The sequence below is a fragment of the Balaenoptera physalus genome (assembly GCF_965194825.1).
Source record: "Balaenoptera physalus genome assembly, chromosome: 21".
Classification (NCBI taxonomy): domain Eukaryota; kingdom Metazoa; phylum Chordata; class Mammalia; order Artiodactyla; family Balaenopteridae; genus Balaenoptera; species Balaenoptera physalus.
The window spans coordinates 22,310,632-22,382,720 of record NC_138902.1 but is presented as its reverse complement, the minus strand read 5'-3'; the positions used below and the strand labels follow the sequence as shown (position 1 = coordinate 22,382,720).

Below are 72,089 nucleotides of genomic sequence, written 5' to 3'. Positions count from 1 at the left end.
GAATGATAATTGCTCATTAGAACCCCATTTCATTATAATTGTACAATTCATTATGCTGAGCACTTCATTAGAAGTATTGTAAAACTCCTGACAACTTGAATATTGAAATGAATCTGATTTAGAGCTTTACTGTTTCTTGAGGGCATTTTCTAATTAATGCAAGTCTGAGAAACCAGAAAAAGTGAGAGTCGTCATATTTTCTTCTGGGGGTCATTACTGGAGATGTGTTTTTTAAAATATCATTTTGAATTAGGAAGCTTTCTTTAGCACAGAAAGAAAAAAATAGTCCATAAACCCAAAGTAGTCATAGTGAGGCCACATCTGTCTTTACAGATACAGATAGCTCAGAATGATCTGCAATTAATGCTAAACCAAATCTTTTTAGAGTGCTGTTAGGGACTTCAGGGTAAAGAGAGAGGATTGAACATTTTCGTTTATCACTCTTTCCTCTTGAAAGCCCACTGAAATGACAGCAACGGAAGTTTAAAAAGGTTTAAAAACCCACAAGGACAAAGAAAATGAAGGGGAAGAACAGAGCAACAAAGTCCTGGCAGCTGCAGGCAGAAGGACAAGGACTATTGACTTTTCAGACCCAAGAACCAGAATCCGAAGCCAACAGAGCAGGAGGTGAGATGCAAACTCATTGCACTCAGCACCCCTGGATATGCAGGAATTAGTGGTTCCAGAAAGTGGAGCTAAAGGTGGGGCTCTAGGAGGATCAGCTGAGAGTCTGCTTGGGAAGCATTTGGATCCCCGGCAGAGGGACGGTCACTCGTCTCCACTGGTACAAGTCAAGAGGTTTTTCCCTCTGGAGAGGGTGGAACAGAGGGTCTCTGGACTGGAAGATTCTAGAAATGGTTGATGGCAAGTCTACCATAACACAACAGGGGGATCAGATGAAAACTTACACATCTAATGATGAGACCTTCCCTCCAAGCCCTCTTAGGTTAGCAAAATGCCAGCAGCAGGGCCTAGACCCTGAGCATGAGATTGGAAGATGCTTCTTTGAGGAATCTGACCATCCCAAGGAGAAATAGCTAAAACTGGCTGTCTCAGGGAGTTCCCAAGAAAACAACGAGTCAGAGCGGTGGCTCCCGAAGTGTGGTCTCCAAACCTGCAGTATCGGCATCACCTGGGAACCCACTAAAGATGCAAATTCTCACGCCCTGCTCCAGACCTACAGAATAAGAACCACTGGGGTAGGACCCTGAGATCTACTTTAAGAAGTCCCCCACCTATTCACTAAAGTTGAGAATTACTGCTCTTCAGCAAAGCTCACCGTGGACACAAAATTTCCCTTCCTTATGAGCAGACAATCAAGGGTGAGCAGATATCTAAAGAAAGATGGAGAACAAAATAAATTGAAATAAATAACAATCTTGGAGGAAAAAGAGACTTTTCAGGAAAAATTAAACTTGGAAAACAGCTAACATTAATACCCTTGGAGGGGTAAGAAAAGATATTTCATCCATGAAAACAAGAAGAGGTGACTATTTTTTTTAAGAAGGGGTCCTTTGAAAAACAATGAAAATGGGCTTTTGAAAATTTTTAAATATGGTAGTAGAAATGAAGAATTCAACCAAACACTAAAAAGTGAAGCAAAAAGTCAGAAAAAAAAAATGGGGAGAAAAAGAGAAAAATCTGAAGATTAGTCTAAGAGAGTGATCCGGACAAAGGAAGCAGAGGGGATATATAATGAAAGAATTGAGAATTGTTTCCCAGCATTGAAGACCATACAGCCCTAGATGGGATCCACACCGTGTCCAGACATTGGATGAAAATTGATTTGTATCCAGACATGTCATTGTCAGATTTCAGAATGTGGGAATAAAGAGAAGATCCTGCAAGTTTCCAGAAAGAAAACCTAGGTGCATACTAAGGATTAAGAACCAGAATGGCTTCAAACATCTCTGGAGCAACATTGGATCCTGGAGGACGATGGAGCAAAGAAGAGAGAGCCTGAAGGAAGATGGTGTCCAAAGTTGAATTTTATACCCTGGTAGACGATTAATCCTATGAGGAGACAGAATAAGTATCATCCAATGTGAGGGTAGAATACAGACATTTAAAAACAGGCTCAGGGACTTCCCTGGTGGCGCAGTGGTTAAGAATCCGCCTGCCAGTGCAGGAGACACGGGATCGAGCCCTGGTCCAGGAAGATCCCACATGCCGCGGAGCAACTAAGCCTGTGCGCCACAGCTACTGAGCCTGTGCTCTGCAACAAGAGAAGCCACTGCAAGGAGAAGCCCGCACACCGCAACGAAGAGTAGCCTCTGCTCGCCACAACTAGAGAAAGCCCGCACGCAGCAATGAAGACCCAACACAACCAATAAATAAATAAATAAAATTTAAAAATAAAAACAGGCTCAGTTTTCTAAGTTCTCGGATCGAGAGGTTAAATTTTATAATAAGAACTGGATAGTGGTCACTGTCAAAGTATCAACTTCTGATTTGCAGAGACACCTATCAGAGAAGTACTTAAACCAAGGACTTTGTGACGACTGCTGTTTGTCCTCTGCATCTATTCTCATCCCTCTTCCATCCAGGCTCCACCTGTGACCAGAAAGTTCTCTCTCCTGAAGACTTGTCTCTCCAGCCTTCCCCTACATCCTTAGGATACTAAGCAAACCCTTTTGTTCTCAATGAGGCTTCATCTTGCCTCAGTTCTAGAATTTCTATCTAGAGGGGGTTGGGTAGAAATCTAGATGAGGGGGGGTAGGAGGCCAGCCCTGGGGTCTTGTCTGCAAGCTGCATTCTTAAAAACTTAGATTTCATAGCACTTTAAATAAAACTTTTCAATGAGATTTTACTTACTCTAAATATAAGGTTAAGAAAATATTGCTTGCCCCATCAAATGTTATTTTTAATTGGGGTGGATTGGAGGACTGATAGAGATTGGGGCTGTGAGCTCAAGGCCCCCGCTTCAGCCATCCTTGGCCCTTCATCCTGGGATGATGGCAGGAACAGAGTCGTTCCTCACAGTAGGTAACTTGGAGGCTGTTTGGATGCGCCTTCTTGTTCCTGGGAATGAATTACCTCAGGTCTGACCCACTCTTGCAGTGAACCTCCCTCTTAGAAGCTGGTCTCATAAACTGCCCAGCTGGGCTCCTCCGAGCTGCAACACCACTTTCTCAGACAACTACTCTTACAGAGATTTATTCAAAGATCCCTAGATTGGCCAGGGTAGGCATTCTGGGTAATAGCACAAGGACGCTCTCCTGCTTTCTCAGCTTCATTGGGCTGAGCCTTAAGGCAGGACCCAGATCCACCAGGTTTTGGGTGAACTTTTTGTTTAGCATGGTGGTTAAGAGCCTGTCTTGGAGTGAGACAAAAATGGGTTCAAGTCCTGGCTCTGCAAACTATCTGGAGAATGGGACAAATGAACCTGTCTCAACTAGTGGTGGTGGATTCAACGAGCTGACATTTGCAAGGATTAAGCACGTTAAATCCTCCATCAGTGACAGTTCAGTAACAAAATGAACCAGAACTCTCTAAGAGTTTCCTCTGAGGAAAAAGCGCTGCAGAAATAGTCCCTCTGGGCTAAGGTATCTAGGAAATGAGACAAAAATCTCTAGGTTCTTTTATTTATATTCTCCCCTTCCCTTTTCCTTCCCTCCCCCCATATTGGCCCGGGGACACAGCTACAAATTAAGTCCAATCTCAGCACTAGTTCTAAAAACCCTATAACCTGAAATATAGAAAAACAGACATATTAGATGTTTAAAGAAAATTTAAAAGACAAAATGAAACACAATGTAAAGCTTTTCCTCCCCCCTTTTTTTCTAAAAGTGTGTCCCTATTTGTCTCTAACTTTCACCAGTGGGTAGAGTGATAATAATGCTAATTGGCGTTATTAGTCAAGAGCTTTCTATGTGCCAGAGTCTTTTCCAAGCATTTTACTAAGATTATCTCCTTGAACCCTTATGGGACTCCTAGGAGGTAGGTACCTTTCTTATTCTTTTTCAGAGATAAGAAAACTGGGGCTTAGAGATGATAAGTAACTTACGGGGAGGCATAGAGCAGCTCACTGCGTGGAAGAACACCCCAACCGTTTGGGTTCCTGAAAGCATGGTGGTCAGCCTCGTACAGGAGGGACATCCATGGACTTCACCCTTCTTGTCCCTCATGGCTTCTAGGAAAAGTGTGGAAAAGGTCAGTTTTCTTCTTAGTCCCATGTAGCTAGCAGGGAACTTTCTGCATGTCCAGGGATATTTCTCTGTCCTCTGCCTCAACATACAGAGCTGTGCAGAAGGAGTTGGTCCATGAGAACTTAGAGGCAGAGACTGTCAGGGCTCAGTTGGACCCTCTGACTTGATTCCTATTCATCTCCCCACCCTCCAAACCCTTCAGAGGCCAGGACTGGGTCTCAGATACTCTCACCTTCCCCAAAGGGGTGCATAGCAGAAGCAACTATTCTAGCTTTGCTACCCACATTTATTTACTTTTTTTCATAACTCTTCAGTTCCCTCTTGGTAAGATTATTCCCAACAGGTATATCAGGAGGAAACCTTGACTAGATGATCTGCAAAGTTCCAACAACTCTGAAATTCTGTCATTCTGTTGTTATATAACTTAATGTTCTATAGAAGAGAAAGCTATGCATCACAGGTGTTAAGGGCATCCAGAAACGTCACTGGATATTAGTGCTTTCTGGGAATCTCTTTTAGGCATTGACAGTTGGGGTCACATTTCCACTAGGGTGAGGAGAAATCAGAAGGGAAATGACCTTGAGCTGGCCTTATGTGGGCCACTCTGTGGTCGGCTGAGAGCTCCTCTTTGACGGCTGCCATCCAGCCCAGCCCTGCAGGGTTCATGAAGAGTGGCTAAGGACCACCCTCAGAGGGTACATCGTGGGTAGAGCGTGAGCTTGGATATTAAACCCGCCAGGGTTCAACTCCCAGCTCTGCTACTGACTGGCAGTGTCACCCTAACCTCTCTGTTTTCTCATCTGAAAAATGCAGGTAATGCCACCCTCTTCACTGGCCTGTGGTAATGCCCATCTCATGGTAAGCAGTGCATCATCAGTAGCTGTTAATAATAACATCACTAACTAGTCTAATTGCCCTTCCTGTTTTAAAGGCTCACAGCCTGTAATGCTGGGCTGGGGACCACTCTCACCGACATTGGGACTTTGATTTTTGACTACCACTGATTTGCAAGAACTAAGCTAGGAGTAGTTACGGCTATCCCCACTATCATTTAAAAAAATCAGATTTAATTTTGTAAATTTGCATGTATTTTTAATTTGAGCTGCCTGTTATCATCAGTGACAAAGAATTTTCTGACAGGTAAAGTTAACCAAAGACGGACTGTTTGCTTCAGTGGTGGGAGGGCTCATCACCGTAGCAGGGGTGGCTGAAGGGTGGGGCAGAGGACCGCCTGGATGGAACGTATTAGAGGACATTGAAGGGCTGGTAATGGTTTTTGTTGATGACTTAAAGTTTTCTAAAATTCCACATGTGCCTCACAGCTCTCTGAACAGCCCTGGTAATCTGTCGTTTTTGCCTCAAGTTTCTTTGGTCTTCCAGACTACCCATCAAGTAATTGAGAAATTATAAATAAACGTTAGAAGCAAGCCCCTAATTGATCAACTTTCAGGTTTCCCTTGGTGAGTTTTCTTGAAACTTGGTTCCTGTGTATAATTTGATTCATGCATCTCTGGGGGAAAGACCTCTCCCCTGATCTTTGAGGAGGGTAGCAAATGGCTGCAAAGTCCAGGCAAGGAGGTGGTAGTGCTACATTTGCAGAGCTAACAGTCAAACCTACAAAACGAATACAGTTTCCATGCAAGGAGGAAGGAGGAAGACAAATGACTGCCAGACCTGTACATTTACCGAATCAACACCAGTCCCAGGCCACAGAGCCCCGTACTTAGATGCTTTGGCCAGATTGCTTGAGTACTGACATAGCCTTGTAAACTGAGACCCTTCAAAGGAGTGAAAAGAAAAAATAAGTTTAGAGGAACGTTTACATAGAGGTTTCACTTGGGTTCCAGCTGCCCAACTGAATTAGCATCAAACCGTTGCCCTGGAAAAGGGTCATGAGAAGTGGTTTTCCTGGCCTCACACAATGAGCACAGTCAGTATGGAAGCTGCCTGGCTTTCATCTGGAAGAAATTTACATCTGATCCCACCCTTACCCCCAGACTTCTGCCTTCCTATCTGCTTCGCCCTATCATTCTGAGGCCCATATATTTGCAAAAAGTGCCTCCACTGTCCTTTCTCCTGGTGACGTGGCTGTAAAATTCCTCTCCCTCAATCTTTCTTCCATCCCAAGCAAAACTCCCATTCTTGAGTTCAGACTAGTATCAATAAGGAGTTTGGAGTGAAAACGCTGAGTGAACTAATTCACACTAAAAAGCAAATAGCTGATAAATTCTTGGAGAGGTCCTAACACTTTTTATGAATTCAAGTATCTCAGTTATACAATTTCAGGGTTTAAAAGTTAACCTCTTGAATGGTGGCATCTCACTCACTAAGGTCAAGGGCAAAAAAAAGTTTTAACATCGTAAGAGTAACCTCCTTTCCTCCGTGTTGCTTAATCTGATACTAAGGAAATGTTGCATCTGGGAATAGCAGATGGTTAGCTCCCCAGTATTCAGAGATCCACCCTGAGAATAGATAAGAATCATGGAAGCCTCTTTGGACATACAAGAAAGGAAAAGCAAGCCCACACAGGGTCCTAGAATTACTGGTCCTTATCCTGGGTACCCCTGAGACAGGGATTCCCAGGGATGGGCCTCCCACCCCTATTATTTCTTTATTCTCCTTTCCTCCCTACTCGCAGCGCCAAATAAGGAGCGTCTTTGTCCTTTGGGAGTGCGGGCAGAAGGAGCACCCCTTGATGCTGGAGTTTTGACATTTAAATAATAAATGCTGAAACTTACCAAAGGGGCTTCCCTGGTGGCGCAGTGCTTAACAATCCGCCTGCCAATGCAGGGGACACGGGTTCGAGTCCTGGTCCAGGAAGATCCCGCATGCCGCGGAGCAACTAAGCCCGTGCGCCACAGCTACTGAGCCTGCGCTCTAGAGCCCGCGAGCCACAACTACTGAGCCTGCGCGCCTAGAGCCCATGCTCCACAGCAAGAGAAGCCACCGCAGTGAGAAGCCCGCTCACCGCAACGAAGAGTAGCTCCTGATTGCCGTGACTAGAGAAAGCCCGCGCGTAGCAACGAAGACGCAACGCAGCCAAAAATAAATAAATAAAATAAATTAAAAAGAAAGAAAAAAGAAAACTTACCAAAGGCTTACTACGTGTTGCTACTGCTCTAAATGCTTTAATTCATTCATTTATTCAACAAGTATTTACTGAGTGCATCCTATGTGCTAGTCACTTCTAAATGCTGTGTATTCATTTATTCATCCAGTGCTTGACCTCTTATGTGTCAAGTATTGTTATAAAGGCTTTTCATTCATTTATTCATTCATTCAACAAGTATTTACCAAGAGCCTCCTGTGTGTCAGGCACTGATCTAGGCTCTATAGTGGTGAGCCAAACAAAGCTTCTGCCTTTACAGAGATGATACTTTATTGAGGGTTGCCAGGCAATGCACAAATAAACAAGAAAACATACAGTGTATCAGGTGATTTGAAGTCCTACAGAGAAAAATCAGCTGAGGCAAACGGTCAGAGTGCCGGGTAGATGTTGCTATATTTAGGTCTCATTGATGAGGTGGCACTTGAGCAGAGAGCGAGCAAACATGACAAAATCAATCACAGGAAACACCAGTACATAGACCCTGAGGTGGGAGTGTGCTTGGCCTACCCGAGAAAAATCAAGGGAGAAAGGGGTGACGGGAGCAAGGGGGAGAGGGGTGAACAAGGTCAGACGGAGCTGGGAGGGAGACTGAGCAGGGCCTCACAGGTTCTGTTGGACGGGGAACACAGTAGAGTGCTTTGACCATGGGAATGACTTGTTTTAAAAGCATCCTCCAGCTGCTGTGCTGAAAATAGACTAGGACATCAGGGTGAAAATCAGGGGGCCAATTAAATGGCTAGTGCTGAATCCAGGCTGGAGGGGCTGGTGGCTTGGGCTGTGGCAGCTACACTGGAGGTGGTGAGAAGTGGTCAGTCGCCAGCTGTCTCTGAAGGTAGAGCCCACGGGATTCGCTGGTGGACTGGATGTGGTACGTGAGGGGAAGAGGGAAGTCAGAGATGATCCCAAGGATTTTGTCCTGAGCAACTTCAAGGGTAGAGTTGACATTTCCTGAGACAGTGAAACTGCCGGAGGAGTTGTCTAGAGGAAGAGCTGGAATGGGGAGTTCAGTTTGGGATATTAGTAAGTTTGAGATGCTCATGACGATCTCAGTAAAGAACTCGAGGTGGGCATTTCGGTGTTAGTCTGCCGTTCCAGGGAGGCGTCCAGACTAAGAATATAAAAGTGGGCAGAGATGGTGTTGAAAAATCACAGACCAGACACATGAACTGAGCGTGTATGAGGTTAGAAGAAAAGTCCCAGCACAGAGTTATAGGGCACGCCAAGGTCTAGAAAAGGAGGCAGGATCCAGGCGGGAGATGAAGATGTAACCAGTGAGATGGAAGGAAAACCAGAATCAATGGTTATTCTGGAAACCAAGCCAGGAGGCGCTCGAGAAAGAGGGAACCATCAACCACGTCAAGTGCTTTGGGTAAGTCAGACCAGATGAGGCGTGACCGGTGTCCACTGGGAAGGTGCCCGAGGCCCTAACTGGAGCTGTTCAGAGGAGTGATGAGGAGGGATGCCCCATCAGGGCATGTCAGGAACAACGGTGTTTGTATTTAATTCCATGAGGGATATTGTGTTATATTTCTGTTCTACAAATGAGAGAACTGAGGCGCAAGAGAGGGTTGAACACAGCTGGATTGGAAGTCAGACAGTCTACTAGCTCCAGAGGACATGCCCTTCAAAGCCTGGTGTGCTTGGAACTTGAAGGCTCTCAAATCACCAGGGGCAGTGGAGAGCCGGGAGAAGCCTGCTGGCATCTTAGGACAGCAATCACTAGGTAAAGGGGACAAGAGAAGAACAGAGAATGTGACCTCACACCCCACACCATCCGCCGCTGCCTCAAATTCATCTTAGCTTTTGGAGAGAAATGCTGGTTAAGATGGGCTGGGCAGGAAAGGTACCCTTTGCTTTTTTAATGGTATTCTATGTTTCTAGAAATTAATTCAGAATCCTTAGAGCACGCTAAATCTTCTAATAGTTAGAAGGTATGACATTAAATTGTCATTGGTAGTGAAGATGACAGTGGCTAAGGGTTGGTGCTGACATAGGGGTGTCTTGCTGTGAACTCCGTGCTCACCCAAATTTATCCACGAACTGATGGCAGTCTCTGTGTGATGAGCGGCAGCAAACTCGTGTTTTCGGTTTTGTCTTGTTTTTGCTGGATAAACGTTCTGGTTAGAGGCGTGTTTCCACGTCCGTGAACAGAATCCGGGGGCCTCTGAGCTAGAATGGGCTTGGAGGAGGGTGGAGGGCAGGTTACTGCACGGGAGCCAGGCTGGAAGGTCAGTGCTCCAGGGCGACCCTGTGGTCGTTCCTGGAGTGGGACCGAGGGAGGGGGCAGCTGGGAATATTCTTCTTCCTGTCGCTCCAGTGTCAGGGCTCCTTTCCTGCGGACCTGGCAGGCTGTCCTCCAGCAGTTACGCTGTAAACCCTGGTCAGCCAAGCCTCCGTTACGTTTTCTTGGGATTGGGGTGTGATTGGGGCGGTGATGGCAATCTGGATTCCTGTCTTTGACGTTAGGAAGGCGACCAGGTGGCTGATGGGGCCCCTGGAGGGGGCGCCGAGAGGGGGATGGGAGAGCCCCAAAGACCTGCGTCCCTGTTTCGCGTTTTGAGGCTGGTCTTTGCAGCCGGACGGATGGCAGGGATGGGCTCTAGCTGAAGTCTGCAATGACCTCAGTAAGGCTCTTGTTCTCCTGTTCCTTCCAGAGGATTCTCCATCTTGCTTCTTTGGAGCCAGGGGAAAGCAGGAGCAGCCAGCATGCAGGCGACCATTTACCCTTTCCAGGCCTGGGAGAGAGAAAAATCAGCTGACGCAAGGCCCTGGGCCCTCAGCTCTCATGAGCTGACATCCTAGAATCAGTGAGTTCTCCTTGGTGTTAAACCTTCAGCATTTTGAACAATTTCAACAGAATCTCCCAGTGGTTACATGGCTTTCTCTTTACAACTGTTTGTTCAACTGTACTTATTTTTCTCTATGTGTATCACACACACACACACACACACACACACACAAGTAAAGTATCTCTATTTCCCACTCATCTCATCTCCTTCAAGAGAAAACCTCTCTGAAAGGGGCCACAGTTTTGCAAATGAATTTTCAAAGCTGAGTACACAAAACCATCCTTGTGGTCAAGGTCCGTATAAACTTGGGAGCTTCATTTTAGTCAGTAGAGCACTTCTGGCTAAAGCCAAACTTTCTCTTTTGTCCTTATCTGCAAACTCAAAGTATTACCATTGTCCTGAGGAGACTCTCAAGCCCCCTTCCCAAGCATCCCAAACCAGAGCACTTTAACATCCCTAATGCACAAGAAAGAGCCACGGTTATGCTGCTAATCCTGTGGTCGTAACACTGAGCTGTAAGTCTAGCCCCTGCATTGGCAAAGAAAGAAGCCAAGGCTCAGAGAGGCAGTCAGATTTGCTCTCTATCACACAGCTACTTTGAGGGAAAACCATTTCTCCTCACTCAAAGAGATTTGCTCTTGCAATCATGCCCTCCAAGTAATGCCCGATGGTTCCCATGTATGAATTCAAGTCATGAATTAATGGGAGGGCCAGAAGTTCAAGCCACCAGCATCAAAGGGATGAGAGCTGACATGTACATCCAGGAAATTTGATATGATTGGAGCCATGTGTAGATCTACTTTCTGGGGATAGAGAGAACTGAAAAGCTTGTTTAAATTATTAAGAAAATATGAATCTAATCTTTATCTGCAGTAAGCAAGGTCGGGAGCTGGGGAATGGAGCACCAGGGGAAGCTAGGTGATCTGTTTCAAGACAATGTTCCCCTGACAAAATGATGCTTGGAGAGAAATCTCCTGGAAGTACGGAATGTCTTCCTGCTATCTAGAATTCCTTGATTATTTCTTCTAAAAGATATTGGTTCTATGGCAGGTCATACATATCTGGAACTCAGAACTTAAATATTTGTTGCTTATTCCATGCCCAGGGTCTCAGAGGCACTCGAGTTTTTGTTGAATGAATGCAAGATGATTTGTGCTAAATGAATACACTGATGATACATTTAAACGTTTGAAAACTGCTAACTGATGTATTATGCTGAAATTAATAAGCTAAAATATAACAGGAGCGAATGTACAGCCATGTATTCAGTCTCCAAAAAATCAACAGGGACAAGAGGGAGGATATTTGTTTCAACAGCAGTTCGAATGAAACAGACGTGAGAGCTTTAGTTTACAACTTCGTAAGAGCCAAAGGTACGAAGCACGTACTGAAGAGCTGACGTGGTATTAGACTGTTTCCATAAAAGAATGGTTTCTAGGTCAAGGCTGGACATCACTACACTGTGCTCTTAGGTGATTCAACCTTACCTGGAGTATTGGAGTTGATAATTAGTTGTCACATCTTAAGAGGGACATGGATAAACTTAGACCATGTTCAGAGGATAGAGGGCATGGGGGCTAAAAGTCTAAATGCCATGATTTATTATGCCCTGAAAGAACTCAGAAAGTTTGGCTAGAAGAAACAATCAAAAGTGACACCAAGATTGATTAGATGATACTCTAAAATTCATAAAAATTTTATGACTGTGAAGCAATATCCGTAATTTATCACCAAAAGACCTGGGGTAGCCAAAGGTGGCATCCCCAACACGGAAGTCTCTGCTCCCATCGCCTGAAAAGTATTTCAGGTGTAAATTCAAATGCTCTACGAGACATTGTTTTCCATAAACAAGGGGTTTAAATTATCCTGACCCACAAATAAAGATCATCCATATGTTATTTACCCAAATAACCATAGTCTTGTCCGAAATGTTAGATCATTCCACCAATAGATTTTTTTCTATTGCTCCAAATCATTAATAAGAATTTTGACGGCAGTAAAAGCAATAAAATAAATCAATCCTTAATAAATAATATATAAATGCTCCTCTTCTTTCAGCAATGATTTATTAATATCCACTCACAGAGCTGCTTATTCTCGATCGAGGTAGGTTTTTAATCACGTATGAATTTGCCAAACCATCTTTCATTCAATTACTGTACTTCTATCTGTTTTTAAGGAACTTTAACAAATGCTTTACTCTATCTATGATTCCCCTTACGTGCTAGGATGTGAACGCTGTGAAAAATAATGAGGTTAGTATTGCACGACTTCTTTTGTGAACGCTTAGCTCATTTTCTAAGAAGCTTCACTTCTTCCGCTTAATATTCAATTGTCAAATTGTGCCAAGAAATAACAAGCCTCCTGCTCCCATGTTCGAAATTCATCTTTTTGAAATTTGGAAGATCCTGTTCCCCAAAGAACGTCTCAAAGATTATGACCAGGGTTCTGGGATCTTTCCAGACTCTGTGAGACCTCGTCCGGACTAGGGAGGGGGAAACTGGCGTAGAAGAGGCAGCTTCACGGGGGCAGACAGGTTCACTTGGGGGTGATTGCCCGAGGGAGGCACCGTGCTGGCAGGATCCTTAAACCTTGTCCAGTCTCAGCAGGAAGTCATGCCATCACACCACGGCCATGTCTCTCACTGACCCCCATGAGAGGAGTGTTTGTGTGGGAACTTAGTATTTCCCATCTAGAGCTAGGTGTTTTCTTACTATTTCTTTACCATTCTAAGCTTTATTTTCCTTCAATGCATCTTTGTTTTACTTTTTTCATTTTGAAGACTTTTTGTTTTAAGGGATAAAATTGAAGAAAAATTGGAGGTAATTAGTTCTGTTGTTTATTAGTTGTTGTCACTTTGGACAAGTTGCTTAACCCTACTTTACAGTGTTCAGTTTCATTCTTCCTTAGGCTAATCTTATGTAGCAGTGACTATCTATATCATCTCTGTCTTCTTAAGTTCTCTTTCTGTCCATGGATTCAATCAAAGGCACTTATTACCCTTTTAAAAAATTTTATTGCCGCAGCTTATTTTTTCCCAGTTTTACTGAGATACAGTTGATATATAACATTGTGTTAGTCCAAAGTGTAAAATGTAATGACTTGATGTATGTATATATTGCAACATGACTACCACAGTACGTTTAGTTAACATCAGTCACCTCACACAGATAACAAGTGCTGGAGAGGGTGTGGATGAAAGGGAACCCTCCTGCACTGCTGGTGGGAATGTAAATTGATACAGCCACTATGGAGAACAGTATGGAGGTTCCTCAAAAAACTAAAAATAGAGCTACCATACGATCCAGCAATTTCACTCCTTGGTATTTATCCAAAGGAAACAAAATCACTACCCTGAAGAGATATCAGCACCCCCATGTTCATTGCAGCTCTATTTACAACAGCCAAGACATGGAAATAACCTAAGTGTCCATCAACAGATGAATAGATACCCATTTAACAAATTTTAAAGGTTCCTTTCTTTAAAAATTTCTCCAGACTCACTCACTCTCACAATCTCATGCAGCCAAATCTTTGCTTCAGATTTTGATGCCTACCTCACCCCTTGGACTGGAAACCTTGGGTTGTCCTGCAGTTCCCTGGACACCTTTTGCCAGGAACATAGCTGGGAGTTCCCTGTGCTTTCTGCCTGCACTCTCAGGCCACCCCTGTTCACTCCTGTCCTGTCCTTTTCCTGACACCCTCACCCAGGCTGGACAGCACAGCTGCCTAGGGCCAGGAGGTCAGAGAGTAGCATTGGACTTGAAAGCAATCACGCAAGTGAGAGCACTGAAAAACCCATAAAACCTCTAGACAGCTCTATCATTACAAAATGTTCTCAGTCCTAAAATGCGATATGTTTGAAGGCAGCATCAGTTCAAAAAGCTTTTTTAGGGAAAAAATAATAGATGTGCGCTGGGATTTACAAGGGATTGGATTTCAGAAGTATTTTAATGTTAAAAAGAAAAAGCGTGTCTTAGGACCGGGGAAACGCAGTGTTGTTCTTAGCGTTCGGCGCCTGCCCACACTTCCTAGTGTAACGGGTTATTGAACAGGCTGGAGTGAAATCAGGAAAGAGCTTTGGGTTTCCCCACCGCAGTCGCCCTCAAACCCATCCTGTCAGCTCCTCCCCCCGCCACCACCAGGCCTTAGTGTCGTCTTGGGCAGATTTTAGAATGCCCTGGTCCCCTTCAAGCCTCAGAAAATCCAGTATAATCCAAATCAATACTTCACTCCTCCTCCAACAGAAGCTTCTCCCTTCTCTCGCAGCCCCACCTCGGCTCGGGTCAGACCTGCCCTTCTTCCTGCCCCTCCCCTGCTCTATCTGCTGCTACCAGGGCCCCGAGGGTCAGAGCCGGGCAGGGAAAGGCCTCCGCACTGTGTAATGTTCCCTCTCACTGTGGATGCACATATGTTGGAGAATTGCTCTGGGCGCCTTCTGTGGGTTGGTTAGGCGAACCTTCCCGCCGCTCTCACCCCGCCATCACCGCCCACCCTCCCTCAGACGCACGTCAAGGCTGCACGAGGACCCCAGTCCCCATCGGGGAAGAGGCACTTGGAGATGCCCTCTTAGGAGGCCCCTTGGCTCTTCCTCTCTGCACTTTGCTACTGGGCTCCCTTCCCCCAAGCCGCCAGCCCTCTTGGCTCTGGTCCTTTCCAAACTGGGGCCTTGCAGGTATGTCTCCCTCTGGCCTCTCTCCTCTCCCAGTCCTCAGCGGGGGCTTCAGCCAGCACCCTCCTTCATGCTGCTTCGGCGGAGAGTCAGGCCCCAAGTCTCACGACCAGCAAACCCAAGGGCCGCATTTCAAGGCCCTCCCAGGAACCCTCCCGTGCCCCTCCAGCCACAGCAAGGGGAAGGCTGGAGAGTTTGAGGAGACCAGCCAGCACCTGGCCAGCGAGGGGGCTGTCCATCCCCCTGTCCTGAAAATCACTCGAATCTCCGCCAGTGGTTCTTTAAGGTCCCTCTTCATTTATCCTGGAGGCAGTGGGAGGTGGGGGAGGGTTGGGGGAACCACAAGGCTCTCCCTGGTCCTACCATCCTCTCCAAAGAATCCTTCTTCTCTCCTAAAAGCCGTGAGCCTCTTCAGATGCCTAGGAGGTTGCTGGGTCGCTTGGCCTCCTCTGTCTAACTTCAAAATGGACGTGGTCGGCCCCTCCCTTTAGAAGGTGGATGGTACTTATCCTTGTCTTTGGTTTGGAGGCTTTGGCAAAAATAGGACACAGGAGGTGTCTCGATCTACCTGTTACTCTTGTTCAACTCAGTTTAACAAACTTGGAGTGTACGTTGCTTGCCAGGCATTGATCTAAATGCTGGGATTACAAGGTGAGCAGAATGTAATCCACATCCTCAAAGGATCAGAGCAAAGCGGATGGACTCACAGAGGGGCAGATGGGGGGGTGCTTCAGGGCGCAGTCTCTGCAGCCTGGGTGCCTGAGTCTGAATTCTTACCAGCTGCCTGCCATTGGGCAAGTTGCTTTAACTCTCTGCACCTCCGTTTCCCCACTTGTAAAGTGGGATAATCATAGTATAGTTACTGTGATGATCAAACTAGTACAAATATAAGTACATAGAACAGAGCCTAGCACACAGTGCAGTTATTTGCGTTAAACACAAAACACTGTGCTGTCCTTACTGCTTCAGAAGCTTCGGCTCATCCTGGCGATTAGTTTTCCTTCTACTTGCCTTCCAGGTTCAGGCTCCTCCTTTGCATGAGACTCCGGACATTGTCTTCTCTTTCTAGCTTGCTGTCACGTCCTTGTAGCCCCCAACTTGACTGAATCCACACCCCAGTCGCGTTATAACTCTGTTTTTCAGAGCGCCTCCTAACCCGTCCCCCATTTTAGTTTCTCACCGTGGGTTCATTTGAAACGTAACTCGCCCCTTTGAAGTCTCCTTCCTAAAAACCTAAGGCACACATCTAATTATACCCAGTGTTCCCTTCAGAACACTCATACTGAGTTCAGAGCACTGGTCCTCATGTTGCTTCCTTGCTCTTCCGAGAAATAAATCCAGGAGTTAAAGCAAGTCAACGTTTAGCACAATTAGATTTCTTGAAGCTCTCCAACCAAAAATGACTTTTCAGTACCTTTATGACAGTTTCCTAAGTAGTTACTGTAATGGGATATTCACATGATACTCCTCCCGTATGGAAATTTGGGTGAGACCCCCAAGCTGAGAACTACCCTCAGAGGGTGTTAGATGGAGGGCTGGCACACGGGTGGTCCAAAACTTGTTCCGTCGCCCACCTCAAGAGCTTAAAAGAGGAGGCTAGGAATTTATTAGGAGTTTGAAGCAGCCAGTGGCAAGGATTAGTTTGAAGAGAGTTGGCAGGAGTTGCGCATTCCCACCACTCCATCCCCAGCCCATCCACCCCCTGCTTTGGAGGAAGGGGGTGGTATTTCCCCATCACCTTAAGCAAAGCGAGAGACATAAGAAACCGCTCAGAGAGCTTTATCTGTGAGGCTCAGAACTGGGTGGGTGCAGACTGGTAGCTGCCTACCATCTGCAAAGCCCAAAGAAAAGATGTGATTGCAACTGCTCCTGCCAGGGAGCAGAGTAAAGAGACAGGGCTTGGGAGGGCAGGCACCCTGACTTAGGGGTGCACTAGGGGCTGTGGGCTGAGGGGGGAGTGGCCAGCTGGATGCGACTCTGGCTTCATTAAAAGAACTGCAGGTTGGAGACTCCCATGACGTTGGGCGAGGTGCCCAGGGAAGACCCTCAAAGAACCCATGAAAGTGCTAAGTAGGAGAAGGAAGCATCCTGACACAAGACTGCAATGGTCTCAACCAGGTGAGCCCTTTCTCGCTCCCACCCTTTCCTTCACTCTTCTCCTGTTCTGGGGGAGCCTGAATCGAGAAGGAGTTTAAACAGTGATGGAGCCAACCAGCTCCTACACCACCGCCAGCTCCTAATCTTGTATCCGGGCCAAACTGACAGGAAGAGAGGAGTCTAAATTGTATGACAAACTTGAATTCTGGATTGAACTGGACATTTTTATTATCTGAAAAATGGGGCTATTTATTAATTCCATAGGACCTGCCTGAGATTTCCTCCAGGAGCAAAGAAGAAGCATTTGACTTAGCACAGAAAAAACAGCATAATTGCTTTCCGCTCGCACTCTTCCGAGTCCGGCTCGTTTAAGGAAACGGTGACTCAGTAACAAGAAAGCAGAAGCCATATCCTCTAGGGTCTAGATGGTCTGTGGACACAGAGGATGGTTTGGTTGGAGTCTTGGAAGCATGATCCTCACATTAAGAAGTTCTTGTGCATTAGGAACCCACGCCCTGAGTGATGGCCCTTTAATCCTTTCTCCTTTTAGTTTCATCCATATGCTTTGATCATCCTTCATCATGAATAAAAGATGCTGTAGGACCAGGGGGAATTCCTGTTGCCATCCTCAGGAAGGAGCTGAGCGCAAGGACACGACAGACATAGGAAACATTTGCCAAAAGACTGAACCCAAGGAGTGAGAGGGAAGCTTAGCCTCCAAGGTGGGACACAGGGTCTCTCTGGTGGGAGCACCTGTCCACAAGTTCAGCGCTTCCCGATGGCTGAGTGTGGGTGAGGGCTGTGGAAGCCAGCAGGTGAGTAAGAGCTCAGGGTGTGGGACCCCCAAAAGACAGGGGGAAGTTGAGGGTGAAGAGAGGGAAGGAGGAGTGGGTGGAAGAGGAGGTCTGAGGAAGTTAGAAGGGCTCTGGCAGCGGGTTGCCAGACTTAGCAAATAAAAATACGAGATGTCTAGTCCTTTGTTTTATCTGGTCATTCTACTCTACAGACTGTTGGACCAGGGGAGTGAGAATCGATATCTTTAGCAATTTGCTATTGCGGCCAATGGAGTCATCCAGAATTAAAGAGAGTGAAACAGTGTGGAAACAGAGTGTTCTCCATGTGAATCAGAGACAGGGCAAGCATTAGAAATACTAAGATGCATCAACTATCGTCACCAGGAAACAGAGTCATATGGAAGACACATTGCTTGCCTTGGTGATGTAAAAGACACTAGAGAGAGCAAATTTACATTACCTGCTTTAAAGAAATATGACTTAGATATAAATGACTCTAAGGGAAGTCACGTAACAATGTAAAACATATTAAAAAGTAAGTACCTTCAGCCTTTAATTTTGAGTCAAATAATTGGGTTAAATGTATTCTTTGTGCAACGCATAACTTCAATCTTTTATTTTGCATTTCTGACATTTCAAATTGTGAGAGTATGTTGGCACAATTAATTTTAATGATATTTACTGTCTGCTGGATATTCCTAAAAGGCAGAACATCTTGAAAAATGTGTTCAAGTTATTTCAAACCACTTTCAGATCCTTGTTAGCAAGCAAGAGCCGAGCTCCCATCAGCAGAGGCTTTTGAAAAACTGACAGACACAGGTCCTGATCTGCTAGCAGTATCAGAAACGTGATTTTCATATCAACAGATTCCTGTGCAAGAGGAGGTCATTGGTGCCACCTAAAGGGTCCCCATCACAGGACCTCCCAGCTTTAGTCATGTGATGACAGCCAGCATCAGACATGTTCTTAGAGCAAAATAAAGCTGCTCCCACCTCCCCAATATTTGAAAGTCTAAAGCTCTGGGAGACTGAGGAAAAAGCGCCTCACTTACTCATGCCCTCCCCACACCCGCCTCTCAGATGAGCCGCGAGCATCTTGAAAAGTGACGCTGAATGTACTTTAGGATAACAGGTAACAGGGCATCGATGAATAAATCAAGAAACCCTTCATGGTGCAAATAGATGCTCCTAGAATTAAGGGGAGAGCTGAAATGCATCTTGCAGATCTAAAGGGAAACTTGAAGCTCAGACAGCTGAAGTGATTCGCTCAAGATCAACGAGACAGGGCCAGAGAGGCATTCCTGAGACCTGGACTTTATTCAGTATACTCTTAAAAAATATTTTCTTAAATTTTTATACAATTTTTAAAGGTTACTTTCCATTTACAGTTATTACAAAATATTGGGGCTATATTTGCTGTGTTGTACAATACATATGCTAAGTGAAATACGTCAGACGGGGTAAGACGCATACTGTCTGATATCACTTATATGTGGAATCTAAAAAATACAACAAACTAAGTGAATATAACAAAAAAGAAGCAGACTCACAGATACAGAGAACAAACTAGTGGTTACCAGTGTGGGGTGGAGGGGCAATATAGGGATGATGGAATGGGAGGTACAAACTATTGGGTGTAAGATAGGCTCAAGGATGTATTGTACAACCCAGGGAATAGAGCCAACGTTCTGTAATCACTGTAAATGGAAAGTAACCTTTAAAAATTGTATTCAGTTTACTCTTAACATCCAGTTCCAAAGTCCAGATTTGTGTTTTTTTTTTAATTGGGTTTTCTTAAACTGAAGTGCACCTATATTCGTGCTGCCATCGGCACCTTAAATTACAAGTTCCTCTGTGAAGAACATTGTGATGTCTCTAGAAATTTCTCTCACTGAGAGTCCCAAACTGTCAGCTCCTCACAGCCCCAAAGCCGTCATTTTGGGAGCCAAGGTAGGTCTCCCCGATGATTTGCTATGCTCGAATTTGAACTTCGAACATGACCTGGCATTCTTTCCTTCTTTTCGGATTCCACGTGTCCTGAAAACAGAACAGCAGCTCTCGGGAGGTCTGGAGAGCAGCCCTCTCTCTCTCCAGTCACCCTCCCGAGGCAGGAAGAGCCCTTCTCCCCCCTCCTGCCTGCAACCCCTGGAGTTCCCACGAGGGGCTGGCCTCAGTGCAAAGCACCAACGAGCTGGTGAGCCAGAGCAGGGCCTCTGCTCAGAGAGGTCTGAGCACCAAGGAAGCTGATGGATGTGAGGCAGAGTGGATGGAGGTTCACGGAGGAGCAGGAAGCATCTCTCTGATTATAATCGGGGCTGCATTTGCCTTGTTGAACATTTGAGGCTGGGATCAGAGTATGAAATAAGAGGATTTACAACTGGGCGCTTGCATCTTCGAGGGGAAAGGAGTGTGCAAACTCGAGGCTGCACCGTGGCCTTGGTTTTCTGGGCAGGAGAGCCCCGGGTGGGTGATAATCACCGCTCTCCTGCCCATCCCCACGGTCTCCTGGGTGGTCTTCCCAGCCAGACTCTGGGGGGTAATTTGCTCTTTCACATTGTGGTGTGGGACTCCTTTCCTTCTGTCTTCCTTTCTTTTATTCCTCATTTTCACAGTTTTACTATCTATTTAAAACTTGTACTCTTTTAGAAAATATAATGCAAACGCCTGGAAAAATAGAACCAGTGCAAAAGGAATACAGCAAAACTTGTCTTCCTTCCACCCCTGTTCCTCCATGAAAGGGCCACCCTCTGGTACCAGTTTCTAGAGTTTATCTTTCCAGAGTTATTACATGCATTACCAGCAAAGTCTCTATCTATCCACGCGTGCGATGCACTTCCTGCCCCTTGCTGTTCCAGGCATACAGTTTCCAAAACACCATCCTGCTTAAAATACGTTAATAGACCTCAGTTCTCTGCAGGATAAAGCCCAGCCTCTTCCTGGTGCAGAACATCCTTCACATCCGTCTCCCCAGATGAGCATCGCCTTCCAGCCCGGTGCCCACCTCCCTCTAGCTCCCTCCTCCTCCTCCCGCCCCACTCCAGGTTTCAGCCTCAGCAGATCTCCAGTCCTGTGAGTCTCACTCCTGTTAGTTCCTTGGTCTGGAGACACTTGCCTCTTCCCTCGTCTGCTTGTCAAAAATCATTCTCGTCTTTAAAGACTCAGTTCCACGTGTCACTTCTGCTGTGAAGCCTTCTCCAAGTTTCCCGGTCAATTGGACTGTTTCACCTGTCTTAGGATGCTCCCTGGAAAGTTCTGTATCCCTCAGTGGGTGGTGCATTTATTTCCTGAACATCCTTGAAATGCCAAATGGGACCAGAGACACCGTAAGCCATAACGCAGTCTCCACCCTCAAGGAACTTAGGGTCTAGTGGGGAAAAGTAACACACTGCAACGGAAGTGTGTGATGAATACAAGGTGTGGGGCTACACCAGAAAGGAGCCCTTTCCGCAGACTGGGCCAGGACAGATGAGGAGGCAGAACCGAAGCCGATGCCTGAAGGTCTAGAAGGATGAGCCCTACGAGAAGTTATGGAGAATGAGGAAGAGTCGAAATATCCCCAGGAGCCGTGGCACACAGAGAAAGGCACGTGCAAACGTTGAGGAGCACCAGAACCCACGTGACGTCAAAGAGCTCAAACAATATGGCGGGAGGCGAGAGCTGTGAGGACAGAGTCAAGGGACTAACGGAAGACAAAGTCTTCTGTGAATTGTGAATTTGTCAGAAGACAAAGTCTTCTGCTCCTACACAAACAATTGGTGTAGGAGCAAGTGACTCAACAAGTCTGGCAACTGGAGAATCATAATCTTTGACTTCCAAGTTGCAGCAGCTTCTGAAAGTTTACAGAGGATTTGGGGAAGGCCAAGGGTTGCCACTTACATGATTGCCCTTGAGTACTCCAGCTGTGGGTGTTGACAAGGTGCTGCTAGGAAATTTTTGAAGGTTAGGATTTTGGTGAATTGCTCTGTAAATCCAGGTACATAGTAATAATGCTAAGAGCTGTCGGGATTAGCTTATATTAGGGCCTTACTCTGCTTCCAAAGCTATTTTAAGTAATTTACATGTTAGAGGATATTTAATCTTAACTACTTAAGGGGTGGGTATACCATTACTATCCCCATTTTATACATGAGGAAACTGAGGTCCTGAAATGAGGTACTGAGGTTCAGAGGCTTTCCCAGTGGTGCAGAACTTGTCCATGGTGGAGCCAGGATTGAAACCCCAGCAGTCTTGTTGGAGCCCATATTCCTAACCACTAGGCATCACTGCCTCTCCCCAGCTGCAGTGGGCGGGTGTTTGGGTGAGCACACTGCCAGGCCTAGGAACCCAAGGCTCACTGTTCCAGAGACAGAGTCCGGGAAATCAGGGACAGATGGGCGTTAGGCAGGGTGTGCATGGTTTGCCCTTGGCACCTGTAAATAACAACTTGGGGAGTTTAATTAACAGCCCGCTTGCAGGAACGCCAAGAACGACAGGAAGTCCACGGGTGAATGACTTGGGGGTGAAAATCAGAATTGAGGGGCCGTCTTTGCCATCTTTCAAGCTGCTATGGATAGCAACAGGCAGACTGAACTGGCCAGGTCTTGGCAGGAGAGTGGGCTCCGTTAATTACACAGATGGATCATTTTGCTCAGAAAAAGCCAGTGGATGGTTTGATGGAGTAACTTCTGCAACCATAAAATCAGGAGAAATGTATGGCTATCTCTGTGCTAAATGGGGCCCTGAAGAGATTAACCTCACAAACAAAGTGCAAATGATATGCATGAATTGCACCAGATGGGGGAAACTCCTCGTGATACTTGATTTCATGCCAGGGATGCTGGATTCAAATATCAAACGATAGAAAAGATTTCTTGAAAGTTGGCGTAGGGGGCTGTAAGGAGAAGTGCTGGATTCTGATACGCAGAAGATTGGAATTTGATGTCAATGCCTTGAAGAGATCCCTGAATACATAAGCTTTAAGGAGGGGATGGAGTTGGGGGTTATAGGTATTTTATAGTCACTGTATATATTCAAAGCAAATGCATTTCAATGCCATCAACCCAGCTGTAAGCTTTGTGACCTTCTTCCTCTCTCAGGGAAGGGTGAGAGTGAGGCCAGTTGGAGATGGCAGGCCAGGCCATTGGCCTCTGGGTCAGCACCCCTTACCACCTCGTTGGCCTTACTCGCTGGTCCCGCCTGTGGGCTGCGTTTCTGCAAGCTGCGCGGTCAACGCTTTGACAGGCCGCTGCGGGGAAGCAGGATGAGCACAGCATCTCGGGTGTGAAGACAGGTGTTCAAATCACAACTCTGCTACTGGCTAATGATATGCTGTTGGGTGAGTCAACTGAGCCTCAGTTTATTCGTCTGTGAGATGGGATAATAATCCCCCCACAGAGACGTTGCAAGGATTGAGATAGTGACATATGAGAGCACCTGTAAGCTGCAAGCACCATGAAACGCTAGCTTCTGCAGTTAGCAGGATTTTGAGGCATAATTTACCTGATAGCCTTCTTTTACCTCTGGTCTTTCACATTCCCCTTTTGTTTTGTTTTTGCTATTTTTTGTTGCACTAAAATATACACACATAAAATTTACCATTGTAACTATCTTTAACTGTACAATTCAGGGGTATTAAATACATTCACAATGTTGTACAACCACCACTATCCATTTGCAGAACTATTTCATCATCCCCCACTGAGACCCTGTACCCATTAAATAATAACTCCCCATTCTCCCCTCTCCTCAGCCCCTTGTAACCTCTATTCCACTTTCTGTCTCTGTGAACTTGCCTATAATACATATTTCATATAAATGGAATCATACAATACTTATCCTTCTATGTCTGGCTTATTTCACTTAGCATAATGTCCCCAAGGTTTATCCATGTTGTAGCACACGTCAGAATTTCCTTCCTTTTCCAGGCTAAATAATATTCCATTGTATGGCTAGACCACAGTTTGTTTATGTATTCATCTGTCAGTTGTTTCCACCTTTCGACAATTGTGAATAATGTTGCTTTGAACATTCAAGTACAAGTATCTGTTTGAAGTCCTGCTCTCAGTTCTTTTGGGTATATATCTAGGAGTGGAATTGCTGGATCATACGGTAATTCTACGTTTAACTTTTTGAGGAACTGCCAAACTGTTTTCCACAGCAGCTACACCAGTTTACATTCCCACCAGCCACGTATGAGGGTTCCAATTTCTCCACATCCTCACCAACACTAGTTATTTTCCTTTTTAAAAAAATAATAGCCACCTAATGGGTGGACGTGGTAACCCCATTTGCTTCGAAGAGTATCAGTTATATCTCCATGTGGTGAGAAACTCCAGAGTAGGTAAAGTTGCCTGTCTACCCCTGGAACTCTGGCATATCAGGGAGTATATCTGGCACCAGGATTTCTTTTTGCAAAAGTTTTTATCCAAAGCAAAATGGTTTTCCAGGGAGGAACTGGGAGAAGGGCTTGGAACCATGGCCACTTGACAGTTCTGTCCATCTGTTTATTTATTCATCCATTCATTTTTTCCCTCATTCATTTATTCCACAAATATTTATTGAATGCCTGTTTTGTAGGGAGCAAGGAAAAATTGTGTCGAATTCTGTGGCAACTGGATTTTAGAAACTACAACACCAAAAATTGGAAGGGACCTTAAGAATCCTCTTGTCCAAACACCCACCCCACTCAGCAATGTTTCCTAAAACTAGAGAGATAGGAACAGAGCTCAGGTTTCCAACTCAGTGATCAGCCAGGAATGATGTAGCCCAAGCCAGGGAGCAAAACTCAAACTTGTAGGAGAGTGGGTTTAAAACAAGGGCAAGCATTTGTAGGGAAGCTCTCTTTTCTTACCTCTCAGTAGAAAGTCCAGTCACTCGATAAGCCAGTGGGATTTGAACACAATAAAACAAGTGTGAAGAAAACCTGATTAGATAAGCCTTGAGTACTCACATAGTCCTTATATTGTGATAACCTCCCTCCCAAATGTCACCTACAGGCTGCGTGCAGTGGGGAACACCGCTGACTTGGAATCTGAAAGCCAGGCAGGAGTGTGAGTATTTGATTTCAATCCGGGAAAATTCCAGAGGACTAAATTCAGAGGATTTATGAACACCATCATATCCAAACAACTGGATTTCATTGACAAACACAGACTTAGTTTCTAGCTCAAACTGGGACATTTCAACTATATTAAAAGGCAGAGATAAAGAGATGGAAACAGTGGGTAGAATGCAACTCACAGAGTTTCCACATATATGTTTATTTTACTCTGGTTAATGTTTAAGCCTCAGGAGTCCAAAAATAAATTAGAATCATAGACAGCATCATTTCCTAAAGCCGTGTTCTCTTCCTATACACCCTCCAAAGCCACACAAAAGTACAAGATGGACCTCATCTACTCGTAACAGGGAGAGAGCAGCATTTTCTCAGATCCAGGTGGAGCTTTGCAGAAAGAGCTTCCCAATCTTCATGACCATAACCATGGTGTCCAAGATGATAGCTGGAAAATAAGGTTAAATACCATTATACGAAACTTTCCATAACTTGGATGCCAGCAGCCCTAGTTTCCATTCCATCTGTAATCTGGTTTCTCTACCTGATTTAATATTTTACTACCATTTTTATGTACATGGACGTACTTCACAGAAGTAATTAATGTCTTCAATATATATAAGGCCTTTCCACGTTGGACTATTAGGTTCCGCATTATTCTGCTGGGTGCTGCAAGGCCCTTTGCTGTGTCCAGGTTTCTGTGCTTATACAGCAGGATGCCGATATCTTAAAAGGAAGCAGAAGGCTGAAGGCTAAAGGTCACCCTGCCACCCGGTAAGTGACAAGGATTCAGCGGGTGCTTGAGTCATCTTTGATCCCTAACCTCCCTGACTGCCTTCTCCTCCGCTCTTCTCGTCCATGGCTTAGCGCCTTGAGCTGCTGCTACACGTTCTTGATCTGCTTTCTGCTGCAACCCCACCACCATCTAAAGAGTCACCCCCTCCCATCAGCCTAGTCCTGTCTCAGATTAATCCCACTGCAGTGGCTCTGCAAGAAAAGCCTAAACTCCTTCAATGTGTTTTAGAAAGATTTATGTTATCACAAGCATTTCAAAAGAAGGAGCAAGGCATTGGTTAAATTTACCATGAAATTAACCATAATCCTGCCACAAAGTATTCAACTAATTGAGATTACAGTCCAAAAACTAACACAGGATTCAGTGCAGTTACTAAAGGAGGTTATGCAAAATAGATGCTATGCAAACACCTATCTAAAAGGGGTGGATGAGGAAATTTTTAAAAGTTTTTCTTCCCAGTTTTACTGAGATATAACTGATGTATAACACTGTATTAATTTTAGGCGTACAACATACTGATTTGATATATGTATATATTAAAAATCATGACAGCAATATGTCTAGTTAACATCGGTCACCTCACATACTTACAATTTTTTCTTGTGATGAGAACTTTTAAGGTCTACTCTCTCAGCAACTGTCAAATATACAGTACAGTGTCGTTAAGTAGTCACTATGCTGTACTTTATTATTATTATTTTTTATAAATTTAGTTATTTATTTTTGGCTGCGTTGGGTCTTCATTGCTGTGCGCGGGCTTTCTCTAGTTGCGGCGAGCAGGGGCTACTCTTCGTTGCGGTGCGCGGGCTTCTCACGGCGGTGGCTTCTCTTGTTGTGGAGCACGGGCTCTAGGCGCGCGGGCTTCAGTAGTTGTGGCTGGCGGGCTCAGTCGTTCAGGCTCATGGGCTCTAGAGCGCAGGCTCAGTAGCTGTGGCGCATGGGATTAGTCGCTCCGCGGCATGTGGGATCTTCCCGGACCAGGGCTCGAACCTGTGTCCCCTGCATTGGCAGGCGGATTCTTAACCACTGCACCACCAGGGAAGCCCCCCAGGGAAGCCCCCCAGGGAAGCCCCCCAGGGAAGCCCCGCATGCTGTACTTTACATACTCAGGACTTATTTACCTTTTAAGTAGAAGTTTGTACCTTTTAGTCCCTTCCCCCATTTCATCCCCGCCCTACCCGCACTTCTTTAAGGAAGTTTTTCAGGGGGCTAGGAGATTGGACAAGGTGACCTTCCAACTGTGGGATTTGATGATTGTAATAGTCTCCAAGATCAGGACTGGTAAGAGCAATCCTAGTTAATATCTAGATCTGCCAGTTTTCTGTCCCATGGGGCGGATGGGGACCAAATCACCAAACCTTCAGTGAGTGCAAAGCGCAGAGAAAGTCAATTCTGGGAGGGACTGAGCATGCGCCTTGCGCTCCCGGAGCGGATGTTTCTGCTGGAGGAGAGGAACACTTCGGTACCGCGAGAAGTACCACGAGAGTTCCGGGGTGTTCTTTTTATCTGCGTAGACGCTTTTCGTCTTTTTCTGATCCCATTACTCACGCTGCACTATCACAACGTACTGGCCTCTCTGGGCCTGGAAAACCGAGCCTGCTGACCGCCGAAGCACCAAGGCACGTCATGGAAATCCACGGGACGCTCAGAGAGATGCCTATTTCCTGTCAGGTAAGGGAAACCTTACAATGCAGTGATTCTAGATTCTAGCTGTTGCTTCATGTTTGCGGAGAACTTGCTAAGGGGTGGGGACTTCTTCTGCTGGGTTTGTGCTTCCGTGAAGAGGACTTCTTTTAAGGTACCCCCGAGCCTCCATCCACCCATTCCGTCTGGAAAGGAAGCCAATCGTCTGGTCGGGGTATTGGGAGGAGAATCTGAGCCTGCGTGGTTCAGCTCTTCCTGGTTCCTCCTCGTTCATACCTGCCTGCGGGCAGCTCCCGTCCCTTCTGTGCTCCCTGCAGGCACAGGGGCCCAACCCCGTGGGAAGACCTGCTGAGCTCTGGTCCCTGCGGGTATTTCAGAGGCCAAGTGTTAGCACAACCCGCAGCCTTGTGCTATGCAGATCTACAACCACACTCGCTAGCCGGCTTATTTGTAATAACGCTGACATGTGGCTCCCCAGCTGTTGACTGCCTGTATCTTTCTCTCTATGGATTTTGAATTCAGGTGGAGAAGATGGGTATTATGTGTGAGCCCCTAATTCCCAAACAGCTTCAGTGTTCAGAGCTTTACTTGCTTTATTCTAATTGTACCCCAGTCCAACACATGCGCGTGCCACACAAGTGTGCACGCCTGTACATTTCCCCCTCCTGTTTCAGAGTCCCCAACCCCTGCTCTCTTCCTCTCGAGGTCCCAGGGCATCTAACACATCAGGCTGGGTGATCTGGCCTGAAAGGGCTCCCAGCTTCCTTCCACTGAGGGGGACGTATCACTGATGAGGTGCCACGGGTCACACCCTGGTTCCAACAGTGTGCGTGTGCCTCTTCCACTGGGTGGACAGATGGACATCACTGAGCCCGTTTTCCGTGGAGGACCCCTGGGGGCTCTGGACCACCTCCTCTTTGTCAGGCCTGACCCCCTTTCCCTTCAAGATTTCTGGGGCCGTTTCCCTTAACCTTGACGCCAGGAGCCCTGCTCTGCCCAGCAGGTTTGGCGAGTCAATTATAAAACACAAGCATTTTCTGGCAGGAAACTAACCACCAAGGAAACAAGACTGTCTCCAAAATCAGGTCAGCGTCAGGTCAAATAAGCACAGCCTGGAATTTTTAAGTATCTGCAGGAGCTGATCCCACAATCTTGTCTCTCTCGTGTGCGAGGGAGGGACACTGGTGTTTTTCTGACAGTTGCCAGAACACGGGGCTCTGTTAGAGATAGGACGTGAATGCCGAGCACTTCCCTCCAACGATGGTGGTGAAGGAGAATTCACTCCCATTAATATGTGATTCCTGACGCCACTCACTCAGCTGCCAGAGCCCAAGGGGGCCCAGGAAGGGGCTCCAACTAAGGCCTCCTAGCTCTCCAGCTCTGAGAATTGCTGGGGACCTTCCGGATATATTTATTAAAGTTTAAATGGGGTCATGCGGGGTGGCCAGGGGTGTGGGTGATGACACCTCTGGAGTCGTTCATTGCCCAACCAGAGAGACGTGCAACAGCCCTGGGGTCCTGCAGAGACAAGCAGGTCCCCACCGAATGGCCTTATGGGACAATTTTGCCACAGTTTGGGCTGGATTATCAGTTTCAGAGATTTGGCCACTTATCAGGGGGACAGAGGCGTCTCTTAGGGAAGGAAGCACCTTAGCCATGCTCACGGAGCCTGCTGTGATTAAAACTAGGAAACACACATAACACAGTGAATATAGCCAATATTTTATAATAACTCTAAATGGAGTATAACCTTTAAAAATTGTGAATCACTATATTGTATAGCTGTAACATATATAATATTGTACAGCAACTGTACTTCAAGTAAAAAAAGAGGGAGAAATACAACAGCCACTCAGAGTGGACCACCTGGGTTGGGACAGGTTCTCTGTGATGGGCAGAGTGGACACTCACCCATGATGTTCTCGGCTCTGTGATCGACTGTCCCTTTTTCTGATGGCCGCAGTCTCTTTAGAGGTGGAGAAATGTCCCTGAGTCCCCATTGTTACTGAGTCCTGCCAGGCTGGAGGCAGTCTCTATTAGATGACTTTGTTCTCTTGCTTTGATCCGCTGTGTACAAGTTTAGTAGTTTAACTCATAACATAACAACCTCAATTCCAAATTATCTGGGTTGCTTTGAGACACCCGGTTTATCCCAGCCCCCGGATACGGAGGTGCTCCTGAGGCCGGCCAGCAACCCTAAATGCTTCGCTGCACACCAGCCCATGAACACACCATGTTCTTTCCCCGTGCCGTGCACTTACTGATGTGATACCCCCCGTCCGACCTCTGCTTCCTCCAAGGCGCAGCTCAAGACCCACCTCCTGCAGGAAGCCTTTCTTAACCTTTCCGCCCTTGCTCATCTCTCATCCTTCGAAGCTCTGTAGTACTTGGAGATAATGGAACATAATTTAGCCCTTAAATGGATACTGGCTAGTATCAATCACTGTCATTTCCTCTGTGCTCTCTTGCACCAACCAGACTCCAAGCCATTTAAGACTACAAAATGTATTCCATATTTCTTCAGCCTCCCCATCATTTCTTGCCCTTCCTGACCACCCATTATTGTCTGAGCCGTGCATTTTGTCACTCAGTTCCGTTCCATCTGAACGCATACTCTAGTTTAAGGTATAAGAGTTCTGTCTGCACAACTGTAGCCAGGGTGGAGTGATATTAGCTCCCGGCTGAGGTGGCACCAGGCAAGGCCCTGTGTCAGGGTCTGATCTTCACGGGTCTTAGCCAGTGTTTGTGGTTGTCCTGAAGGTGGCCCCCACCAGCCTCGAGGGGCAGGCTTTCGCATCAGGTCGATCTGCGCGTGAGTCCTGGAGCCGTCACTTACCAGGCGTCCGTCCAGGCAGGACCTCACCTAAGCTTTCTAGATCTCCATTTACTCATCTATAGGAGAGGGTATAATACCATCCACCACACAGATGTATTTTGAGTCTTAAGTGCCATCATCCCCTGAAAACATGAGGCATGGAGAATAGGAGTTAAGAGCAGGGTCCTTTGGGATCCAATCACATGACCTTGATTGACCAAGAGACTTCATTCCCTAAACACCTGTAGGATAGAGATTATCTTCATTCCCTAAACACCTGTAGGATAGAGATTATCATGTGAACCTCATGGGCTTCTTGGGGATCATGCCAGGCGATATTAGGTACTTGTGTGTTACTACTATTATTGGTAGTAGTCATCGTAAAAAACTGTTAACACAGTAACTGGCACATGAAAAGTGCTCAAAAATTGTATCTCCACCATGCTTGTTTCTGTTTCTCTCTGAGGTATCAGGCAAGGTCCGCGGGTCCCTTTTTCCACATCTGCCATCCACACAGCTCAAAGCAGGGCTTGCAGCCTCGTCAAATCTTTACACCACGGCACTCCTAGGAAAGCAGAGGCTCAGCGTCTATTGCTACACAGCATGCTCTCAGCTCCACCACCCACGTTATCCTGCACCTCTAACTCCTCCATCCTACAGAAGACTTGCCATAAATTCTTACTGGAGCGTGGCAGGTAACAATTTGTAGCGAAATAAAATCTGCAAGATTCTTCCTGTAGCAGAAAGTTTGACAACAGCTCTTTTCCCAAAGGACAGCACAGAGGATGCCTGCTCTAAGGGCAAATGAGCTCTCCGGGACGGGGTGGGGGAGAAAAGCCCCTCTCCGCCTTGCACTGCAGGGGACCATCGGCATTTTCAGGAGCTTGGCGTAGCATGTCGATTCCTGTGGCTGCAGACCGTTTGATGTGCAGGCTGTCAGCCCACCTCGCTTGCGCGGGATGACCCAGGTAATTCCAAAGAGGACAGCAGCCTTCCACCCTTTCGTCCTGGACTGATGCTGGAAGCCTCTCTGACCTCTCCGTCCTTTACCGTGTACAGTCCAATCTCGGAATCTACAATTGAAGGCTCAGAGCCCTGGCCAAGTTGAGACCGTTAAGACAGATAACTTCTGAAATTCTTCCTTCAAGTTTCTGTCGCTTATGGTCTATTACTTAATTTTTATCTGTACCTTTTAGGTAGTGATTTTAATGCAGCTAAACAGGTGCCATAATTTACTCCTCCAAGGGCCCTGCTTTTCTGTAATGATGAAGAGATCCACTGTATTCCTGCTTAATCATATTAGCTTAAATTTGTGGGCTGCCTCCAGGAAAAGGAGAAAGATGTAAAGATGCAGCGTGTCTGTTCTTCATTTTTACTGTAGCTCATTCTTGCCCATTTAATTATTGGATTTCAGGAAATCAGGACCATTTAATTGTGTCAAGGGCACAGCAGGAAAACTGCAAAGAGGCTGTAATGACTCAGGGGGAAGAAGCAAGTCCAGATGTAACAAAGGATGATTCTAGAAGCTTCACCATAGCCAAGCATAATGTGCTACAAACCCAGACGGAAGGGCTGATGAAAAAAAAACAACACAGGCATACTTAAAGCCACGATTAACTGATAGAGGAAGGGAGAGGTGAAAAGAATATTAAAAGCACTGATAAGTCTAAAATGCATTTACATTTGCCTGTGAAGTACAGTCATGCCCAGAAACACATGCCTAGGTCCACAGAGTCACAGAATAACATCTGTGCCTCCAAGAGGCTTCCTGCCATCCAATAATACATCACTGACCCAGAATCAGTCTTGGTAGAGGTGTGGAGGGGACTGATTCAAGAGGTCTGGCATGGGGACCCCGTTTAACAGACACCCCAGCACGTTCTGATGCAGCTGGTTAATAGACCACACTTTGAGAAACTCTGGAGGAGATGACTCCAGGATTTTTCAGCTGTATGTAATATACACAGAATCTCTAAACATTCGATGCTTTGTATATCTTACACATTCATAGCCTCTGTGTACATATGCAGGGAGAGACTATACACCATCTGTCTCTACTGTGTATATGGATTCCACATGTGCCTCATTTATAATAGAACAACTGAACTTTATAAGTTTTTGGTAAAATCAAATAAATACGGTGTGTGGATTTGAGTATTTTCTTTCCTTACTTGGCCCAGGAGGAGAATTTAATTTATAAAGGATGACCAGAATCACAAACAAAGCTCCACATCTCTGAGAAGTAAATACAGAAGTGTCTGTGTGCCTGACTTCAGGGGCCCTTCCAAACAAACTTGGGCGTCTCGTCTCTGCTGTTCTGATGGCTTCTCTTTCCTTTCAGCCTCAAACCTGACGTTTGACCTCCGGAGTCGGATGGCTTATGGAGGCTCCAGCGCTGGGAAGTTACTAGTGCTGTGCTCTGCCCTGTCCTGCCCAAGTGGAAATGAGTTTGTTTCTCCTTTGTTGATCAGTCACCTTCAGGGATGGCAAATAGGCTTCAACTCATGGGCTGATTATGACCATTTTGTAAAGGCGGAGCAAAGGAGTGAGTAGAGAAGGGTGCTGGGGCTCTATATGGGCTCCAAATGAATGTGTGTGACATGCGCCCCTACTGGGTAGGATGGGGTCACTTTTGTATCACCTGTGTGCCAGTCCAGCCCTGGGTTTTATCTTTCAGAGACCTGCTCTTTGCATAGATAATTTTAGAACCGTAAGAGAACTTAGAGATTTGATAGCTAAGGGGTAGATCTTCCATCTCCTGACTCCACATTTCATGTTCTTCCCAATAACCCAGTTCACAAACATTATCCACACTAGTGGGCGTGGGGCTGTGGGAGGCTGCAAAATGTCATCGCCCTCCCATTCTTCCAGGCCGCCTGTTCCTATTTGTAGCAGAGGCCTCTTCTGTGTAATCCAGACAAGCTTTGCTAACAGTAGTGATTCGGGGTTGAAGATGAGACAATAGTAATCCCAAACCAGGTTGCTGGGGGTTCTTGGGGAGGTCTTCACTACGCCAATGTCCTTATTTCCAAGTGGCATTTTCAAGCCTTCCATAGCTTATCAGTGATGCCCTGCACTTGTTGAGTTCCCCCACTTCCTTTTATTTTTTCCCCCAGCTTTATTGAAATATATTTGACATATAGAATTGCATATATTTGAACTATACAATGTGATGTGATATATTTATACATTGTGGAATATCGTCACAGTCGTTACCATATCCATCACTTCATAGTTACCTTTCTTGTATGTGGTAAGATCACTTAAGTCTTACTCTTTTAGCAAATTTCAAGTATACTATACAGTATTATTAACTGTAATCACTATGCTGGACATTAGATCTTCAGGAGCTGTTCATCTTACACCTGGAAGTTTGTACCTTTGACTAACGTCTTCCCATTTCCCACACCCCTCAGCCCCCCTGGTAACCACCACTCTACTCTTTGGTTCTATGCATTGACCTTTTCTCTCTCTCTCTTTTTTTTTTTTTTTTTTGAATTCCACATACAAGTGATACCATACAGTATTTGTCTTTCTCTGTTTTGCTTATTTCACCTACCGTACTACCTTCTAGCTTCATTCATGTGTCACAAACGGCAGGATTTCCTTCTTTTTAAGGCTGAATAATATTCTGTTGTGTATATTTCACACCACATTTTCTATATCCATTCATCCAGAGATACATACTTAAGTTGTTTTTATACCTTGACCATTGTAAGTAAGGCTGCAGTGAACATGAGAGTGCAGATATCTCACGATAGTGATTTTGTTTTCTTTGGATATATACCCAGCAGTGGGGTTGCTGAATCATACGACAGTTTTATTTTTAATTTTTTGAGGAACCTCCAAGCTGTATTCAATAATGGCTGTACCAATTTATGTTCCCACCAGCTGTGTACTAGGGTTCCCTTTTCTCTACATCCTCACCACAGGTTCATTATCTCTTGTCTTTTTGATAATAGCCATACAGACAGGTGTGAGGTGATATCTCATTGTGGTTTTGATTTGCATTTCCCTGATGATTAGTGTGGTTGAGCACCTTTTCACGTGCCTGTTGGCCATTTGTATATCTTCTTTGGAAAAATGTCTACTCAGGACCTTTGCCCATTTTAAAATCAGATTATTTATTTATTTATTTTGCTATTGAGTTGTATGTGTTCCCTATATATTTTAGATACTGACCACTTATCAGATATATGGCTTGCAGATATTTCCTTTGGTAGCCTTTTCATTTTACTGATTGTTTTCTTAGCTGTGCAGAAGCTTTTTAGTTTGATGTAGTCCCATTTGTTTATTTTTTGCTTTGTTGCCTATACTTTTGGTATCATATTCAAAAAATCATTGCCAAGACCACTGTCAGGGAGCTCTTTCCTTATGTTTTCCTCTAGGCATTTTATAAGGTCTTTTTTTCAGATCTTATATTTAAGTCTTGAGTGCACCTCAAGTTCATCTTTGTGAATAATGTAAATGACATTCTCAAGCCTTTGGTAGCTAATCAGAGATTCCTGCTCTAGTTGGAGTCTTCCATGTCCTAACGCAATATATAGACTTGTCAAGTTTGCTGCTTCTAAAGCTCTATATGTTCATGAACTCACACAGGACAGTTTTTACCCCCTGTGCAGTGTATGACTCTTCCTCCAATTGGCAAGCATTCCAATGGACACGGTTTTCTCTAGAGATCTTGCTGTACCCTCTTATAATTCATTGGCTTTATTTATTATTATTTTTTGACAGGGGGTGGGGGAGGAGTGGAAAGAGAGATTGAATTAACTGGGAGTAAATATTATGCCTACCCAGCATGTAACTTCTTTGATTTCAGACAGGATGATTTAAGGACCAGAATCTAGGTGATAGGAGAGGAGGATAGCACCAAAGACAGAAAGGGAGGGAAGCTAGTTATAAGTGGATGAAGCTGAAAGAGGAAGTGAGTTACTGAGTTATACTGTTCTCATAGCATTTCTGTTGTATTGTTTTATTGTAAAGAAGAATCAATAAAAAGATGATGCTCAAAGCTTTTAATTCAGTAAAACTCATCTAGGACCAAATACAGCTGACAGTAGCCTGACTTTTTAAAATGCAAACACTGAGCTCGGATTTATTAATTTTTATGTTATGAATATTTAAATCAGCCTATCCCAATGGAATCATTTTACACAGAGCTAATGCACTTACATTTTTAATGAAATGAGTAGTCAACCATTAAAAATAAAATATTGATATGAATTATTAGACTAGTTGATTGGGGAAGAAAGTTATTGTGCAAGCAATCAGAGATTTAAGAAAAACGAATAGAAATCAAACAACCCAATTATTGTGGCCCTTGGCCTTAAGGAAGACTCTGTCCAATATATCTCTTTTGTTTATGAACAATCACTTTTCAAAATGTCTAAAGAAAATTATCACTGCAAATCCAGCCTCAGGTAGGAAATCTGAGTCAAAAAGTAGTATGATCTTCAATAGCAGGACAGTACTTAACTGCTTAGTTCCTGCTACAAAATATGGGGGTAGTAATTTTCTTTGTATTTCAGGCCCCAAACTTGCTTTTTCCTGGATTCTACATAAAATACAACAACTGAAACTGAAGGTGTCTCCCCTGAATTTCGAGACACCTGTGCTCTTATCAAAGTGTGAACAAATGTAATTTTTAAAGTCACTCAATTAAAGACCTTTTGAAGTCTTTTATTTTAAGTGGAATAATCATGGTTTAAAGCAAACCCTGGCATTCCTTCTTCTAAGTATGGTTTTCTGTGTTTGATCACCTTTAAGTGAGGCATACCTTTCTTTGAGTTGAACGTTTAGGCTTAACTAATGAAGACTGCTTATTTCTCAAATTCCTTTTAGCAGCTGAGCCTATAAATGGACGAGCACAGATTTCCCTGCCATCTCACATTTTTTGTGGGCCAATGAATTCTCAATTTCTGTTCGGTTAGGAGTAAGTTGATAAACAGAAACAGCAAAAAGACCTATAACCCATTCAAGAGAAGATTGGGCTCAGATTTCTTGCTGAATCCCTTTCACTTGGCTGTTTGGTGAGCAAGATGTGTATTGAATCAACAAAACAGGAGACGGTAGTATGGTAGGTGCCGGGTGATCAAAGAGCAAGAATGGAACGGAGGAGGTGAATGGTTGGCGTTTTGTGGATGGGAAAGAGAAACTTGAGGAGTGCGTGAATTGTGGATATTGGAAAGCAAACGATTCAAGTGATGCACTGGGGAGGGAAGGGGAGGGGCTCAGGACGCTGTGGGGAAGAGGCAGGTATGGGGGAAGCAGAAACAGTGGCCCAAGTGAGGAAGGCAAGCTCAAGAACTTGGCACTTAGTATCATTTAGTTCAGTGCTTCTCACACATACAGATCCCCTGGGCACCTTCTTAAAATGCAGATTCTGAGTCAGTCGGTCTGGGGCAGGCCTGCAATTCTGCATTTCTACCAAGTTCCCAGAAGATGCCGAGGCTGCTGGTCCAGACCGAGCTTTGAGTACCAAGATTAGAGGACCCCAGTTCACCTCTTGGAACGTGAAGAATGTCTGTACCAATGAACGAATTATTTATTAAGTGCCTGTTATGTACCTAGCAATATGCTCAGTGCTCTGAAGAGTCGAAAAGAAGATAAGAACCCCCTTGGGCAGGAGTTTAGAGTCTTAAAGAGGAGATAAGGGATGCAAACACAAAACCACAGGAGTGAAACAGAGGAGGCCGTGTATTAGAGAGCCGGCTGGACTGGGCCGGAAGTCTTCAGGAAGAGAGGGGTCTGTCTAAGCACGGTGGGGCTGAGACCGGCAGAGGAGGGGGAGTGACCTGAAACTGAAATGAACACAGAGGGGAGAGTGTGGAAGGCAGGTGCAAAGAACTGCAGAGATCTCTGCGCCGCGGGGCCTTAGTACTCACTCCACTGCAGCCATGGCGACCATCTCCAGGCTTGAAAAGGCTAAACGTTGGGGGATGGATCTGAGTTCAGCTGAAAAGGCAGGTGTGCCTCCCGAGCCCCCGGCACATTACTGGACACAGTAATGGTCATTCAGTGACTGACGTGTGGTCAGAGCCCTCAGCAGACCACAGAGCACCTACCCTGCGTGTACTAATATGCCCTGCCATAGGCATTGGGATCCAAAGATGGGGAAAAAATGGATTCCCACTGTAATAGTGGGAGAAAAACATAAATAATGATGGTGGCATGGCAGTCTGTTGAAGATACTCAGTTCTTTTTTCTTTTTTTTAACATTTATTTATTTATTTTTATTTTTTTAGATTAGGAAAGTGTGTGGTTTTTAAAAAATTTTTCTTGGAGTAGAGTTGATTTACAGTGTTGTGTTAGTTTCAGGTGTCCAGCTGAAGATAGTCAGTTCTTACTTGCTTTTGCTGCTGATGGGACTCCAATATTAGATTACGTTTTCCTTGTCACTATCTTCTTAGAAGAACAGCCACGAGTTTGTATTAGGTTTCAGACGCTCTGAGTTTCGAAGTCTTGCAGAAGCAGACGTCAGCTGACTTTGGGAGGATCTGACCCTGTCTAGGTTAGGCTGGAGTTGACCAAGGAGGAAGACTTCCCGTGCCCACAAGTCACGTGGGTCACATATTGTAATGCGATGACAAACATAGGCATCTCGATAACTCAGCCAGGGCCAGGAGCGATGAATGTGCCTGGGAAAGAGGGAAGGCTTCACCCAGGAAGGATGTTTGGCCTCGGAGGATGAGGGGGAAGCTGCCAGCAGCTCCAGCAGGGCCGTGGTGAAATCCCTACGTTAAGAGAATGATGTGCCGTGGATTTTAGTTGACACCGGAGCCCATGGGGGGCTGTGACAGGAGGTGAGCACGGGAAGGCAGGCTGAGGGTCAGCTGAGAGAGATCTTCAACCCCAGGCAGGAGAGTGTAGATCTTATCCTTGTTGGATAGCGGTGTTAGCCATGACTTTTCCATCTTGCTTGGATAAGATGTGATTGTATACACATAATACTGCAACTGGTTTTGGACCATGGTCAAGAAAACAATGATATATTTGCCTAAACTACCATTAGAATTATTTATTTTCACTCAACTATTTCCTGAATTATGTGGAGATCAAAGCGTAAACTGGGACACGTGAACCACAGGTCACTTGCTGTGCAATTTTTGTCAAGGAGCAACGTCCCTGAGCCTCAGTTTTCCCGGCTGCACTAGGAGGAATGCTCGTTTTGGGACAAGAACCTTAGCAGTTCTCCAGGTGATAGTACCTGAGTGCTTCCTGTGTGCCAGTCGCGTGCTTTATCCACCTAATCCCCAACCGCCCCACAAGATGGGCTCTGTTCTCAGTGCTTGATAAAGAAACTAAGATAAAGAAACTAAGGCCCAAAGCATTTAAGTAATTGACCTAAGGACACAGGTGCCTGGGGTCAGACAGGTATTCTCGAAGCTAATTGACAGTTCCTGACAAAGATCTGGATTCTGATGTTTCCTGGGAGGAGGTTTGGGTTGGTAGGTGTTGCTTCAGGAAAGTTTGAAAAACTTCAAGTTTTCTCATGATTAAAATGAATAGGGGGCTTCCCTGGTGGCGCAGTGGTTGGGACGCTGCCTGCCAATGCAGGGGACACAGGTTCGATCTCTGGTCTGGGAAGATCCCACATGCCACGGAACAACTAGGCCCGTGAGCCACAATTACTGAGCCTGCGCATCTGGAGCCTGTGCTCCGCAACAAGAGAGGCGGCGATAGTGAGAGGCCCGCGCACCGCGATGAAGAGTGGCCCCCGCTTGCCGCAACTGGAGAAAGCCCTCGCGCAGAAACGAAGACCCAACACAGCAAAAAAAAAATAAATACATACATAAATAAATTTAAAATGAATAGGATATTCTTTAAGAGAAAAAAATGGTGATGTTGTCATAAAATGTGCTTGAAAAATTAAGACCAAAACAGTATCAGGAGTCTTAAAACGATTCATACTCTTCAATTTAGTTAACTTATTTCTAGGAATGCATTTTAAAGAAATAATCTGAAATTCACAGAGATAAGTGACATAATGTTCATCTCAGTATTACTAATAAAAAAAATTTTTTCAAGAATGTAACTAGAGGGCTTCCCAGGTGGCGCAGTGGTTGAGAATCTGCCTGCCAATGCAGGGGACACGGGTTTGAGCCCTGGTCTGGGAAGATCCCACATGCCGCGGAGCAACTAGGCCCGTGAGCCACAACTACTGAGCCTGCGCGTCTGGAGCCTGTGCTCCGCAACAAGAGAGGCCACGATAATGAGACGCCCGCGCACCGCGATGAAGAGTGACCCCCACTTGCCGCAACTAGAGAAAGCCCTCGCACAGAAACGAAGACCCAACACAGCCATAAATAAAATAAATTAATTAAAAAAAAAAAAAAAAAAAAAAGAATGTAACTAGAAACAACCTAACTGGTCAACCTCAGGGCAATGCCCACAACATAGAATATTATGAAATCATTAAAATATTATTTATAAAGGACTTCAATAACATGAGGAAATGTTTATTATACATTCGTTAAGTGGAAAAAAGGATGAAATAGCATGATCTCAACAACGGAGAATACAGCAAAATGCTACCAATTTCTCTATGGGAGGGGTAGGATTATAGGATGAAGAATAATTTTACCAGCTTCCCTGGTGGCGCAGTGGTTAAGAATCCGCCTGCCAATGCAGGGGACACAGGTTCGAGCCCTGGTCCGGGAAGATCCCACATGCTGCAGAGCAACTAAGCCCGTGTGCCATAACTACTGAGCCTCTGTGCCACAACTACTGAAGCCTGCGCACCTAGATCCTGTGCTCCATAACAAGAGAAGCCACCACAATGAGAAGCCCTCGCACCGCAACAGAGTAGCCCCTGCTCGCCGCAACTAGAGAAAGCCTGTGTGCAGCAACGAAGACCCAACGCAGCCAAAAATAAAATAAATAAATAAATTTTTTAAAAAAGAAAAAGCTTTTTTTAAAGAATAATTTTACCTTTTCTCTAAACTCATCATAGTTTTCCAAATTTTATGCAAGAAAATGAGTTCCTTGTATAATTAAGAAAATTAAAAAAAGAAGCATAGAAAATCTTGTATAAATAGCAAAGATGATCTCTAATAATATACCTGTTTTATTTCCCACTTGGAGCTGTCATCCCACCTTGACATAAAGTTGTATGTTATGACTCAGAATGGACAAGATAGCTTCAGTAACATTGAACTGGCTGTGAAGGTCCTTTCCAGAGTTGTGGCTAAGAAAAGGAACCCACTCAGTCTTCTCAGGTGAAAGATTTGGGGTCTGGGTTCATGAGACAGCGGAAGTAGCTTTACAATGCCGATGGATGGGATGGGAGAGAGGGCCAGGCAACAGACTTGCCTTTAGAATGAAGTGATTCTCGCTGGAGAAATAAAAGACCTCAAAGAACCACAGCGTTTGATCTGAGAGGAACCTCAGAGATGAACTAATCAACCCCTCATTTTTTCCCAGCTTTATTGAAATGTAATTGACATATAACATTATGTAAGTGTAAGGTGTACAAAGTGTGGATTTGGTACATTTGTATATTGCAAAATGATTAACAGCATAGCGTTAGCTAACACCTTGTGATATTGTGATTTATAAGAGAAATATTTCATATATTTGGTCATTCACATTCTCATATGTATTTGGTCTTCATCCACAGTTCCTGGCTCACAGCTCCCAAAACCCTTGGAATTTTCTGCCATGACAATTGGGCTTATGTTAATGAAGGTGACTTTTGGATCCCACCCCAGAGCGGAGGCTGCCTGCCAGGAGAACCAGCTCCGTGATTAGAGGGTTGGAGCTTACAGTTGCACCCCCTAATTTCTGGGGCTGGAGGTTGAAGGTTGAACCGGTTGTCATTGGCCAATGCTTTAGTCAATTATGACTATGCAAGGAAGCCTCTGTAAAAACCCCAAAGGACAGCTTTCTGGCTCTTTTTCCCAGAGCTTCCACGTTGGGGAATCAGATGCGTGCCTCTCTGCTGGGCCCCATGCTTCGTGAGAACAGAAGGGCCTTGACCTATGTATCTCTTCATCTGACTGTTGATTCGTACCCCTTGGTATCCTTTTTAAATAAATCAGTAATATAGTGAGCTCAAGGGTTTTCCTGAGTCCTGTGAGCCGTTCTAGAAAATTAATGGAACACAAGGAGCGGGTTGTGAGAACCTCCAGCTTATATCCAGTGGATGAGAAAGAAGCACAGGTTAAAACCTGGGTGTTGCACTAGCATCTGAGGTGGAGGACGGTGTTGCGGGGCTGAGCCTCTTACCTGTGGAATCTGATTCTGTCTCTCGGCAGATAATGTCAGAATTGGGTTGCATTCTCAGACACCCTGCTGGCATCTTAGAATTGCTTGTTGGTGTGGGGAAGCCTCCACACAAGTTGAAATTGGGTCTGGGACCCCTTTTTCATCTCCATTCCATCAATCCTCTCACTTTATAGAGGAGGCAACTGAGTCCAAGAAGACTGGGTGACTCTGTTAAGAACACAGAGTGAGTGACCCAGACTCCCAGCCCTTAGTCCATTTCGTTTCTGTCGTCCAGGGCTGCCTCCCAAGCTTTGAAATAAATGTCTGAATGCTTTAAATAGGCATCTGCAATTTATTATTATAGTGGAAACTCTTGAGTCTCCACTGTCCCTCTACGTGATCCTAGCAACAAGCCCAGTGCCAGATGAAATCACACTCCTGACTCTTGGCCAGTGTAGCTCTGAACTGGTTAGATCCCGGATGTCCCCGACCAGAATGGCAACAACTCCAGAAGCTGGACTCCTGGCAGAGAGTCTGTCCAGGATCTGGGGTGGGAATCTGCATTTCTGGAATTCACGAAGGTGAAAGGGAGAAGAGTGTCCAACACGTGTGCCATTTTCAAACCGGATACAGCGCCCTGGTATAGTGGGAATATTCTTAGCCCACTTTGTGGAAATTGCTCACCTCTTTCTTGGCCTTGGACATCAACCCGAGGAGATGGCTGCCCTTAGAAGTAGAGCAGTGAGGAGAGGTTGGGGTCCATGATGGTAGCAAGGGGCCCCAATAAGCAGAACAAACCTCTAGACACAATGCAGAAAATCCTATTAGGATGGAGATGTTGGATGTGGCAGTCATGGAGGAAATGTGCTGGGGTGGAATATAGCTGGGGGCAAAGGGAAACCCCCCTCTGACTGGGAGAAATGGGGGCCACTCCTTACTCCTTTCAGGGAAGTGAAGGTACCCTAAGCTTTCTAAGCTGGGGACGTACCTGGGACTGGTGGTCTCAACGTCAGACTCTTGCACTTCCTGCACTGAACCTTGCCCAGCCCTGTCTGGTTCCCGGATGTGTCCACTTCATTCTAGTTCTCTTGGTACCTGGGATCCCAAAGCACCAGTAGCAATGCCTGGGAGCAATGTCACCTTGGTGGAGATAGCAACACAGGTGTGTCAATGACAAGCAAAAGGATAAATTATCAGGGAGTGGGGAGGAGCCTCTTCCAGGGTTTGAGGTACAGAGTGACCTACTGGTGACAATAGAGGTCATCAATGTTTGCAGTGACCACAAGGAAAATTTGCCAGTTTCCCTACATTCTGTCTGAGGAAGGGAAAGGAGCAGAGCCACTCAGCATTGCCATAGCTTTACTAGAAAATACTTCCAATATCACCTAACAGGGATCTGTAAGACTTCGTTAAAGTAAAAAAAATTAATTCAGTATGTATTACATGGCACACATTATAAGGGCTACATGCTGGAGGATTCAGGTATAAGAAAAGAACGTTTCTGCCCTTGTGGGGCTTTCAATCCAAGGAGAGACAAAGAGTGAACCATTATTTGTAAGTGCAGTGGGTAGCACAATGGGGAAGCACAATGTACTCCATATACCGTATGTGGACTTAGGGCAGGATCCAGATTAAATGTTATGTTACGCATCAAGTTCTTAGCATGGTCTCTAGCACATAGTAAGTGCTCAGTAAATTGTAGCTGTTATTTTTGTTGTTACTGATGGCCTGAAAAACATGCTTCAAGGGGGCAGCACCCTTTTTTGGATTTGTGACTTGGGAAGGAAAGTCTGTGATCCATTCATTCATTCATTTGTTCATTTTATATACTTTTTTTTTTGCTTATATGTTTAAGGGGCTGTACTCAGTGATAGAGATACAACACAAAGAGTCCCTACCCTGAAAGGGCTCCAATTCTAATTCGTTTAATTATAAACAGATAATTTCAAAATGATGCAGTAAGAAACATATTATTTAACACAAAGACCAGTGATTTCAACTCTGCCTCTCAGGGTCCAAAAAGTCTTCACTGAATAAAGGATGGGAGTTTAGTGTAGAAGATTGTTCTCCAGGGTTGCTTGTTTTATTACCAGTTCTTTCCTGGGTGTGGGGAGGTAGGTAAAGTGATTTTTATTTTTGTGTTCTTCTTTCCGTATTTGATCTCTCAGTTCAATCACTTGATGAATTGCCAAAAAAAAAAAAAAAAATGTTGGCAAGGGTTCATTGTCAGGCTACCTAATTTAGAAAAAATTCTGAATAGGCATGTTTCTTATACAGGAATTCACTTCCAAAATAACCATAAAATGGTCCATCTCCACAAGGACTAGGGCTCAAAACAAATTGTGATTTGATTAAAGTCTCAAAGAATACTATCTGTGTGTCAAAGAAGGTGAGCCATTTCTGCCTCTGGATCCCTATGACAGTCATCAAATGTTTGCAAGAAAACAAAGCCTGGCCTCACAGAGGCCATTTCCCAAGCTGTCACCCTCAGGCAGCGTCCTGCCCTCTGCATCTCACTGCCCGGGCACCTCAGCATCCTGGCGGCAGAGATTGTCTAAAATGTCTCACAAAGGGGTGAAGGAAAAAAGAATGAACACTTAAAGCAGATTCCAAAGTCCTCCTCAGACAAGGAATGTGATGGTTTTTTTGTCCCTTTAAGCCTGTGTGTGGCTGAGAGGTGAAGACCCGTCCCACTCTGCAGCCTCTTCTCTGCCAGGACTTGGGGCCAAGTCAAGAGTAAAGGCCAGACTCAGCATGTTGACCGATGATGGCCCAGAGAAGCACGGGGCCATCTGATGCTTCCTGCGGGCGCCTGCGTGGACCCCTCAGGAGAGCAACGGCGGAGCTGAGTCTGCCAGGCCCACGCCCTTGGAGAGCTCTCTCGTCTCTGACCCTGGGGGCCACCCCACACAGCAAAAGGCAAAGTTAGTTCCTGCTAACTCTGACTGGTGCAGCAATCCACTGGAGAAGAGCCCAGCTTGCCTCTTTCTGATTTCTGTTCAGCACGAGCAAGCAAGCTAACACAGCTCTGGCAAAATAGGAAAAGGGGAAGAAAGAAAGATGCGGAGGATCGCTATTCCCAAGCCCTCTCCCTTCCACCCCAGGACCTGTACCTTCAGAGAGGAGGCCTGTTCTAGCAAGAGGAGATGAGATGGGCAATGGTTTTTTGTTTTTTTTGTCGTTGTTGTTTGTTTCAGATCACAAGAAAACTCAGGACGGCTGATCCAACTGTGAAATGTGAATTTCATAAACCAATAAATCTGATTTTTCATATGCCCACACTCCAAGCCAGAGAAAGAAGAATCCAGAAGAATCTGCTCTAGAAAGCCTGTCTCTGCAAAGAAATGCAAAGAATGCTTAAAGAATGCAAGGTTTCCACCATAAGATGCTCTGAAAGAAGCAGAAAAAGTAGAGAAAGAGGAAACAACCCTTGGTAAAAATTTGCCTACCCGGACTGCTTCCTTTTTCAGTAAAGCCCTGGATTGTGGTTGCAACCTGAAAAGTAGTGAGCATTCCCCTCTATTTGTTCCTACCTTTGGCTTAACCGGTGCCGGAGGGGTAAAGGCTCAGAGATAAAAGTACAGGCGAATTCCCTCTGGAAATTCCACACAGAGCAGGAAAAGCTGGTAGATTCCGGAAGGATTTTCATCAAGATGTTAACTGGGGTTACTTCCAAGTTGTAGGATTTTATGGAGTTTTCCTTTGCTTTTTATATATATTTTTTCTGGATTGTTGGAAATTTTTCTTTATAATAAAGCTGAGCTATGTTATAATCAAGAGTGAAATAAAATATACATATGACTGTGGTTTTCTCCTCTTTCCAGAGACCTCAGTAAAATAAAAACATGGGAATAAAACTCAAGATAATTGAAGGAGACAGTGGAGAAGAGACCCCAACACATTTTCAGAAGAAGTAAAGAGAATAAAAGCCCGCTGATGGATAATCAGATCCCGGAAGCCATTTTCCAGAATGGTGGTGGGGATAGAGGGGTGAGGATACAGAGGAGATAATTCCAGTTGTCTGCAGATGCACTGGCCGTCGGTGGCACCCCACGCTCTCCTCACCCACCCCTGAGTTTGGAGCCTTTGCAGCCAAATTCCAGGCAAATATCAGAGCTCCCTTTTCTACAGTTGCTGACATCTTCCTGAGAATTAGGGCTTCCAGACCCCTGTGTAACCAGCCCCCAGCTTTTGACACTTGAGAGCCTCCCAGCCCGACTCCTCTTTCTGCTCAACCAAAGTGAAGCCTGCCTGTCAGTAAGCCCCATAAAACGGTGGCATGGTGGACATTACCACGGAAGGGTAATGAATGGAATCCATTTAACCTGAGGGCACAGCACATGCTTCCTGACATTGGGCCCATAGTATAATCCTAGCTCAGCGCCTGCCTCAGTGTTTATGGAAAGAACTGATTTGATGTATTAACGATTTCAGGTTATATTAAAATAAAGTTTATTGGTTTCCCACCTTGACAATCAGACTAATAGAACACAGAAGACTTAAATATGGTTATAGGAAAAAAATGTCATATGATCAACCTTGACAGTGTAAAAACAAATTCCAGCTGTCAGAAAACGAGAAGGGTATGAGAAGAAGGGTGGAGCGCTCATATCTTAATCTAATTTAGTTGGGAATCAAGAGGTACTTTCTATGTAAACCAGTGCAGCCATTATGGAAAATAGTATGGCGCTTCCTCAAAAAATTAAAAATTGAACTACCATACGATCCAGCAATCCCACTTCTGGGTATATATCCAAAGAAAATGTAAACAGGATCTCAGAGAGATACCTGCTCTCCCATGTTCCATGTTCATTGCAGCATTATTTACAATAGACAAGATAAGGAAACAAGCTAAGTATCCATCAGTGGATGAATGGATAAAGAAGATTTGGTGTATATATACCAGAAACAGAATTCTTGCGAGTGACAAGAACATTTCAGTACAGTATTTTCAGGTGGTTGGGTAGTTTGATGTGCTATGATTTCCAGTTTTCACCGCTGAACTTTCAAATCTCATTAAAACAGCTCTTTGTTGCTATTTGCTGAGTTAAATCAGCAGTGATTCAGCAAATAAGCAGACATAACAGGTTTCCTCTTGGCAGGTAGACTCAGGGACCTCCAAAATGCAAGACTGAGAAAGTGATTTTGGAGCTAAAGCATTGCGGGCGCCTTTATAAGGATTGTCTTCTGTCAATCGTAACTGATCTTTACAAGTGAATGACTTTGAAAGAAAAAGAAGGCTCGCTCTTCTCCCCCATGGCTGCAGTGTTTACGCTGGCAGGAGTCTGGGACGGGTGGATTGCTCAGGAGTTTGGAAATGTCTGTTAGTGTTTGATGCAACCTAGTGTCCTGAAGAACATTAATTTAAAAAAAAAAAAAAGTTCTGAACTAGAACGTATCTCTTGTAGATTTAGAGCGACCTTCAATCCCCTAGCTGGCCCTTACCTAAGGCTTTAAAAGTTTTTCTTAGCATCTGGCCGGAAGAATCATGAGGAAATTCTGCAGTGGCTCCACATTTATTGCATGTCTCCTAGGGGCAAGGGACCGTTGGTGCTGCTGAGTCAGACAGAGTCCCTCCCTCAAGTGGCTCTCAGTCTAACGACAGAAGTAGGAGGGCTCTGAAAACTATAATTCAAGGTCCAAAGAAAGAAGGGCCGTGAGAAATACAAGGCAGGGACAAGTCCTGCAAAAAGAGCTAAAGATCAACGTGCTCTTTCTGATGAGACGTGCAGATTTGCAACGAGGAGGTGTCCGAGGACCTCTGTGACAGTGATGGAGGGAGGGCGGGCAGCGCTGGGGTGAGCTGGGAAGACGGTGACTTGTATGAGGGCGCAGGGGGAGACTTACCGTAGGTTTGAGTCACTGTGAAAACAGGAACTGGGACAAAGGACAAATCAGAGGCAGATGTAAGGAGAGCCAGACCTTCCCCCTGCCGGCCCCTCAGTGCTGTGGCCCCCCTCCCTGACCTTGACCCCCTGCCTTTAGGCTTCGTGTGCATCCCGAGGGTTCTCAGGCTCTACTTTGTCAGCGGGGTCCCACTCCTGCTGGTCTTCATCCTTGTCCCCTCTCTGTCCCCCCTCCCGAGAAGCCAGGTCTCCGCCTAGTAAGGACTCAATTACTAAATGACCCAAATGACTGAGTTGGTAATGACCGCACAGACTTGCCTCTTAGCAGCCTGTCTCTAAGAGTGCGCCCTGTCACTCCACGGCAGGCCGGCAGAAAGGGCAGAAGAGCCCTGCAAAGTCACCCGGTCCAGCCTCCGACCACCTGTGTCCTAACTTCCGAGATCGCCCCCGGCAGACAGGCAGCCCCCAGCCCCTCCTGCCTGTGGGTGACTCAGAGACCCAGCCCATGTGTGTCTTTATTTCGGGTCTCTACCTTGGTAGCGTTCAAGGGGATTAAGGTCTGAGTTAAGGGCACAAAGCCCCTCTTCAGCCCCGGGGCAGCAGAGCAGGGGAGGGAGGGGAGGAGGGTCCCAGCGTCGGGGAGATCTGGCCCAGGAACAGCAAAGAGAACAAGCCACTACTCAGGCGGGCCGGCTGTTTACACCGGGGACGCGGGCCTCACAGCAGCTGCACGGGGCTGTGGCCGTTGACAGGCTGGGGGGACAATGTGGGCATTCATCCCTCCAGCTGCTCCGCTCAGCGTGCGCTCGGGACGCAGAGGGGAGCGAGTGAACGAGAGGGGAAAGCAGAAGGGGAAGGCAGGCGTCCGACTGCAGGACCTCTGTCAGCTCTGAGCTGAGCCATCGGCTGCAGGGGACGGTGCGCTTCTGCTGCCTGACCTGCCAAAATCTATAACGAGGCTAGTTAAACATTCCTAGCATTTCCAAAGAGTCTTCATGATATTTTCCCCCAATGAGCTGCCTGCTAAGAAAGGGTGGACAGAGCCGGTACTCTCAAACCGATTTGGATGCAATTCAACCCTTCCCCACACCCCCTACCGTGAAGATGAGCTAGGTCAGTGATTCTCTCTGTGATCTCCTGATAAGAGTCCTGGATGGAAAATGAGGAGAACTGGCCTCACCACCGTGACCGTGACCTTGGAGTAGTTATGTAACTGTTCCAGGCTTCTGTTCCAGGCTGCCAGTAAAATGGACATGATAACAGCTGCCCTACCTACTTCACAGGGTCGCCGTAAGGATGAAATGAAAGAACAGCCATAAATCATGTTATGCATGACAGACCAATAAGGCCTCGAGACCAGGGGTGGGCAAGCTTTTCTGCAAAGGACCAGGTAGTAAATTATTTCTGGCTTTGTGTATCACATAAGGTTGCATATTCTTCTTTGTGTGTGTGTGTGTGTGTGTTTTTAACAACCTTTAAAAATGTAAAAATTATTCTCAGCTCCTGGCCTGCACAAAAAAGCCCTAGTTTGCCAACCTCTGCTCGAGAAAAACCGCAGGAGAGGGCTGGAAGTAGGGTCAGCCCTCCAGTGGTTGTGATAAATCTAAATATAAATAAGTGTTAATAAATAAATAGTATATGGATAGTCTGTGAATATAAATAAATATACATACCCATGGTATTTTCTAACTTGGGTCCCTATTAGTGAAACAGCTTGAACCCCAGCCCATGGGCCATCTCGTTCAGGAGTTCCTAGACTGTCTTGCCATTTACTGAGCTTACTGTCTAGACTACAGCATCCATGCTGACTTCTTTTCTTTTCTTTTCTTTTTTTTTTAAGATTTATTTATTGATTGATTGATTGATTGCTATGTTGGGTCTTCGTTTCTGTGCTAGGGCTTTCTCTAGTTGCGGCAAGCAGGGGCCACTCTTCATCACGGTGCACGGGCCTCTCACTGTCGTGGGCTCTCTTTTTGCGGAGCACAGGCTCCAGACGCGCAGGCTCAGTAGTTGTGGCTCACGGGCCTAGTTGTTCCGTGGCATGTGGGATCTTCCCAGGCCAGGGCTCAAACCCGTGTCCCCTGCATTAGCAGGCAGATTCTCAACCACTGCGCCACCAGGGAAGCCCCTCTTTTCTTTTTTAAATTTATTTATTTTATTTATTTATTTTTGGCTGTGTTGGGTCTTTGTTGCTGCGTGCAGGCTTTCTCTAGTTGCGGCGAGAGGGGGCTATTCTTCGTTGTGGTGCGTGGGCTTCTCATTGTGGTGGCTTCTCTTGTTGCAGAGCACGGGCTCTAGGTACACGGGCTTCAGTAGTTGTGGCACGTGGGCTCAGTAGTTGTGGCTCACGGCTCTAGAGCGCAGGCTCAGTAGCTGTGGTGCACGGGCTTAGTTGCTCTGCAGCATGTGGGATCTTCCCGGACCACGGCTCGAACCTGCGTCCCCTGCATTGGCAGGCGGATTCTTAACCACTGCGCCACCAGGGAAGCCCCACGCTGACTTTCTTAGTCATCTTAAATCGGAGGCCAGCCTTCAGCCTCAACTTGGCTTCAGAGCTTCACTGGGTCCCCATATTGATGAGACCTGGGGCAGACCACCCTGCCTTCTTAGCCAGTGCTGCCCGGGCATAGCTCCTGTAGGAAGAGTGGGTTAAGACCTTTATTTGGGGACCACTACTGCCCACGTAAGAAGCAACTCATGTTACCTGTGACAGTTAGCACACAAACAGTACTTTGTTGCAGTGCTTTTTTAAGTTGTGTCATTATTTCTCCCATAATGCCCTAATGCGGTAAGCTGGCTTTGTCACTATCACTACGAAGAGGGGAATATTGAAACGCAGTACTCAAGACACTAGCGTCAACCTTCATGATTGTGTGGGGCAGTGGTTTCTGGTTCTTTCTGTCTCTGATGAAGAGTCATGTCCCTGCTTCCCCTGGTATGTCCCTTTTTTCTTTCCTTGTCCTCACTCGTTGTTTGAAGATATTAGAAGAGCCTCAGAATGCAGCCCGGATGAAAATAGCAGAGAGCAAAGGGTGTTTGTTTCATTCTCTTCCCTTCCAAAGGATTTCCCAAGAGAAGTGGCAGATCAGTGCCATGATCTAGACTAGAATAATGAAAGCAGCCAGATTCAGATATAAGCATGCAGGAGGCAGTGCTGACCTAATAAATCTTGCTTTTGTTGGTACTGTGTGGAAATACGATGAAATAAACACAACACTTTAGGACCAGGTTCTTAGATAGCAACCGCCTCGTACCTTCTTTTGACAGGACTGTGTCAGCCAGAAAGGGTGGGAGCTTTCCAGGAAGATGGCCGGTGTTCAGAGCTGAGACCAGCACAGTAGTCTCTTGACTCTGGGCCAGCCCATTGTCTGCTACATCCTGCTGTTTCCCAGGGTGTCAGCTGCCCCAATGGCCACATCCCTGCAGGGCTACGCTTCATGTTTGTCATTGCATTGTTGTGATCTTGAGAAGTCTTTTCGCAGTTTAGATAAAGAGCTCTATCATTTCTAATTGGATGCAATGTTTTCCCTCTGAATGATTATTTCATTCTGTTAGTGCATAGGGCTAAAACTCAACACTACTGTTCCAGCACTGCATAGAGTAAAGCTGTATTCTGCAGAGGAAAGTTCTAGTCTTTGAACCCAGACCACCTCAAACATGGACCAAGGATCTTAACGTATATATCAATGGCCTGGCCCCGGTCACAGGAGGGAAATTGTGGATGGCTCAGGGTAAGTCTAACATCCTCCTGGGAAAAACAACCCAAAGGACCCATTGTAGAGAAGGTGGCCATCTGTGTCATTTTCACAAATGAAGGAAAATACTTCAGACATAAAAACCTAGCCAAGGACAGTGCCTGGCAACCATTCGGCCCGCAATGCAGGTTGACTAAGTGAATGAAAACTCTTCTAAGGAGATTTTTATGGTAAAGCTTCTTAGGAGAGGAATTGGACGTACTAATGACCCTAACAGAGGAAAGGCTTATCTGGGAACACTGTATAAACATCAGTTTCTTAGTAAGAGTGTAATAAAGAGAGAAGGTAGATGGTAGTGTCTGCCACCCAGAAAACTGGGGAGACAGAGAAATAAAAAATTCTTACTCTCCAGTTTCAGTTTCATTTACGCTACATGCATCTGTCATTGTGTTACATTCCAAGACTTTGGTTTTTACTAAAGTTTGGGTTGATCAACTCCTGAGAGTGTACGAGAGACATGTCCGAATCTCATCACGAAGCCTTCCCACTAACCATTAATCCTGGACGAGGAGTGTGAGTCCTCGTTAGCGTCCATCCTAACACTGGACATTCTTGAACTTGCCTTTAGACTTTGGGGAGGGGCGCATCCTGCTGTCTGGCGGCTGTGGCCCTTGCTGTAGGACCTCCCAAGTTGCCCAGGCCACCAGCTTCATAGACACCCTGAGAAGGGACAGACATCTATGGTGGCACATTCAGGGGAGGGAAGGTGTGCCAGAGCTGCCCTGAGGAACTGCTGATTTTATTCTTTCTGCTTCGTATTTGCCATATTCTGCCATTCCTCTGGGGAAGACAGGTAAAAACACATTTAGAGGAGAATGTAGCTTGTCAAAACATCCCATGACTCCCACTAACTTCAGGATAAAATCCAAACTTATTGGTATGGCAGACAAGGTCCTCCATGATTTGACCTCAGCCTTCCTTTCTAATCCGCATCCTCTGTCACTCCCCACGTACTCCACCGGCCTCTGTGAACTACTTGTCCCTTCTCAAATGTACCATATTCTTTTATTACCTTTGTGTCTTTTGCCTATGCTATGCTCTGTGCCTAGAAGGCCCTTTTTCTTTTTTGTGATTTGGTGAACTCCTACTCATCCTTCAAGACCCAGCTCACATAGTCCTCGCGAAGCCTTTCCTGACTCTCGCAGGCAAAGTTATTTCTTTTCTCTATTCTCCCTTAAGGTTTTGTGCAAACATCTCTGACGATACATAAGTCTCTCTAAGAGTTATTTATTTATGGGTTTATCTCCTCCACTCACCTGTAAGCTCCTGATCTATTGGGGCTGTAACTACTTATTATCCCCTGAGCCTAGCCCCATGCCTGGCCATATTAGTCACTAAGAAATGTTGAGTGAATGAATGAATGACCTGGAACTAGGTCTTAGAAGGCTTTGATGACCCAACATAATGATTCAATCTCAGCCATTGTCAGTGGTGTCCAAAATGATCCATTGGAGTACAGGGAGAAAATATTAGAGCTGCTATTTATACTTATGTTTGTCAAAGATTAACAATGAAAGTAAGCTTTCCTAATATTTTATATGAATCCATAGTAGCACATTGATATATACGTTAAGAATAAGGGTATGCATTTAAAACACTGTAGGCCACTGTTACATATAATGGGAAGAGTCTGAAAAATTCTGAACAGGGAAAAACCATGAAAAAAGTGAGTGTGTAGGAGAATTGATCTTGTAGACTGGAGCGAGGGAGGACATGAATCGGTATGGGAAACACGACAATGGTCCACGCACAAGAGATCAGAGACAAGACAAGTATAGGGGCCATAGGAATGGAGCGGGGGGAGGAAGATCTACTAAAAAATTCTTTCGTTATCATTATCTTCATTATTATCAGCAGGACAAAGTTTCATATTGGTCAACGATAAGCAGAATGTGTCAGAGACCCTAAAATGCAGTCAGAACCTGGGGGAGCAGACAGAACTCCAAGGTGAAGGTAGAATACTTTGCCCAGGCTTGGGTTCTTCTAAGTGACACTTTAAAATTTTTTTCTCCACTTGTTGGACGGGGCGGCAAATAGGGGTCACCCACCCGGCCTGCTCAGTCCCCAACGTGGCTTCTTAATAAAGCCTATTTACAGCCCCAGGTTTCAGCAACGTTGTGAAATTGCTGTGTGGGAGGGGAGGATGGCAGGTCTGGGCCCTGGCTGGGTGAGTGACCGTCTCCTGGCTGCTTCCTGTTGGCTTAGGAAAGAACGGAGGAAGGTGGATTTGTTTGTCAGTTGAGCAAGCAGCCGTTGCCTGGCCTATGCCTGACTCTGTCCCTTTAAATATTAACCATCTCTTAAAACATTTGCGTTTTGTGCCCAAGGCCAGGGGGGCCCCCAAGAGAAAGGAGAGGAGGAAAGGATAAGAGAAAAGAGAGGAGGGTTTGCTACATCAACAATTTATTCATTCCACAAACAGTAGTGGAGCGTCCACGGTGACCCGTGCACCACCCAGGGTTGGAGAGCTGAGTAGAACCTGGTGTCCCTCCTAGAGACTCACAGTCTAGCAGAGGAGGCAGACGAGTTAACACAAGACAACGGGGAAAGGCTAAGCCCTGGACTGCTCTGTACCTTCTCAGCATCTCCATTTACCAAAGAAGGTTCCATGGGAGAGATGGAGGAAAAGATCGGAGATCTGAAGGTTTCCAGGGTCTGGGTCCCCAGGGCAGTGATTTTCAAACTTAGCAAGCAAAAAGTGAGCTGGAAGCGCTGTGGAAAATGCAGCTTCCAGCTCAGCAGGACTGTGTCAGTGGGTCTGGAGCGGGGCCCAGGGCTCTGCATTGGTCCAGCTCTCCAAGCGAATTCAGATTGAGGTGGCCCGTGACCACAGCGGCGTGCTGCCCTTCCAAGCAAAAGTCTGGGCCTGGAGCTGCGGGCCTTGGGGCGAGTCCACCAGAGGCTGATGGAAGAAACTGAGAGAAAGGAAAGGGAGCATTAGAGACAGTTAAGGGCAGAAAATGGAAAATGAAAAAATCTAGTTTTCAAGAGAGAAAAGGAATGTCTCTCTAAGGAGAAGTGAGCGAATATTACCAGGGGCCCTGGGACTGCTCAGTTGACTAGTGTCCATGTGTTAGCCATGATTTTAAGAAAGCACAAAGCAATGCCTTGGGCATCAATAGCACCTGTGGGACCCTGCTTTTCCTTTGTCACATCTCTCGTCTTTCTTCCAGATCTGTCCACGGCCACGCTTTGCTCATCTGCAGGCACTGAGGCTGAATAAAGCCGTGGGCTATGGGAAGGGTGACCATCCTGGAGGAGGTGCACTGACTTGACGCTGTGTTCAGTGACTTGCCCGGTTCTTGGCAGCTCTGTGTCGCTGCGCCCTCACCCTCCACAGCCCCCAGGCTAGTCTACCCCAGAGCGATGTACGGCTCGCTGCCTGAGGAGGCCACAGCGGACCAAGCTGCAAGGAGGCTGAGCGCTGATGGCCACGAGCAGTTTCCACCAGTGGGCTGCAGGTCTTACTCCTCGTGCTGATTGCAACAAGAGTGTTTTCTTTCTGAATCTAGTTTTAGGCCCAAAGCGGAGCCCCTGGGGTGTGGTCGGTGTGACCCTAGCACCATTTGGTTCTTCCTTGGCTCCAGGTGTGGTGCTTCTGTTTATCGTGGCACAGTCCCTGAAGCAAACTTTCCCCACTTCTCTCCAAATGGACGTCTCTTCCTTCATTCTTTAAGCTCCTGCTCTAGTATTACCTTCCTTGTGACTCTTCCTTAACTATCCCCTTTCCCAGTGGGAAGCCCTATCATTATGGACTCTTTGTTCCCGAGTCGCCCCACTCGTCCGACTACAAGCTCCGGGGATCTTTCTCCTGGGAGTCACTAGAGCGTAATGGTTAGGAGCTCTGGCTGACCTGAGTCAGAAACTCAGCGCCGCCACCTGCCAGCTCTGGGACCTCAGGCAAGTTATTTCCCTGTCCTAAGTTTCAGTTTCCTTACCTGTAAAATGGGCAAACAATCATACTTAGGATTAAGGTTAAATGAGCTAGTTCTTAGCCCGGCGCCTGCAACATGGTAGCCCTCCATAAATGTTTGCTCTTCTCGTTATTCATAATGTACATCCTTACTTTTACCCTAATCCCCATGCACTTAGTACAGAGAAGATGCTCAGTGATGTTTATTGAATTCACAGTTAAGACATGTAAACTTCTCACTGGATTGGTTCATTAATACATTTTAAGAAGGAGTGGGTAACTCAGTATTTTCCTTTATTTCATCAGTATCTTATGGTGTTTCCTCTGTTCGAGGATTTCTTTAGAGTGGAATTAATCCGAATAAGTTCAGGCAGCCTCTTCTTAATCACTCTTCTTTTCGTGTCCATTGATTCAGCGTGTTTTTCTCACTTCAGTCCCCACCCTCATATTTGCTGTCCTGCTTCTGGAGGAATAAATCAGGACATGGTGGTCATTTAAAAGCACTTTAAACTGCATCTAAGTTCTCTAGAGGAAAAGAGCTATAGAATTCTACTAAGTCTGTTAGAAAGTTTGAATTCCGCTTCTCCCACTGTCCCTTTCCATCTTGTGAAATGAAATGGGAAGAACTAAGTAAACTCCAAAGTCCCTTTTAGTTGCAATAGTCTGTGACTTTTAGGCTCAGAAAGGTAAAGTGATTTCTATAAACAAACATAATTTAACGACTAGTTCTGACTCCCTCATATGGATAATATCAGAAAGAAAATAGGTGCAACCTGTACTACTTTCCCTGTTTGCTGGGCATCTTTCCTACTTGCCTGGAGTCACTAGAGGCTGTTGGCACTGCTGAGCTAAATGTCCGGATATTTGGTTTAAGTCCCTTTGAGTTCAGGGATTCTGAGGAAAGATAACAAGGGTGGACTGAGCTTAGAATGAACTAAGCTCTCCTTAGTGATATTAATCAAATAATCGAAGGTTAACTATGAAGAGGAAACATCATAAAAGTAAGGGAAAAACTGGTAACAAATAATTTGTGAGTTTTCCTTCCCCTCCAGGAGAAGCTGAGCACAAGCCTTATCTATGCCAGGGAGGCCAAAGATGGGGAGTTTGCCCAGCCTGACCCGCAGCCGGGAGGTCTCGGAGTCAAGGTGCCCCTCGCGGTGCAGGAGGATCTCCCTTTACCCTCGCAGGGGGCCAGCGGACAGTCCTTTGCCCTGTCTCTTCCTCCCTTTCTTATCCAACGTGGCTCACTTTGAATGCAGTCCTGGGCCACTGTTTCTCATCCTCGTTTAATCCATTCTCTTTTTGAAAAGCATCTTTTAAAAATCTCGTATATGCCTCTTTCCCCAGAGATGGTGATTAAGCACCCACTGGGCCCAGGCCTGTCCCTTCCCTCACTTAGTGAGGCCAGTGCCAGCTCTGGCGCCTCCCTCTTGCCACTCTCCATTAACTGCTGGTGATTGGTAATGGGTACGCTTTTTAAAAATTTTTTTTAATTTTTGGCTGTGTTGGGTCTTCGTTTCTGTGCGAGGGCTTTCTCTAGTTGCGGCGAGCGGGGCCCACTCTTCATCGCGGTGCACGGGCCTCTATCGCGGCCTCTCTTGTTGTGGAGCACAGGCTCCAGATGCGCAGGCTCAGTAGTTGTGGCTCATGGGCCCAGTTGCTCCACGACATGTGGGATCTTCCCAGAACAGGGCTCGAACCCGTGTCCCCCGCATTAGCAGGCAGATTCTCAACCACTGTGCCACCAGGGAAGCCCCGGTACTCTTTTTTGTCTCAACACAAACCCAGAGATTCTTCTGTCAAAGACAGTGCCTAACTGAGTCATCCATTCAGTGAAAGTCTCTTAAGCATCGTCTAGGTGCCATTAGGCACTGCACGAGGCCCAGGGCGTGCCATGATGGATGAAACATAGGCCCTGCTTTCCAGAAGCTCCGGAAGACGCACAAACAATTCCAAAAGGATCGGTGCTATCTAGAACTAAGTGCAGACGACTGGGGGACCCAGAGGAAGGAGTGACTAGCTCTGCCTCGGGGCTGGCAAGGTGTTGCGGGCGGAGAAAGGAAAGGACAGCCAGGAACAGAACACAGAGTGAGTGTGTTGAGATGCAGGGTCTGGAGGAAGCAAGGCCTATTCAGGAAGTGGCTGGTGGTTGGGGGGAGCGGGAACGCAGTGTGTGGGGTGGGAGAGTGATTGGAGATGAAGTTGGAAAGCCGGGTCGCTGTCAAATGTGAGGAGAAGCTAAGGTACTTGGACTTGATCCTGTTGGCAACAGTGTCATTATCAGATAACTCAGCAAGGAACTGAAAAATAATATGAGTCTTAGGTTTTCCAATATAAAGTTACCTGTTCAGCCAGCATCCTTGTCAAGTAATTAGAGGTTAAACTTGACAAGGGATCAGTGGGGGAGGAGCCTCTGAGGCAGCCGAGAGTGTAGTCTTGACCGGTGGAAGCTGCGGTAGAAAGTGGGGCTATAGTTACCCTAAATCTTCAGCTTTCTGATTTAACTCCTCCGCAAACCAGACTTGTTTTGCTGCACTCCTAGAAGGGAATCAGCTCAGCTTCCCACATGTCGTCACTGTATTACAGTGAGAGATGATAAGTAATCAGATTTCTGCCGAAGTGCTTTGTAACACACGATGTTCTACAAACACATTGGTAATTACTACCTCGGTTTCCCGGGGGGATGCTCAGAATTTCCAGCCGGGATACATCCCTACTCAGATAAGCTCCTTGGAGACAGTTGTGCCCTTCAAATTTAACAGGCAGCTTTAAAGCGGAAACACATGACAGTGAGAGGGGACGGACACAGCCAATCAGATGGGCCAAATCAAATTTGGAGGCCATGAATATTATTGTTCTTGTTATTCAGAATAATAAGCATAAGGCAGCGAAGATAAAGCATGTTTTGTAGATCTCTAGCTTTTCGGCATGTTTTGGGGGTTAATTAAACTGGGTTTTTTAATAGCAGAACTTCTCAGAGCCTTGAATATGCTCATGAGCATGTGAATGCAAAGGAGGTTTTAGACACAGGGTGTCTCAGGTTCATTTGACCACCAAACCCCCTCCTATTTCCTGGTCCACACTGACTGGAGGCCCTCCAAGACCCTCAAGAAATATTAGAGTCCACTCTCTGGCCACACTATATTTTAAGAGGAAGATGCCCATTTCCAGGGGAAGCTGGAGGTGACCTGTGGGGCGGGATTCGTGGCAGAAGCCGCGGCAGAGGCCCAGCCACCTAAGGCCGTGAGTGCTGCTCTCTGCTGTAGCCTTGGGGGCTGACCTGAGAGGCTTCCCCTCCTGTTCTTGGCCAAGAACTGCCCTGCTCTCCATCGGCCTCGCCCCACGTGACCTTCTCCTTGTTACCAGCGCTGGCTGGTAGCCTCATCCCTAACTCCTGACTATTCCTGTTCCTTGCTATTTTTAGCCCTGGCCCAGAGCTTGTTACAAGAACTCAGCAAGCAGGGCCCAAGGCTACATCATGAATATTCTCTCATTGCTGTAACATTGGCTTATGAAATGTGACTATCTTTCCTCACAATTTTAAGTTACTATTTGGTTCTTTTTTGGGGGAGCAGGGGGGTCTTTTAGGACTCCTTTTTTTCTATATTCTACCTCGCATAGTTAGTAATTAATTTTTTTGGTTTTGCATGTGTTCTCTAGGGTTTGATCTGTTTTCTGATCTTTGTGTATTGTCTTGTTTTCATCTCTGACGCTTTGGTTTTCTTTACTTGGGGGCAAGAAGAGAACACAATTAGGTTTTGCTTTCATGTTTAGTGTTAATAACGTGATTTTTTTGAGCATGATGTTGTCAGAATTGCGTGTGCAAAGTGACCTTCTCCGGGGGTCATGGTGGGGACAGCTGCATTGAGCAGGACCCGTCGTCCCCTTTTTATTAGGAGGAACTTTTTATTAGGAGGAACTGTACTCTCCTGATTTGGCCCTTCGGGGTCGTCATCTGTGGGTCTCTGCCCCTCTAAAGATACTCCTGGGTTCTCTTTTCGAAGCAAAGCTGATTTCTGAAACCTCATGATCCATTTCAAAAATAAACCAGCCCCTCCATTTGAATAAGAAACTGTCCACCAGCTTCAAGCTTTACCTTAATCGGTATTAGTTTTATTCAAGTTGAAAATGTCCTCCCGGGGTGTTTCCTGGTTGCCTAGTGGTTAGGATTCCACGCCTTCACTGTGGAGGCCAGGGTTCGATCCCTGGTCGGGGAACCATCCCACATGCCTCGTGGCGCGGCCAAAATACAAAATCATAATAATAAAATTTTAAAAATTAAAAAATAAAAATAAATAAATAAAACCAAAAAAATGTCCTCCCAGTGCCCTCTCCTTCCACTAAAATTCTTGATTCCTTTTAGAGCCTCATTTTACTCAAAATAATACAATTTCTTCCATTCTCTTATGCTCTAGGCCTATATTTCCATCTGTTTATGGAAAAAAACCTCTCTCTGGAGGGCCTATGAGCTTGTCAAATTCAGCCTGTCCCGAGATCAAGTGCACTACCCTCCTCACCCTACCCCGGCCTCGCTGTTCTTATGCATCTGACAGCCTCTGTGCAGACGAACAAGCTTAGATTTCCCAGGCCTCATGGCATCTTCCGTCTTCCCCATTCTGTCCATCTAATCTGATCTAATTCGTATTTTTTTCAGTTCCGAATCAGTAATTCCTGTTGCGTGCATCTCCTTCTCTTCCTCCTTTCTGTCGTTGCCAGCTCTTTTCCGAACGGCTCAGTAACCTCCTTGGTGATCGTTTATGAGAACTGCCCCTCCTCTGAATCCATCCTCTACTCTGCAGCACGAAAGGCTTAGTCAGCAATGAATACTCCCCGCCCCGCCTAGAGCCCTCGGCCAGGACGCGGCATCAGGTCCTCAGGGCAGATTGAGGAGCAGCGGGGGCAGCTCGCGCCTTCGGGAGAATGGTTGTCGGTCACTGTGGGACTGAACCAAGTTACTCTAACTGCTCCTTCACCAGCTCACCCCAAACTACAGGGGCCTTCAACCAAGGACACGTGTTCCTGTGGATCTGGGAGTCCCTCCAGGCTCTCTCTCTGGGCTGGTTTCCCCACTTTATATTCTATGCTTCATACCAAGATCTTCCTGCTCGCCTATCCTCCAACTAGTCGTGGCCCAGTAGGACTCCCTGATGAGTTTTGGAGGCTGATTTTTGCCGCACCCCAGATATCATGGTCTCCTAGCCACAGGCAAGCCCTCTGCTTCCCAGTGGCTGGGATGCTGCAAGCCAGCTGCGGTCCAGCACCGTGGCCTTCCAGGGGGTCCAGATGTGACTCCCAGTGACAGTGCCTGACACCGTTAGGTTTGAGAGATGAAGTTCACTGGCAACCTTTTGGAATCCATAACAAAGATTTCTAGTTTGTTCATTCATTGATTAATTTAACAGATGTTTGTATAGAGAGTCTACCAAGTGCCAGATACATTACATAGTGTTGAGGATACAGCACTGAGGGTGCCAGACTAGGTCCGAGGGACAGAGAAATAGACGTGTCAGCTCACACACGGCATCAGTAATTGTCAATGGTTCCCAAAGTCTGAAGACAAGCTGTACAATATGTAAGTGACTGAGTGGGAAGGACTATTCTAGACAAGATCCCCAAGGAATTAACCTCTGAGAATTGACATTTAAGCAAAGATCTGAATGCTAAGAAGGAGCCGACACGCCAGTTTGGGTGGGCAGAGTGTCCTAGAGACGGGGACCAGCAGAAGTGCAAAGTGGGAATGAACCTGGAAGAGTCTGAAGAACAGAAAGGAGAACAGTGTGGCCGGGCTTGAGGAGCAAAGAGGTGAGGGAAGGGAGTTGGAGTCAAACGGGAAGACACAGACCGTGGAGTGTGAGGCTGTGGTACGCCTGCCTAGATGTTTGCATTATTCTATGAGAGCAAAGGGGAGTTACGCTCTGCACACCCAGAAAAGGGGTGATACTAGAGACCACGGTGCCTGAGCGTCTCCGAAGTTTCCTGCTGATGACACAGGGAGTGGAGACTCCCAAGGGAGTGCCACATTTCTTAGACGTCCACAGCCGGGGATGATATCTTGATGGGACACCTGGCTCCTGGGGCTGGTGATGAGTTCAAAGATGAAGAAGACCAAATGGACTGAGGAGGGAGCAAGCAGAGACCTACTGTTCTTTCAGTAAAGTTCCTGGAGGAAATGGGGGTGGGGAGGTAGAGAGAGGGTCCTGAGATTCAGGCAGGCTGCAGATGCGAGCTCTAAGGCTAACGCCCCAAGACAGATGCAGGGTTATGGGTTGCAACAGGGGAGCCATGTTGGAGAAGCAAAACTACTCACACGTAAGCGTGGCCGGCCCTGCACATACCCTACTATTCATTCTCAGCTCTGCTCTCCTGCACAGTGGACACCCTGAACCAACACACACAAGTCTGCAAAAATACATGCAAAAATGGCACTCTGATATTTATGCAGGAGTGTCCAATGTGCTAATAGTATAAATTCCAACTCCAGGCAAAATGACCTCCTTGACCTTTTTAATGCCCTAATCAACAGATCTCCCTTGAGGAGGGCCTCCTTCTTTCATGATTGTCCTTTTTCTTGGATAGTTGTTTTACCTTTACTAATATGCAATGGTTAAAAAAAACAGAAAAAGAAAAAGAAAAAAAGCAACCCTACTAAATAGAGGGCACTTTGAAAGTGCAAGGACCACTCCGTTCTCTGACGAGCCCTGCAGCCCTGGCCAACAGTGAGGCTTTGGGATAAAGTTAGGCCTGTATGAAGGATGAATGGGCCCAGTCTGTCTCCTGCAGAGCTCTGCTGTGCGGACGGGGCCAGAGTCGTCACTTGGCTCATAAGCTTTAATAGAGCGTCTTTCATTCAAAGATCCCAGGACACTTCACAGCTGCTAAAATGATCCTAAGCAAATATTTGTAGCCACACAGTACAGGTGGGTCTACGGAGGCACCGAGAAGAAAAAAGAACTGACCAAAGACCCCAAGAGTCAACTGCAGACGCAGGACCAGAATCCAGGACCTGAGCCAATTCAGAGCTCTGTCTGCAGGACCAGGCCTGGAAAGGACCGTTGGGACTTCGTGACTGAGATGAGACATGATCAAACAAATTTGAGATCCACAGTAACAGTCAGATGTGAGCCCGCTTCATCCTAATCCTATGCTGTTCAGGCACATGTGCGTGGTGACTTGGTGACGTGCCGCTCTAAGTGGTTGGGAGCTTTAATAATTAAAGCCCTCTAATTAGATAGACAGCGTCTGTCAGAGTGAGCACGTGCAGTAGAGTGTGTTCTGTGTTCCTGACAAATTCACATTATAGCTTCAATTATACTCATTTCCTGTGTGCTGGGGCCAAAAAGGCCAATGTACAAAAGCAACCACATGGCCATATTGCCAAGATAAGGGCAGACACGATACAACCCACCTACGTAGGCTGCAGGCTGGGGTCCGAGTCAGGGGGCAGAGTGAAGATGGAGTGCTATGGTCTGAACATTTGAGTCCACCCCACATTCATATGTTGAAATTCTAACCCCTAAAGCTGATAGTATTAGTAGGTGGGGTTTAGTAGGAGGTGATTAGGTCCTGAGGGTGGAGCCCTCATGAATGGGATTAGTGCCCTTATAAGAGACCCCAGGGAGCTCCCTTGCTCCTTCTGCCATGTGAAGACACAACAGGAAGTCTGTGACCTGGAAGAGGGCCCTCACCCAACATGCTGGCACCATGACCTTGGACTTCCAGCCTCCAGAACTGTGAGCAAGAAATTTCTGCCATTTATAAGCCACCCAGTCTGTGGTATTTTGTTATAGCCACCCGAACAGACTAAGACAAAGAGTGCACTTTGATAGGGTCCTTCAGGATGGATGCTGCCCCATTCTTGCCACTGCTGACCTAAAGACAAAGTTGAGCTGTGACCTAGGGTAGTCGGGTCTCCTTCTCTGAATTGGCTGAGCTGGAGTCGATTAGCTGAATGACAGACAAGGCAGGAAGGATTCGGTAGGAAGGATGGGAAAGAGAGAAAAGAACAAGGTATCCAAGACTCATGGTGGGGTGCCACCAATGGTACTTCTCACTCCATTTGCTCCACAGAGACTGGTTTGTCTTGGGGCTTCTCCCAAGGGTCAGACCTCGTTCAAGACTTCCCTGGATAACAGGGACTTGGTGGAGCTCCAGAACCCATAGGCAACCTCCAACATGGCCATGCGAGGTCAGGGGCCATTTTGGTACCAAATGGTGGTTACGAATTCAAACTCAAGACTCCTCCATTACTAGCTGCGGGATCTCAGGCAAGTCACATCATCTTTTTGTGCCTCATTTTTCTGGGCACAAATAGTATGTGCTTGCCAGGATTCTGAAGGAAGAGGTTGGTAGAGTGAAGCACTTAGAACAGAGCTTGGTCTGCAGTAAGAACCCAACAAATGTCTGCCACTGTTGTTACTGTGATGTAGTAAACTCAGGGTACCCCAGAACCTATTAGATTTCTGGTTTCTCTTCAATGCAGATCCAATTCACTCTTGGGTCCAATTTAACTTGCAAGTTACACATAAGACTTAATTTCCAAATTAAAGGGCTTTAGCCAAAAGACCACATTTATTGGCAGGTGTTGAATGTAGATTAGCTGAAGCTCATACACAAACACAACACACAAAATCTCATATATATGTATATACCTGTATCTCATATCTCATACCTATTTCGTAGATATAAATAACATCTATGTATATATACACACACATAATCTCTGGGACCGTGGGTCTAACCTGCTCACGCTCCCTATGGATATTTTTCTTGGGCTGTTCTTCCTTGGGCTCTTTCTTGGGTTGTCTGGGCTGAGCTGAGTCGTCCCTTCATCACTGATGTTTTGCTGAGCGTCAGCCAAGGCTGGCCCTGGGTAAAACTGAGAGGCCAAATTTGCTTACACAGAGCTGCTCTGCTCTGGCGCCCACCTTCCCAGGCCCACCCAGGATCTATGACCCCAGAACCCCCAGGACACTGGCGTTGGTGGCAGCCTCCCAGCATCAAGTAATCAGCAGGCTCGCAGTGAATCGGGGAGCAAGGGCCAGCCCAGCGGGGAGATCCGTGGCTTGAGGCCATGGTGGGGGTGGCCAGGGAGAGAGCCAGAGCAGAAGGGGGTGGACCTCAGTGCTAAGATTTGTCTCACCAGGTCTTGGGCAATGGAAAAGCATTTTGTATACATAAAGGACCACCCAAATGTTAAGGGGCGTTATTATATAACTGTTACAACTTTTCATTCTAAAGCCACTTGTTCAGTATCTATGCAGCAGGCAACACAGCAAAGAAAGCCCAAGAGCTCTGGGTGTGCACTGCCTGTGTGGCTGACACATGTGTGACCTCAGGCAAGTACCACTGTCCCCTTTTCAGACCTGACTTGCCCCTCTGTGAGGTCCCAGGAGAACAGGGTCTTTGAGAAACAGACAGTGACAACGTAAAATGCCTGGCCTATAGCAGACAGAGTCACCCAAGGCTGCGGTCCCCTCTCTCTGGTGAAGAGAGAAGGTACTTTTCTCCACATAGCAATGGAACTTCCTAAAACTGGAAAATAAAACTGGCCGCAGGAAAGGCTTCAGTAGTGAATTATTTTCACAGCATCTTTTCTCTTCTTGAAGACCATGCAGAGTGGGACTATCTATTGCAGTGTGGTTCAGACTTCAGCAGGAGTTGCTCACAAAAAGTGGGGTTTGGGGATGTTTTCCATACACGGGGCGCTTTTGTTGATGGTCTTGTCTCAGTGGACTCTGCTTGGCAGGGGCCTCCAGGTGTGTCCTGAAAGGGCAGAAGGAGCTTGCCAGCGAAGCCCAGGGCCCCAGGAGCCTCAGCGCCAGGCTTTGTGTGTCAGCTGGAATGCTTCCCGCGGCGATCAGTGACCACAGAAGACAACCCCACCGGCCAGGGAATGCGGAGGGGTGTCCAGGTACCGTGGGAGCACCGCACTCAAGCCCACTGGACACAGCCAGCGCGCCCATGGCTTCTCGCGTGTCCCCTCGCCTGGGCCGCTCCCAAGCCTCCAGCGGGGCTGGTCTAGGAGCTGAGAAGCTCTGTTCGCGACATCACCTGCACCCTGGAGGCCCGGGCAGGCGTTTGTCGAACGTGGGGATGGGAGTTTGTGGAGATGGCATGGATTTATTATTCCACGATCAATCTGATTGGCTTCCCTCTACGCCCTGACCTTATTCCCTCCTGCTTCAGTTGTACTAATGACACCACCTCATGGACAGACCTACTCACTACAGGTGACGTGGATTTTTTTTTTTTTTTTTTTTTCCCCATCAGTACTGTTCTCTGGGAAAATAAACTCTTCACCTGACATCCACTGCAACCTTCTAGGCCTGTGGGGATGCGAGAGAAGCTGAGGGCTCCACGAGCTTCACCGCCAGAATTTCTGTGTTGGCTGGACACTTCCGGTGGCCATCAGTGACCACAGAAGACAACCCAAGAAAGAGCCCAAGGAACAGCCCAAGAAGAATATCCATAGGGAGTGTGAGCGGATTAGACCCACGGTCCCAGAGATTGTGTGTGTGTATATCTACATAGATGTTATTTATATCTACGAAATATGTATGAGATATGAGATACAGGTATATACATTTATATGAGACGTTTTGTGTTGTGTTTATGTGTGTATGAGCTTCAGCTAATCTACATTCAACACATCTATTTTCATTTACTTAAAGTGTTTAAATAAAGATTTAAATAAAGATTTATTTCTTTGAGTATATGGTAAATACTATATATTGATTTCTGGACCATTGCTAGGTCAACCTTGAGATGCTCTTTTATGCCTTTACCTGTCTTCTCAGGTTTCTTCTCTGGCTACAATGTATATTGTTTTTTTAAGATTATTTTTAATGTGGACCATTTTTGAAGTCTTTATTGCATTTGTTACAATATTGCTTCTGTTTTATGTTTGGTTTTTTGGCCACGAGGCACGTGAGATCTTAGCTCCCTGACCAGGGATTGAGGCACGTGGGATCTTAGCTCCCCGACCAGGGATCGAACCCGCACCCCCTGCATTGGAAGGCAAAGTCTTAACCACTGGACCGCCAGGGAAGTCCCATGGTGTACATTTTAAATTGATAAAAATTTCTCAGCTTCTGGGCCTCAGAACACATATCAGTAAAGAAGGCTAGTGGTGGGCATCAATAAGAGATCTAGAACACCTCGCCCAAGCTGGGCACCTATGGGTGTTTAATAAACGGCGTGAGTGGAGGTGTGGCTGGTGGGTGGTGAGGCTGTGACTGTCCCTGTGGAGCTGTGGACTCAGAGCGGTCCCTGTGCCCAAGGTCAAGGACGTTCGGGAAGACTCCGCGTTCCCGTCGGCAGGAGCAACCTGGTTAGCATCTCTGCTCTTCTGGGCCGTAGTTAGTTGAATGAGTTAACTAATCAGAGCCTGGGAGCTTGATTTCCGAGCATCTCTACTGCTGATGATTCTTTGGCATCGTGAAAACACACAGAAGATGGAGAGGAAAGCCACCTCTGATGTCTCGTTATTTCTCCAAGAACTCAGTGAAACGAGGTGGTGAGCCTCTCAGCGTTTCTGGATGTCTCCAGAAATCTCCCCCTTGCCCGGGTCCCTTGTCCTCGGGATAGTTTGCAGACACCTTAGTAGCATTTTTATCATGAGTGAGGACAGTGATAGGGACCCCCATTTCCTTCTCTCTCTGCTCCCAGTCCGCACCAGTGAGCTCTGGGAAGAGCTTCGAGAGCAGGATAGGGCAGACGAAATCCCGTTCAGTTTGCAGTCCTCTCGATCTGGTTAGATGGTGAGAAGTTACCAGGCCAAACACCTTGTACAGCATCCCAACCAGCCCAGGGTAGCACGATTCGGTGTCCCGTGTCTAGAACGCACAGGACCAGAGGTGCAGGTGAACTTGCCTAAGGCCATGAGCTGACCGTGACTTGGTGTCCTCATCTGTCAAGTGAAGAGGTTGACCTCAATGATCCTGACATTCCTTTTCAGGGTCAGCATTCTTTAATCCTCAACTTAAAAACTATAAAAAGTTTGAATTAACTTTGACAATCCTTGTAGGGTTGTTAAAACAATGACACAGAGAATCCTAAACAGCAGAAAATCAAGAAAATATTTATGTTTCATTCAGAAATTCAGATGGACCATGTGTTATATCAAAATATTGATTGTTTTGCAGAGAACTAAGTGGGTCTGGGGAAATGAATAATTAATGTTAATAGTAGTTTGCATTCTATGACCACTAATGGTGGTCAGCTGAGAGAGGACAGAGTATGTGCCCCAGAGATATGCAGCCATTCACTGGTTTGACAATTATCTATTGAGGGTCTGCACCCAGCCCTCACCCTGGGAGAGCAGATGTATTCTGCTCATGGGGACATCTTAAAATGCAGATTTTGATTCAGTAGGTCTGGAGTGGAGCCCAAGAGTCTGCATTTCTAAAAGGCTCCCAGGGGAAATCAGGTATATGTGTGTGCAGTAAAACAGGTGTTCTATAAGGTTTTCTGCTGGTTGTTGAATGAGGGGTCCAGATTTTACATGCAGTAGAGTTCAAAGGCTGGGGACAGTCCAAATGTTAGAAAGGAAGGCATAGCTTTCTTAGAAGAGGAGGGTCCAACAGTCTGAGACTAGAATACTGCTGTGGTTTAAACGCTTGTGGATAACTGAGAATTAACTGTTTAGGGAAAGGGAGGGGGAGTAAAGTATTTCTACAGGCGGCAGGACCCGAGCGTTATGAGGTCTGTGGTGCTATTAAAATGCAGTGGTGCCTCTGAAACACAGAGACCCTCATCTCAAGGCTCTGGCCTTTCTGTCCTTCGAATTGAGGTTTGCCTTTGACTTAATGGAACAATTTTCTGCTGGAGCCACAACAGCCGTTTCATTCCAAGATGGATTGCAATGTGAACCGATCTTTTTCCATTTCATGTCCCAAACCGCAGCACAATTAGTTTCTAAATAAATGTCAGCGGCTGCTGGAGGAGGCTCTGACTGCGAGGCTGGAATAACTGTGGGCAGCCACAGAGCGTGCGGGCGTTGGCGGCTCCCCTGTGAGGGCTGGGAGGTTCCGATGCCCCCAGCACGCCTAAACACCCTGGGTTTCCTGAGAGGCATCCCCCGATGAGCCCCTGTTGAACATTTCTGGCAAAGTAGTTTTGGAGACAGTAAGAAGATGGAGTTTGTTTGGAAAGTCAACATATGTTTTCAGGTAAACACAGATCACGTCAGCCAAAAACAGTTGTGCCTGCTTCCGGGAACTCATGATCCTTTGTCATGACAGACTCCAATCGCATGTAGAGATGAATCCCCACCAAGCCGCACGCTTTGATGTGAGTGAGGACAGATGTTATGGGTTGAATCGTGTCCCTACCCTTCCAAATTCATGCATTGAAGTCCTAACCCCCAGTATCTCAGAATATGACCTTGTTTAGAAACAGGGTCATTGCAGAAGTAATAAGATGAGGTCCTAGTGGAGGAGGGTGGACCCCAAATCTAATATGACTGGTATCTTTTAAAAGGGGGAAATTTGGAGACAGACATGCACATGGGGTGAATGCCATGTGAAGATGAAGGCGGAGACTGGGATGATGCTTCTACAAGCCAAGGAGCGCCAAGGATGCCAGGCAAACACCAGAAGCTGGGGTAGAGGCATGAGCAGATGCTCCCTCGCAGCCCTCAGCAGGACACAAAGCTGCCCTCACCTTGACCTCAGGCTTCTAGTCTCTAGAGCTGTGAGACAATACGTTTCTGTTGTTTAAGCCGCTTGGTTTGTGGCACTCTGTCACAGCAGCCCTGGTATACTAATACAACAGATTGATAATGGCCTCCATAAAATTAAATAGTTACGTGTATGGCTTTGGAAAAAAATTGTTTAATCTCTGTAAAATGAGGAAGTTGGAGCAAGGGGTTAATGAAATGCCTTGCATTCTGTGAAGGCGAAGCATTCTGTGATTCTCTGAGATTCTGCTCTATTGGTCAACCTAGGACCATCTTGTAGGTAGCACCTGGGAGTGAGGGCTGAGAAGCAACGTCCGCATCCACAGGAGGCTGAGGACAGGCGAAGGAGATGGAGCTCAAACAGCCAGATAACCAGGCAGAACCTTAACCCTGTGGCACCTCAGATGCTGAACAGAGACAGGACCCTGCCTGGGAGAGCGGGGCCCTGGGAGCAGAGGGTAATCCCCACAGAAAGCTAGGACGACCCCGGCGGGGCTGGCAGTGGCCCCGGGCCCCTCCTCACTCAGGCAGGGTGATCTGGAAGCAGCAGTTAGGAGTCAGGCTGAGACCACTGGCCTGAGGTTCTGTCCCCCCGAGTGAACGGTTAGCAAAGGGCAGGAAGGACCAATTCACACACCAAGGTAGGCAACCTCATGACTGCTCAGGAATACTTGCTGAAGGAGAGAGACCCTTGGTAAGTTGGCAGGTAGGAACCCAGAGTCATCGTACCTTGGGTATGAAAGGAAATGTGACTTCACGTCGTGGTCACCGGCAGGTGGCGTGTAGGCATTTGGGTGACATGTCCTGTGACCAGCACAGAGCAAGGGCCGTTCCATGCTGCTCATTACTGATTTCCCTAGTCAGTGCCCTGCACATTATAAACCATCAATTTGTTGCATGAAAGAAGGACAATGAAGTAGGAATTTGTTCCAGGAATATGGGAAACAATTAGGCAGCTTAGTAATTAGGGCCATGTTACCCTTCTACACTTGACTTTAATTAGCTGTTTATTTGAATTAAGTAATTAATCGTTACATTGATTGTATTATTTAGTGCCTGTTGGTGAAGGATAATGTGTATGACCACAGAGGTTAGCTTAGCAATTTGAGAATTTGAATGGGAGAAGCAGAGTTAAACTTTCCCATGTTATCAGTCACCAAATATCAACCAGCTCTCTGAAATGTGCAAAGCGCTGTACTGGGTGCTTGTAATCAAGGTGCAGGGTCACGTATAAAGTGGCCAATGATTATTCTTCAAAATAGTACAGTAAGCAGAATCCCATGATCACTGCACAGCCTCTGCTTCTCTTGTCTGTTTTTGCACGCGGGCTTTTCCTCTTCCAGAAATGCCCCAGCTTACAAAATCATCCTTCAAGGCTTATCTCTCCAATGACTTTATCCACTGTTTCCTCCAGATCCGCTGAATGGGAATATTCCCTCCTTTGCATAGCCATCACTCATCACCAGTGTCCTCCAGAGCTCATACTCTACCTTGTATTCTAGTTGACAGCTATTTGTCTCACCCCTGTTACTAAATTATATGTTCCCTGATGTGGTGAGTTGAATAGTGTCCCCTCCCAAATTCATGTCCACCTGGAACCTCAGAATGTGACCTTATGTGCAAATAAGGTCCTTGCAGATATAATTAGTTAAGGATCTTGCGATGAGATGAGATCATCCTCGATTTAAGGAAAGGCCCTAAATCCAATGACTAGTGTCTTTATAAGAGAAGGGAGAGGGAGATTTGGACACAGATGCAGAGCGAGTACGGCCATGGGAAGACGGAGGCAGAGATCAGCCCCAAACCAAGGAAAGCCAGGAGCCACCAGAAGCTGAAGTGCTCAGAGGCAGGGAAGGCTCCTCCCCTTGGGCTTTTGGAGGAAAAATGGCCCTGCTGACACCTTAATTCCAGATTGCTGGCCTCCAGCACTGTGAGAGAATAAATTTCTATTGTTTAAGCCACCAAGTTTGTGGTAATTTGTTATGGCAGCCCTAGGGAATTAATATACCTGAGTATAATGTATGATTTTCCTTTGTATCTTCTCAAACTTGCTCATAAGCATTTGTCAAAATACTACATTTGCAAGTCATTCATCTCAGCTTTTATTTTTTTAAGCCACTGTGACTAAAGAAGCTCTTGTTAAAAAAAAAAAAAAAGAAAAGGAAAGAAAAGAAAATCAAGGACCAAGCAATGTCCAATGACTTTAACTAGTTATGTTTCCCTTGATACGTGTCCTGGGAGGTGCCGTGCCTCTGGCGTGCAAGATTGCTTGGATCTGGGTGAGAGCAGAAGCCCTGCTTAGTGCAGATATCTATGTGAATGAGGCCCTGACTGCTAGAGGGAACCCCTTCCTCGTAGTGAGAGGGGCCTCCAGGACAATCTGGATCCACTCTCTGTGGCTCAGAGTGAGGCAGAGAGACTCCAGTTGCTGGATGCCTCGCTGGCTCCTCGAAGGGCATGTGACCAAGGCGGGCTTTCCCCAGTAGCCACATGAGGTACACTCAGGAATTTGGAGCCAAGGATGACCCTATGTCCAGGTAGAACGGACTTTGTCATCATTTGAGTGTATGCACTTAAGAGGTTTCCCCAGCGGGCACAGCATCGACTCCCCCTCCCAGCTGTTTCTAGTGCATCAGCACCTTTGGTAGATCTGCTCAGAAACACACTAGTTTTCCAACGGCTCTTGATTTATCAAATAGAACTTATAATAGCTGACATATACTGAATGCCCCTCATGCCAAGAATTGTACTAAGCACCTTACACATATTTGATCATTAGATTCTCATGGCAACACTACAAAGTAGGTATTTAAAGCCCCCTTTTACAGAGGAGGAAACTTGAGCCTAGAGGTAAAATAACTCAAGCAAGGTCACACAAGGAGTCAGTCGTGCCTGCTCTCAAGCCCGGTCGGTCATTCTGCCTCCAAAGCCCACGCTGCAAGTCCAAGCTACGACTGCTGTTCAAAGGACCTTTCTGCCTCAGGAAGGTAGGGGCACTCACGCGGGCCTGAGTCGCAGGAGAGGAAGGGAAGACAAAGGGGAGAGCAGCTGCTGAAACCAGCTTCAAGATTTCTTCCACATCTGGTGCCCCCCAGGGACACACAAGCGCTGTTTAAGCAGGGTCATTTAGAAGTTCCCGAGTAGCTGACTGCATTAGCTGAGCAAGCCCCCAGGCACATATAACCTTTCTTCCTGCCCTGAGAACACTTTACACACCCTCTGAGATTTCTGCCCTGGAACCAGGATGTGACTCCACCTACTTCGCTTTGCTGAGCCTTTCCTAGGTGTCCTGGTCAAGCAAGAGGATGCGGTTTTGCACTCCGGGGGCTAAATTCTCACTGGGGGGTACATGAGAGTCCATGTTGGCGAGAACATAAGGAGGCCAGATGCACCCTTCCAGAGCCTCCTGCTTCTGTGTGGTTCATTCTGATTTCAATGTCCTATCCTTGTCAGGCTCTTTCCCTCTCGTAACTATCAGTGTGACGGGCATCACGTTATTATCCTATTATTAGTCACACACCATGGGCAAATCACTATTTCAGTCGGTATTGATTATAAATTATTACATCAACTGCTCTACAATTCTATAGTAATGTTTATCCTCAGGTCCCTCAAAAATAGAAAAAACAAAAGCCCAGCAAGATTTCAGCCCAGAACCTGCCAGCACAGGGCTATTCCTTTGACATCTTGCTTCAGTGTCGTTTCCTGGCGTCGCAAGTTATTTAATGCTTACATGGTGATATCTGATCTTTCTTTCTATTGTCCCCCAATGGCCACCGGAGCGCTCTCATTCAAACAC

General features: G+C 46.2%; 1 long non-coding RNA gene across 1 annotated transcript; it reads right to left on the bottom strand.

The window, feature by feature from the left end:
• Positions 1-30,173: 30,173 nt before the first annotated feature.
• Positions 30,174-60,090, bottom strand: LOC309651745. Its single transcript, XR_014258354.1, has 3 exons — positions 49,062-60,090; positions 48,042-48,748; positions 30,174-30,458 (listed from the first exon to the last, which is right to left on the bottom strand). It is a non-coding gene; the product is annotated as an uncharacterized lncRNA (long non-coding RNA).
• Positions 60,091-72,089: the final 11,999 nt, after the last annotated feature.